This window comes from Magnolia sinica, chromosome 3, assembly GCF_029962835.1.
Source record: "Magnolia sinica isolate HGM2019 chromosome 3, MsV1, whole genome shotgun sequence".
NCBI classification, from domain to species: Eukaryota; Viridiplantae; Streptophyta; class Magnoliopsida; order Magnoliales; family Magnoliaceae; genus Magnolia; species Magnolia sinica.
In genome coordinates, this window is record NC_080575.1 from 11,127,363 (window position 1) to 11,199,451 (window position 72,089).

A 72,089-nucleotide genomic window follows, 5' to 3' on the forward strand; every position below is an offset into this window, starting at 1 on the left:
CGTTATCTTAGCACTTGAACTAATAAGCAGGTTGTGTTCAAATTTTCAGTGCTTCTACGTATGTACCGGACTTCGGCCAGCCTCAGTTTCTGACTCCGCTCCTGGCTACTGCACCAATAAAGGTCTGTATTAGCTTCTATTAAGTCAGTTGACACTGTCATTAGCTAGACAACTAGTGCAACTGGCACTGATCATTACATCTACAATACACAAACACCAATCAGGTGTGACCCACTTGAGCAGGCGGCCCGCTTTGATGATTATGCATAGCGAATGCATGATTCGATTAGCATACGTGCTCGCTAACGAGTCATTTCTCTTAGCTAATTCTACTTTGCTTATTTGTATTAATGCAAAGTTCTTGTGGGAATGTGCATTTTCAGTACCAATACGCAAATTACTCTACGCCGAATTATGTGAATACGGGAAAAGGGAAGCTGAAGTTCCGTTTGATCAATCAGCGGTACGATTTTGCATTTGCCTTGTTCTCCGGTGGAATTTCCAATGTAAGTTTACTCAACTTAAAAATGCAGTTTTGGGTTTCACATTCATATTCACTTGAAAATCAATTAACAAGATCTGATATGAGGTGATAAAAAACATATCGGCCCATCAGAAAATTCGGGTGCCAATAGGCTGGATGATACCGTTAATTAAAACCTTGGGTGGGACACTCATCAGAGATCAACTCCAACTTTGTTAATGATAAAAAAAATGCCCATACTGGAGATAATACAATTAAAATGAGGCTAAAAAAGTACGCATATTGAAATTGATGGTGGGAATTCACATGCACCTTCCTAACTGATTTTCTAAAAGTTGGTGCCAACCGAAATTTGGATGTGCATAGGGATTCCCGCCCGCCCCATATGAATGGTGGGAGATTTTTGGTCCAAAGTATCATTTTCAGCAACTGGAATGCATGGATTTTGTGTTTCTAACATAATTCCTTTTTGTTTTTGAATATTTTACAGCCAAAGCTTGTGTCAGTTTCAAACAGCATAGCATTTGCAAATCCAAAGGCGCCTCTTTATCCTCGTCTTGCCATTGGAAAATCTTGGGATGAAGTAAGTGCATTTCATTGCATGTACATGCATGCATGGATACATCATTCACATGCGCACGCCCCTACCATGATGCGTTTCGAACATCTACCCCATCAGTCAGATGCACCATTCCATCGTGGGCCTAGGTCTCACAAATCAAGTCAATCCGTGACTTGTATGGGCCACACCACATACAGAAGTGGAGAGGGGTTGTGCACAATTAAAACATTCATAATCATTTTTTGGGCCCACCGAGATGTGGTTTGCAAATCCAGCCCATCCATTATGTGTGTCCTACTTGGATGAGGGCCCACCAAGTGATTTTATATTTTTTAACGGTGTCTTCACATGATTTTAGATGGTATGGCCCACCTGAGTTCCGTGTACGGCTAATTTTTGAGATATCCCATAATTTAGAGGGTACCCATCAAGTGGCACGGTGTTGATGGTCGACACGCATCACGGTGGGGCCCACACACACACACACACACACACACACACATATATATATATATATATATATATCTGTGTGTGTGTGAAAATCTGACTGATGGGGTAGATGTTCTACACACATCACAATGGGGCCCACACAGCTCGACCTCATAGTACCATTTCCCATACACACACACACACACACACACACACACACACACACACACACACACACACACACACGAGTAATGGTCCATTTAACTAACAACATTACACTGAATTTTCAGTGTATGGCATTCGAATAACCTGTTCGATAATGGCCACATAGTTGTCACATGCAATGATCCGCCCGTTGAATTGGTTTCATGCGGATGTATATGTGTGACCCGATCATTCATATGAATGGATGATTGTTTATGTAAGTGTGAAAAAATGTGTGCATGGCCCATGATATTTGTGTTTGGTACCAGATGACTGTAACATGGACAAGTGACTACGATGTCAATGAGGCGATCCCGTTCGTCGAATGGGGCTTGATGGGAGAGGATCAAACACGGTCCCCTGCCGGGACGCTGACATTCACGCAAAGCAGCATGTGTGGTATGGTGATGATACATCTATTTAAATATTACATATACATGTATACATGTGTATATATGTAAAATTATCCCTTTTTTTATTCGGCAGGTCCACCAGCACGAACGGTGGGATGGAGAGAACCCGGATTTTTTCATACCAGTTTTTTGAAGAATCTGTGGCCTAATCTAGAGTATGAATCCATGGAATTCCTCTGCCTCTATTTTATTCTTATTATTTTTTTTGGACATGATGGAATTTTGAAATGGAGGTAGTTATACATTATGACATTGTATATGTGCTTTAAGTTGATAAATATCAATTATAATATCTAAGTGCAATTCTAAAAGGTATACAAATACACAAATACATATGTCCAGGTACACATACAAGCTCGGTCATCGATTATTTGACGGTACATACGTTTGGAGTAAGGAGTATTCTTTCAAAGCACCTCCATTTCCCGGCCAAAATTCATTACAACGGGTTGTAATATTCGGTGACACGGGAAAGGTCAGTAGCTATTTGCACACCGAACTTTCGGTGTAAGAAACTATTAAAAACCGTCGGATCTTTGACCCATTATGATCCGACGGTTCTTGATGAGCACTTAACACCAGAAAATTTGCTAATTTCATAATGCTAATATGAACTAAAGTTGTATTTTTCAGGCAGAGAGAGATGGGTCAAATGAGTATGCAAACTATCAACCAGGGGCTCTCAACACCACAGACCAACTTGTAAAGGACTTAGACAACTATGACATTGTATTTCACATAGGAGACTTGCCATATGCAAATGGGTTCCTTTCTCAGTGGGACCAATTCACTGAAATGGTGGAGCCCATTGCTTCAACTGTACCATACATGGTTGGAAGGTTTGTATCATAAGCATTTCACTTATCCATGCTTAGGAATGTGTAAGATTGGCAACTCGTCTAAGTCAGATGCAACTTTTCTGAGCCAACTCAGACTTGTTCTAGTCCGATCCACTTCAGCGCCACATGTGGAGCTGTACACACACCCAGATCCATAGCTAAAGTGGTAGAGTAAGTGAAAAATACCTCGTTTCAACACTGAAGTCTTGGTATCGATTCCCTAGAGGGGGTGGCTAACAGTGAAGTGTGAACTGACAGTGGGTGTACTAACAAGCTAACAAAAAAAAAAAGAATAAGTAGAGCTGTACACGAGCCGAACCAGGTGTAGCTTGGCCCAGCTCGGCACGGCCAGCAGACTACCCTAGTCCGAACTTGGCTTGGCTCAGTCTTCGAGCCTGACTGGCTGGCTTGGCTTGGCTTGGTCAGCAAATCAAACCGAGTCAAGTTCGAGTCGAGTCAAGCTTGGTCTAGCCCGGACTCAGCTCGAAATTTTTTCAAGCTCAATAAATCAGTATTGAAAATATGTGGGGTTGGCTTAACTCGGCCAGAACGAATTGGTCCTAGTCACCAACTCTTAATACCAAAGTGCAACTTACTACCCCCATGTTTATGTTAGTATGTAGGCTCAAATGCCATTTCCAATACCAGTTTGATCTTTAAATCTTGAAACCAGTTGATTTCCTTTCGGTTTCAGCGGCAACCATGAACGCGACTGGCCAAACTCTGGGTCTTTCTACGCGGATGAAGATTCGGGTGGCGAGTGTGGAGTGCCGGCAGAAACCATGTTCTATGTTCCGGCCGAAAATCGGGCTAAGTACTGGTAAGGGAGCTGCACAATTCAAACTAGCCACACAAACCCATCTCAAGAAACTGTAATAAATGAGTATATAAATGTGTAATTTCCCTATTTATGCAGGTATTCGGTGGACTATGGCATGTTCCATTTCTGCATAGCAGATTCAGAACACGACTGGAGAGAAGGGACCGAACAATATGCGTTCATCGAGAAATGCTTCGCTTCGGCAGACCGGCAGAAGCAGCCATGGCTCATCTTCGCAGCCCACCGTGTTCTCGGCTACTCCTCTAATTCTTGGTATGCTAATCAGGGCTCATTTGAGGAGCCCATGGGAAGAACTAGCCTGCAAAAGCTATGGCAGAAATACAGGGTTGATATTGCTTTCTATGGCCATGTCCACAGCTACGAGAGGACCTGCCAAATATATGAGGTATATGCCTTGCATATAGAAATATAAGATCCATATAAGCTAACATACGCATGCATACATGAATTCATGAATACCTACGTTATACATATTATACTTCAAGAATCTATCTATGGCGAATTATACAAACCTGCACATTGGCAAATTACAGTTCATGTGCAAGAATAGCCCACAATTTGGTGATCTGAACTGTTGATCTGATTAGCCTAGAAACTCCCAGATTGAAGATCCAGATCTTTCCATCAGTATCCCACAAATAGAGATTTAAATCATAGTTCCAAAACTCACTTAGTCAACTCGAAACTCGGCCCAAGCAACTCAGCTCGGATTGCTGGGAAACTCAGTCTAAGGAATGACTCGTTCTCAACTCGGGTAGACTCGCCAAGTCAACTCGACCACTCGGTCACGACATCCAGTGACATGCACTTAACCAGCACACTATCCAGCGCCTCGAATTCTCTATTTTAAATTACACATAGAAAATACAACAATTTTACATTTTCATCACCATTTGCAGGAGTTTTAATTGAGTCGGATCAAGATTTGGGTTTTCTAAACTACGATTTAAATTAGAAAAATACAGTAACTGTCTACATTCAACAGAAAATGGCCTAATATTTAAGGGTCGGTTCTAGGAGATTATTGGAGCATCCACTATACAGTGGCTTCCAACACATCAACAGCCTTGATCACCACACAACCATGGGCCCCACATTAAAGAATCCAACATGTCGGAAAACCATGGTGTTCAGGACCTATAACTATCTATCTAATCTACATGTTGTAATAAAATATTTTTTTTTTCTTTTAATGTCAAAAACTCGAAATGCAGCCGGTCAGGTCGACTCAAAGACTCAGGCGCATCTTTATTTGACTCGACTCGATATCTAATAATTAATTTAAACAATATTTACAATATTTTAAGTAGTTGTCCATAGTTATATATAAAATAAATAAATAAATAAACAAAATAAAAAATGGAAGAAATATCAGGCAGCTGGTGCATGGTAGTGCTCTCTAGGCATGTTTTATAAATTCATGATTCCAGCTAGTGATTCAGTTCAAGTCATCGCAAGTTGCATTGAGTTAACTCAGTCATTGAGTCAATCAACGAGTCAGGAGTCGGGCCGAGTCACTCTTTACTTCGGAGTTCCCTGGGGACTCAGCTTGAAATTTCAACAAGTCACTGAGTTTTAGAACTATGGTTAGTGCTGTTGATTTATTATATTGTTCTAACTAGTTCCGTTTCGTTTGTGGCAATGCAGAACATCTGTGTCAACAACGAGAAATCGCACTTCTCGGGCATTGTGAATGGGACCATTCACGTAGTTGCTGGCGGCGGAGGCAGCCATCTCTCGGCTTTTACCAACCTCAAGACGAAATGGAGTGTGTACCAGGACTATGACTTCGGTTTCGTGAAGCTGACTGCCTTCAACCATACATCGCTCCTCTTCGAATACAAGAAGAGCAGCGATGGCAATGTCTACGATTCCTTCACCATCACTAGGGAATACATGGACGTGCTCGCTTGTACGCTTGATAGTTGTGCAACCACCACCTTAGCCACCTAAAATAAAATGGCATTGGTAGTTGCAGGGCCCACCACCGTAGCTCCCAGGGGTTGGACTCCGGTTGTTGCTAGCCCTTCTAGCCAATGAAATTCCCTCTATTGTGTAGGACCTTGTGTTATGTAATATCTACCCACCAGCGTAGCCCCCTAGTTCTCATTAGAGATTGTCTTTTGGTTGTTGCTAGCCCTTCTAGCTAATTAAATTTCCACTCTTGCCTATGACCTCTTTCTTATACAACATCTTTCTGCTTCGCATGCGAAGTACTTTATAGCAGTGTTTGGATGATCTATTGGATTGAATTGCAATAGTTTGTCCATAACAGCCTTTTTTCTCTTTTTGAGTGATGATTTTATTAAGAAAAGGCCAAAGCCTAAAAAATTACAACTCATATAATAAAAAGAGGAGACGAATAACTCCCGCCTTTTACATTTTCAGCTACAGCCCAATCCATTACATTTAATTTAGCCCTATAAAAAACCTCGAGTATCTGTTTGCAACGGTTCCTAAAACAACGATTATTCCTTTCCCCCCAAAAGGACCAAAATTTCAGCCAGCATTGCCGGTCTTCATAATGCCTCGCCGACCTTGCTCACACCTCCACCATGAGGAGCCAATAGAAAACACTCTATTGAACCCGGCATGATCTATGACTCCCTGAATAGATTTAAGGAAGTTATCCCAAACTCCCTTGGCAAATGGACAATGAATGAAGAGATGGACAACAGACTCTGAATTATGCATGCACATTATGCGAACATTCGAGAGCACAATCTTTCTCTTGAGAAGATTGTCAATCATTAGCACCACATTCATTCCCACTAGCCGAGCCAAAGCTGCAACCTTGAGAAGGGCACCTTAATGCCACACCAGAGGAGGACTGAGCTGACTTCTCAATGAAGACCCACTAAGTATTCCATACAAAGACTTCACAGAGAAATCGCATAGACTTTCCGTTGGTCCATACCATCTTATCCCTTTCTCCCACCACCGGCCTCACATTGAGCAATAGCTCTAAAAGCCTGACCAAGTCTTCCATTTCTTCATCTAACAAATTCCTACAACGAGTAGGGGCCGAATCACTTCATTGCCTAAAAAGGAGAAGCAATAAGCCACCACTACATTTGTCTCCAACAGAATCTTACTAGACTTGGAGAGACTTGCTTCAATGCTTTTTTGCCCAACCAAACATCCTCACAAAATCGTATGCTCCTGCCATTTCCCAAAGAGAAATCCGCACCTTCTATACATTTTGGTCTTCGCATAGCCACTGACTTCTACACTGCTAAAGCCCTATAAAGGATGAGGCCCTTGTCCACCACCCTCCTTCCTATACCCTGTACTTCCTTGCTAGAACCTCTCACCATAAGTTACCTCGTTCCGAGCCAAACCTCCATATCCATTTCCCTAGAAGGGCAAAGTTGATTAGCTCAAGTTCCTTAACCCCCTTTTGCTTTTCTTCAGCTCGCTGCAATAAAAAGTCCCACCTCTCTCCAGCCTATCCATACAAGCTTCAGACATCTAAAAGAGACAAAACCAGAATATTAGACATTACAGCCTTTATTAACGTCAATTTTCTGCCCAAGGAAAGATACCTACTTTTCTATCTCAAAAGCTTGCCTTCAAATCTCTCAATAACTTTTATCTCACAAATGTTCCTATGCACAATAGAAGTGCTAAATATGAAGAAGGAAATGAACCCATATGGTAGCCGAAATACTCGCAAACTTGCCCAGTTCGTCCATGGAAAGGCCAATACCCAATAGCTCACTTTTGCTAATGTTCACCTTCAAACCCGACACTGCCTCAAAGGATGTAATGATCTTTCTTAAGTTATTGAGTTTACTTTCACCCACCTCATAGAAGAGAATATTGCCATCTGCATATTGGAGGTGGTAAACTTGGAAATTTGATTTGTCCAGCCTAAAACCTTCAATAAGTTTCGCTGATGAGCCTCTATCTAGCATCTTACCAAAAGCGTTCACCACCACCACAAATACTTAGGGGGAAAGTGGGTCTCCCTGCCACAACCCTCTAGATGTTACAAAATAATCTTTCAAAGATGTGCTCACTAAAATCGAAAACATATTCGGTTGAAGGCAAATTTCTTTCCTCATCTAATAATTACATTCCTCTTTAATATCTATGGCGTGAATATCATGTAATAGTGATTCAAACTCCACTTCTCAGTTCCTAAGAACCTCCTTCCATCCATTAATCTTTCCTTTTAGCTTGGGTTTCTTAAACAAAATAAAACCCGCAAAACCCTCTACCACAAGGATGAACACCATTTCTTCACCAGCTTCAAAAATCCTTCCATCTCTAGCCACACCAATTCAAACCTGAAAGGGCGCAGGCCCCAATTTTCTTCATCACCTCCAAAGAATTGGACAGTGATTGGACTCTGGTATCGAGTCCTCTTTGAGACGAGCAAATACTTATCAACCGATTCTGTAAGATAAGGAACCAATCCAACTTGGATTTTTACAACCTTTGCTTGCCCATTTGTCTAAGTGCATTTCACCTCCCTGATATGTAGATTCACCATCTCGTTCCTTACTCCAATTTTCGAGTGATGTGACCTCCACTTAATTTCTCAAACAAAAACCTAACCACATTAAAATCTCCACCTACACACCATGGCAGCCACCATTTGTTATGACACATCCAATTCCGCCCAAAACTGCGGACGACAATTCGGGCTATTTGGTCCACTAAGAAAACCCAATAAAAACCCAATGTGATTTCTTCTGTCCGCAACTTGATCCGCAACCTTTTTTCTTACAAACACCCCATTCTCGAACGTTCCGACTTATTATCTTCATTGTGTATTCTTGCTCTTTTGCCATTTTCCTTCACTTCTAGAAGAAGTCTTCACATCATAGTTGATAGAGAATGCTAGCCTCCTCAACTTCTGCCCTTGACAACTTTTCTGAATCTTCCTACTTTCAGCCTCCTGCAATTTTTGCCACCCCTCTTCCTCTACAAATTAAAATAAAGTTATGAAATCATCACTATTGTTCCCATAGGAAACTCCATCCAAACTCCCAAAAAGGCTATATAGTATCCTAAATCCATAATGATTTTACCAGATTTCCCTTTTAACTATATATATATATATATATATATATATATATATATATATATATATATATAGAGAGAGAGAGAGAGAGAGAGAGAGAGAGAGAGAGAGAGAGAGAGAGAGAGGATTCTGCGTGTGCCACCTCCAACTCATGTGCCACAATTCCTTGGACGTGGATTCCCTGCAAAAGCCTTTGGCACGAACTTCCTACCACGGGAAGCTAGGTGGGGCCCACCGTGATGTTCATTAAAAATTCACCAAGTCCATCAGTTTTGCAAGATCATTTTAAGGAGAAGGAGATGAAACCAAAATTGATTTAAATCCAAAACTCAAGTGGACCTTATGTCAGGAAAACATGTAGGTAAATTCCTACCGTTGAAACCTCTTTGAGGTCCACTGCGATGTTTATATTACATCCATACCGTTCATAAGGTCATTCCTACCAGGATGAACAGAAAACATAAAAATTAGCCTGATTCAAAACCTGTGGCCCCACTCATGTTTCGACAGTGGAAGTTGAGTTTTGGATTTGCGTCAGTTTTGGACTCATGTCCTGACATGATATGCAAAAACGGATGGAAGGGGTGGATTTCTCACAAACAACACGGTGGGCCCCACCTAGCTTCCCATCGCGTTGCAGCAAGTTCAGGCTTTCACAGGAAATCCACATCCCAAATCCTTTGTTTATGTTGTCAACTTCCGGCCCACGTGTCTCTTCCTCATTGGATGCCCTGACATCTTCCTCCAACCCTTCACACGTATCTCATTTCTCCTCGTTACACAACTGTATTCTACGTCACGCGTCTCGAATTTGATAGCCCCCTCTCTCTGCCAACCACCTGACATGTTGCATGTAACCACCTCTTATCAATGTTGTTGCTATTCAAGAAACACGCACCATTTTCTCTCCCACCTACATTCTGCCATCCAATCAACTTCTTACACGTCCTTGCCTCCCTTTCTGGGGATTAACAGGAACACCAGATTAGTAATCCCCCGTTACTCTCCTACCCAGCTTCATCCCTACAGAGATGGTAGCTGCGGGACTGCTCTCCTTAAACCCCTCTTTCCAAGCATATAGTTGATTCTTGTACCACCCTTACCACGACCCTAGCCTCCCCAACTCTAATGAAAATCTTCTTCAGCACCAAAGCTAAAGCTAGCTTCTTTTCTAATGCATATTCTACCAATAATAGGCAACATTTAATAATCTTTAATATGTGACCTGTTTACATTGGTGACATCTAAACTATAAGATTGGAAAGGAAAATATCACATCTAAGAAAAGCCGTGAATAATGTCATCCATAGAAAAGAATTCTAAAAAAGGTTGTTTTTTTTGTTGTTCGTTTCTGGGGAAAAGTAAAATGATCAATGGTGGAAATGTAAAATTTATTTGTGCAGAAATCAGGATAAACAAGTCCCAAAATGGAAAAGGAAAACACCCTTTTTAAGGAAAACCATGCAAGCGAAAATAGCTTTCCACATGTTACTTTCTTGTCACAATCAATGGAAAATGTTTACTTTTCCATGGTTGCTTTTTAGATTCCTCCGATCCAAATAGGCCCTAAGTGGAAATTATCCAAATTGCAACTACCTTGGAATTGATATTGAGGAATTAAGATCCAAATTGCAGTGATGTTATTTTCAAGTTGGACTTGAAAAGACTGTAAATGCAATTTAATGGCTACTTCCTCACTAAAGCTGCAAGGGAATGCAATCACAATTTGGTCATTTCCTCTCTATTCAACAAATTATTGCAATTCAATTCAATAATTCATCCAAACACAGCGGAAAAGAAAAGAGATGACAAGTAAAATAAAGAGATTAAAATTACAAGCACAGATCTAAAGACAGATGATTCCATGGAGAGAATGAAATTGACTCTGCACTGCAAGGTATAGCTAGATTGCCATCGTCATGCAATGCGGTATGTGGGTTTAAATCAGCACCGAACAATTCCATGCCAGCATTATAGCATTATGAATGATGCAATGCAACAAGTAAATGCAACTCAGAGAATATACAGGCAGGATTAGAGACAGAGATTTTGAGGCCTATGCCTAGACAGGATAGGTTATAGGCACACCTTAGCAGACCATGGTTGCAGGATAACTTAAAAGTCACACCTTACAGGAACATGGGTTGAGCGTGGGTGCAATTTGTATTATATACTGTGGAATGAATGTGCTCACTACACATAATTCAAACAATCATCATACAATGGGAACTGATGAAGAAATCAGCACCTTTCTTCAATAACTAACACTAGTGGAGGAAATGTTTTGCAAATGGTGGGAAAGGAGAGAGGATTTGCAAATTGTGGGAGATGAAGGTGGTTGTATAAACTATATCTTTTGATGGGCTAACCTATGATAGTTCATTCAACAATGGCATACTGTTACGGCAATCAAAACCATCCAAATCATTGGATGGAGCACAGCCTAAAATTGCACTAAGAACATGATATTTACCATCTCATCTTGCCCTTGGAATTTGGACCAATCACTAGTGTACTTTAACCATCCATTTGATAGCCATGAATTGGATGGTTAGAACTACATGATTGCTGTGATTTTAGAGAAATGCTTCATCCACAATGCGACCCCAATTTGGGCGGTGTAGCTAGCCATACTAGAGTCCCAATTGTGAGGAGATAAGTCGCCAGCATTTTAAAAATGATGACAAATCATTGTAGGCATCTAGCCTTCTTTCTTGGACTGAAACATGAATTCATCTAGCATATAGGAATACGCGGTAAATACCATAAATACCCTCTAAGAAATATGTAAAACTAGGGCTGTACACGAACCGGGCTAGCCCGGTTAACTCGCTTGACTTGACCCGACCCGGCTCGACTCGGTCAAGTGGTGTGTGTGTGTGTGTGTGTGTGTGTGTCTATATATATATTCAAAACCCTACCCGTCCCTTTCCCCTTTACCCTTCTGGGATAATTCACCGCCCATCTTTGAAGTGACAGTGACTCATCCACCTCACAGACGTATAACTTGAATTATAATGTCCTGATTAGTTAGATTTTTTGGCCCGATTGCTGACCGGGCTGAGTTCGGGCTGGACATGTTGGCCCGGTGATCGGGCCGGGCCGGGTTGAGCCCAGTTCGACTCGGATCGACTCGTGTACACCCCTATGTAAAACCCCTTTCAGATGTCCTTTCCAAAGGCAAAGTTTTAGCAAATCCAAAAAATAATTGCAGGAAACATTTTTGCCAATGGCTACTTGCATTGCATAAAATAGAGATAAGAAAGTAAGCATACAATCTCAAGCCAATATGGGTATTATCATTACATGACGCTGCAGTGTTTATGACACTGGCATTTTCTATTTAATTACTATCAACAGATACCTGACTTTCTTTATTGTACAATATTGGCCAGTGCCTGATGTTTTACATATTAGATACTAGCCAATATTTCAAACTCTTGTTAGCTATAAATCAAGTACAAAACTTACCGATTACTCATCTTCATGAAACGCTGGCGCCATTTAACTCTCAAGATGGGAATAGTTATCTGCCGTCTAGTAGGATCTGAAATGAATAGAACCACCATCATCATCTTCATTTCATCAGCAGTCATGATTAACGCGATTACTGCCATCACTCAACCATCTCAACATCCATGGTTTCACTACCAAGATCTTGAGAAGAATTAATGGATGCAACCAGATCCTCAATCCTAAGAGGAGAATGTCGAGCGGTATACTGGAACAGAACCTGCAAGATTAATCCGTGACAGATTACTTCCATTTTTTTTAAAATGACCATTGAAATTGAAACAAGGTCACTCCACAAGGCGGGTGCATAAAATGAAATTGAGTAGTTAATGTTATTTAAATAATGATAATAATTAAAAAAAACCAAAAAAAAAGAAAAAAAACCATTCTCACCACATAGTTTTCTATATTTTCAATTACAGTGTGTTTGGAATCACAGAATCCATGCGGAAATGGAAATTGTTTTCCAGAGACAGGACAGTTGGGCTGTTTGGATACGCAAATTCCACACAGTAATCATTACCTTGTCCATGGCCAGAATTCTCTGGCACGAGAACAAGGTGGCAGTTTCCTAATGAGAGGATTCAATTTGCTATCCAAACAGGCACCCCATTTCTTGGAATCCTATTTCTACGGTGACTGTGGAAATTTACCATTGGGCAATCATTACATTATCCACAAAATCCAAATGGAATCCACGTATCCAAATATGCCCTTAGCCAGATTGTTTAACATCGACACATTTTTGCTCATGAGATCTATGATGACTGGATAAGCCGACCCCAATTAATTGGGATAAGGGTTAGATGATGATGATATCTATGATACCCAGATACTAGCATATGCCCAACGTATTGTGTCAAACACGACACAATACCAGTGGGATACTCCAGGATACTTGTGTTTTAACTAAATCCTATTATAATAGATTTGTTATTTCTGAATTTCTGCCGAAGTTATTGCCTTCTAGTCATGATATGCGTTCCCTGAGAGTGTAAAAGTTGCACCCATTAACAACCATGTTAAATTCATCAGGTTAGAAAGATTAAGTACCTAGTTTAGAGCTTTGCTAACCACACAGGCAAGTATGATAAAAATCATTTACACGCCACATGCCAGCCTGACACATACGTGTGAGATCTAATCCATCCATCAGGTTGGTCCAACCTTTTACATGTTTTCGCAAAATAAGATCTGGTCCAATCAGCATGAGGGTCCAAAATATTGGAAACAGGTGGATGGATTAGAAATTTTCAGCCAAGCTCTTCAGAGTAGTACATTCGTTGTGCAAACTGTGGCCCACCTCACCAGTGGATTAACTTGATTCTTGGACTAGGGCATCAATATAGTGGTACCGTTCCAATAGATGGATTAGATCTCATACCATGCCATGCTGGCACATTTGTGGCGGGTACTTGAGCTTTATTGCACACGCATGTGGGCATAGCACAGCTCCCTTTTCTTTAATACATCAAAATTTAATGGAATGTGTAGAACATTTCATCATGAACAAAATATGCATATCATGTCATAAATGAAATGCTCATATCCATGGCCATATCCATATCCTGGATTTTTTAGAAACAGAATCATATACTAGTTCCCATATCCAAGTCCATATCTCTATCCATGTATCTGGGTATCATAAGCATGAAATGCCCCTGGGTTTCAAGTGCTAATTGCATTAGTTTTTTCTTTTTTCATTTTGAAAGGTAACGAAAACTTTACTAAAAAACAAAGGTGAAATGTATCAACAAAGGGGAAATAGTCAAGTACGTTCTATTGAATACAATGCACATTCTCTACCAACCTTTGAGTAACTATCTGCAAAAGCACGTGCACGGTTGGATTTGCCAACAAAGTGTAGATCAGCCATCTCAAGCTTTCCATCTACAATTCTCAAGCCTCCATCACCAATGGCAAAGCGTAGAAGTGTTTGTGACCGTAAACCCGACTGTATAGTGGAAGAGCATCAGTTTTGGAACTGAAGGTAAGAGTTAGGCAAATAAGAAGAAAAGGCTAAGAAGAGAAGAACGACATGTGAAATATAAACTAGAATCATATTCATGAATGCTTGTTTATTATGTTGTCAAAGGCTTGACAATCAAAGATGATACAATCGAATGCAATTTAGAGATGTAAGGGTGATGTATGAGAAAGTCAAGGACAATCACACAGACAGCTAGGATCGAAAGAAGTCAGGCTAGAAAGTTTGATCCAAGGGTCCAGCGTGCATTATAGCTTCCGATGGTCATAACTTTGTATAGCCTCCAATGGTCATAACTTTGCGTCAGGTGATCCGTTTCACACACATTATATGTCGCTAGAAAGCTAAGCTATTGACGAGCTCTACGTCCTGGCCAATGCCGGAGGCCGTTAGCCCTCAATGGTTTTCCAAAAATAAGACATTTTGGGTTAAAATTAGAGCTTTTTCAATCTAATTATACTATTTTAAGTAAATTACAGTTTTTGCTATTTTCATAGTGTTTTAGGGTTTCAAGGTCCTATAATAGTTTAAAGTCGTTGTTTGAGTCATGAGAAAAAGTTTGAGACAATTTGAAGTCATTTACTTTTTGCAGAAAATTTACTAATTTCGGAAAGTTTAATATTTCAAGTTACGAATTTAGGGTTTAGGGCTTATATAAGTCATACAAAAGAGCTTTGTAAATAGACTTTCATCAATCATATCAATTTTATTACTTATTTTTTAGAGATTTTCTCTTTCCTGGCAAATTCAAGGGCTACGATTAAGAAGAAGACAGCGATCTCTTCTATTCATGCACCCACTACGTTATTTGGTATCAGAGACAACACACCAATTGGTACTAGAGTGAGGATTTTCATCGGGTTGCCACACCAGTTGGTGTTAGACTGATCTCTTTCCTCAAGTCATGACATCCAATAGAAGATCAAGGGGCAACAATCCTTCAAATGGTGCTATGAGGAATCAAGTAATTATTAACGCGATGTTGCAAGCTTTTCATCAAGAAAACTTGCGATCAATGCAAGAGATAATAGAGTCAATTAAGTGATTGATTTAGGCCATGGATCGCAAATATGTTCGTTGGCTCGCAATCAACTAGTACGGGGTCCAACATATACAACACCCATGCCAAATCATAGGCTACAACCCTATGGAGGCAAGGGAACTCTATGAGCCAGATACGTTTTGCCCAATCAAAGGACGAACAAAAAGAGTGATCCTATGCAGATGAAGAAATGCCTCCTAAGGACGGAGAAGAAGAGTGAACATGTCTAGATAAGGGAGTACCTCTTGACGAATCTACTATCAAATTGCTTGATGAATCCACATAAGGGATTGACGGATCGATAAATATAGACGACTCAAAGTCCAAGGAGATGGACAATTTGTTGATCATCTAAGCAAACTCAATGAAGATTAGTATCATTATACCTTCTAAGCAACAATCCAACTGCACAAATCAAGGGCTAATATTGACGACAACGACAACAACTTGATTAATGGATGTTGAGTAGCTAATGAAGTTGCAATCAACATTCAACATTAAGGCAATCCACAATTGCAAATTTATTCTTGCAAAAGTGGGGATATCAACACCCCAGACACAGAGAATTGTGAATTGGAAGGTAAGATATAGTTTTCTAAAGTTCGATCATAAGTATAAAATTTTGATCCAATGTGTAGGATTTCACCATCAGTTACTACCGAAGACAAAGAAGACTAGCTACAAAGACGGGTCAATAGGTTACTACCATTCTAAACTCGGGAGCAAGTTTAATTTTTCAAGTGGAGTCCGATATAGGCCAAAGTCAAGAACAATCACATGGACAGCTAGGATCGAAAGAAATCATGTTAGAAAGTTCAATCTAAGGGTCTAGCGCACATCATAGCTCCAAACGACCATAGCTTTACGTCTAATTATCCATCTCACATGTATTATATGTTGTTAAAAAGCTATCGACATGCTCTACGTCTTGGTTAATGCCAAAGACCATTGGCCTTCCATGGATGTTGGCGGGAAATCCTACCCCCACCCCCTCCCCCCGCTTTCGGGCTACCCACTATGGGTCTAGGTTGGACCGTCTAATGGTTGCATGAGCCAAACGATGGATGTGTGTGTGTGTGTGTGTGTGTGTGTGTGTGATAAATATAAAACTAGAGTTTACTCGGATTTCTGATGTAACAGGATCTAGATACCCGGCAAGCCACAAAGCATATATGTGTGTGTTGTGATAAATATAGAACTAAAGTTTACTCATATTTCTATTGTGACGGGATCCGGATACCCGGCAAACCATAAAGCATACGTCTTTTGTAAACCTAGAAATTACTGCATGCTCAGTTGAAACGGGCAATAGCATGTGAAGACCTAGATCCAAAGTCTATCTAGATCCAGTGAATCCCATAGCTAAGACCTCCATACTTGAACCTTGCAGAGGGGTTGTAATGCAGGGGCATTTTCACACCGGGCTCGAGTGGGGTCGCCTGTGGGATGCAGGGGCACACTCAGGGTGGGTGGGGCCCATGGTAGAAGTCTCGTGTTCGAGACTCCTCACCGGGGGTGATTAATGCGCATTTCACACCAGGCTCGAGTGGGGTAGCCTGTGGGATGCGGGGACACAATCGGGGTGGGGCGGCCCGTGTGAGGTGGTACCCATGTAATTTGGGGCCCACGAGGGAGGTTGGGTTGAAGTCCTAACCCATGATATGTGGAGCTGGGCTATGAGATAAAGGGATTAATTCGTCATGCTCTAACAGTTCGAGCTTTTAGAGCAAGTGGTTAATTGTCTTGCATCAAATATTAATGCAGGGGCATTTTCACACCGGGCTCGACCGAGATCGCCTATGGGATGCATGGGCACACTCGGGGTGGGCGGGGCCCACAGGGGAGGTCTCGTGTTCGAGACTCCTTGTCGGGGGTGAGTAATAAGCATTTCAAACCGGGCTCGAGTAGGGTAGCCTGTGGGATGCGGGGACACACTCAGTGTGGGTGGCCCGTGTGAGGCAGTACCCATGTGATTTGGGGCCCACGAGGGGGGTTCGGCCGAGGTCCTAGCCCATGAGATGTGGGGCATGGGCTATGAGACAAAGGGATTAATTCGCCATGCTCTAACAGTTTAAGCTTTTAGAGCAAGTGGTTAATTGTCCTGCATCAAATTAGTATCAAAGCGGGAGGTCTCGTGTTCGAGACTCCTCACCGAGAGTGATTAATGCAGAAGCATTTTCACACCGGGCTCTAGTGGGGTCGCCCGTGGGATGCAGGGGCACACTCGGGGTGGGCAGGGCTCACGGGGGAGGTCTCGTGTTCGAGACTCCTCACCGGGGGTGATTAATGCACATTTCACACCGGGCTCGAGTGGGGTAGCCTATGGGATGCGGGGACACACTTGGGGTGGGGCGGCCCGTGTGAGGCGGTACCCATGTGATTTAGGGTCCACGAGGGGGGTTCAACCAAGGTCTTAACCCATGAGATGTTGGGCCTGGGCTATGAGATAAAGGGATTAATTCGCCATGCTCTAATAGTTCGAGCTTTTAGAACAAGTGGTTAATTGTCCTGCATCAGGTTGAGAAAAGAATGCTAATGTTTTTAGGTACCTGGTTGATACAGGCAGTAGCATTTGAAGGCCCGGACTCGAAGTCTATCCAGATCCAGTGAAACCCATAGCTAAGACCTCCATACCTGAACCTCGCAAGAGGGGTTGAGAAGAGAAGCTAATAATTATGCCCATACCGTTCATAATACCTTATGCAACCTACTCGTATCCTCGGACGCCAAACCCTAGGGGGGTATGCCTCATTTGTAAACTCGGTTTGATTGTGCACTCACAAGGTTGACAAAATGGCTTGTCAGCATTGTATGAGTCGCCACTAGCCAAAGAAAGACTCCAGAATCCACAGTTGGCTAGAATCCGTGGAATCGCCCTGAGATCGAGAAAAATGGAGAATTCCCAACTCAAATGATACTTGGATAGGTCAGCACCATAAATTCTGGGTAAGGGTCAAGGTTACAAAAAGGAATGGGTTAGGAACCCCTTCCCACCTGTGAAGAACACGGTCTCTACTTTGTCAGGTTGTACGCTTTCAAAGGAGATTCGAAGAACTTCCAGTAAGATATAACACAGTTTTTGGTTACTCCTTTAAATCACGTTTTCTTAAATGGAAGATCCTCGAGAGAGACAACTGTAGAGCATACTTTACGTGATGTCAGAGTAGAGCCTACTTTCCCAGGTGTTCAAAGCAAGAGGGTTGGAATATACAAACTGGAAAAGGATACATCAAGAATACGGCATTGGCTTTGAAGTTGAAATAGAATAAAAGAGATCGAAAGACTGGAAGAGATCAAGAGGACAGAGATTCAGAGTCCCCGTCTCTGTCTTAGAACTCTCCCCAGGCTCTTTGGGGGCTTTCTGTCTTTCGGCCTTTGGGCTCTCGCTCTCTTTTGCCCTCTGAAGGCTCTGATGGGAGTGTTGCGAAAGAGATAAGATCAACCGAGCCTGTTGAGGTGGAAATGCTGACTCATCACGTGATCAGTGTCAAACAAGGATTGGTCTAGCACATAAGCCAAGCAAAAGCCAAAATCGAGACAAAACGGTAGAGAGGCCATCATCTTTGCACGGACACGATGGAACCTCCACCGTTTCCGTGTAAAGACGGTGGAGTCTCCACCGTCTTAGTGTAAAAGGGGGTGTCTACACCTTCAAATAGCTTTTCAAAAATAGTCCATTTTAGGAGTTAAATTTGAAAAAAAATTTAAGTCAAATTTAACTATTTTTAGTAAATTACAGTTTTTGTTATTTTTTGTGTATTTTATGGTTTCAAGAATCTTATAATTACTTAACGGACTTGTTTAAGTCATGAGAAAAAGTGATTCAGTTTCGAAATTGTTTGCTATTTTTAGAAATTTTACAATTTTGGGAAAGTTAAGAATTTAGGTTTAAGGCTTATACAAGTCATATGAAAGGGCTTTATAAACATATTTCCATCAATAATACCAATTTTATTTATCTTTTTTAGAGCTTTTTTCTTTCCTTGTGGATTCAAAGGCTATGCTTGAGAAAAAAACAATGATCTCTTCTCTTTCTCTATGTACCCGCTTCGTTAAGGGAAAGAAACTTGATCCAGTTTTACCTAAGGGGTTTTTTAGCTTAGGTCTTTTGGTTTTACTATATACGGCATCCGAACAGGATGATCGTGATACATTTTCGGATTAAGACTCAATTGTAGATTAGGTGTTGACTATATTTGTAACCAATGCCATCATTGCAGTCAAATGCAGCCGATTCACCAAACGAGCAAAGCAATTTGTAATCATTTACCCATTTCCTTTACTGGTATAATTGGTGAAACAAACAAGCCCTTAAGGTAACTTGGAGTAGCACCAAGTAAAAAGATAAGGAAAACTAGGCTTAGATGGTTTGGTCAGCACAATAGAGACAAAGAACTGAGTTGGTTCAAGTTAAAGGCTCTAAAAGGGCAAAGGGTAGGCCCGAAAGGACGTGGGTAGAGTTAGTAAGAAAAGATTTCATAACCTATGGTTTAAATGAGAATATGGTCCTTGAGAGAAGAGAAAACAGGATTTGTGTAACTGACACCAAGTAGCTGGGTACTTAGATGATGAGGATGATGATGAATAGGTATTGGTTCAATATCCACCGAACACTAACAATAGCATGCAGGTTGCCTTTACCAGTGGCTAAAAAATGCACCCGTCTATATGCAAAATAAGCCATACCTTTTGTATGAATTCTCTATCTAAGCAACTGAAGACAACAGGAGGATCATCTGAGGTGGTGACTTTTCCGTCATCTTGCAATTCCAAAACCACCTGATTATTTGAAGAAAACATCAGCAAATTTAAGCATACAGTTCAAAATTCGCAATACATATACAGTGAACAAGAACACTGAAACACCATAATCTATGTTAGCTATGTAGGGAAGGGTGAGAAACCTACGAAAGAAGTGTTTATGGATAACAATAAATGTCCAAATGGCACTCTCCCATCCTCACAAACAAACTCAATTCAACACGCCTGTCCAAAATTGAAAAAATGTGGCTCCAAATTTTGACTCGATAAAATCATAGCAACAAAATAATCAAACATCCAAAGGCCAAGAAATGACCAGAAACTGAATGATAATTCCAACCTAATAACCCAAAAACGCAGCCACTGGAATTCCACCAAACAAATAGTCATGCTTTTAAACACACGAACCATAACTAACCAAGAATGCATCAGCTATCACAGACCACAACACCTAAAAAGTTTCAAGAATTAAGCACAAGTACAATATGAGTAGGCTGCCAATGAATCTAATACATCTACATTCATATGAACTTAATAGAACTCAAGTAGGCAACTGCAGGGAGTATTTGTAATAAATTGGCCACTAAGATCCAAGGACTTTTGAAAATGAATTCCATTTTCTAAACAAAGAAATGAACAAAAATAGATATCAAGGGGAGGCACATGAGAGAGTGGAAAAATAAGAACATCTCCAAAAAAAAGGAAGACGGAGAAGTACACCTGTATTATTCCTGAAAATCTCATATGCCAAGAAAAAACTCATAACAGCTTCAAATAAGAAAATCATGCTGTCATACAAAATCTCACGTTCGGGAAGGTTTTCAGTTAAGTCCCTCTACTCTATGTTCCAGGCCTCTTCTTCCACCTCCACCGATAGCCACGCCTATCACTTCTGGTATTATGGAGCCCCTCCGAAAGTGGCAGCTTTTCACATGGTTGGTTGGGCGAAAGAGGGTCCTTATGATCGATAATCTCCAAAAAAGATATTTGATCATTCCAAGTATGTGCTGCATTTGCAAGCGTGATGCAGAAACGGTCGACCATCTGTTTATTTTTTGCCCGTTTGTTCAGCAAATCTGAGATTGGTTCCTAGCAGCCCAAGGTGTGGCTTGGGTAATGCCAGGATCTGTGGGGGATCTTCTATGGGCTTGGCACGGGGGCGTAGGGAGCAAGCACCTTTCTTTGAGTTGGAGGCTGACTCTGCCTGTAATTTGGTGGTCCATTTGGGGCTAAAGGAACCAAAGACGCTTTCGCAATCAGTCCCATTCCTTTCACACAGTGCTGATGGGAACGTGTGCTTTGTTGTCGGAGCGGTCCGCTTAGAAGCGTTTTTCTGTTTCTGTTTTGTTTCCATTGTTGGGGTCCTTTGCTTCCTTTTCTTTTTGTATTCTTTTCCTTTCCAGCTTGCTGGGGGCCTTCTTAATAAAATCATTATCACTCTTCAAAGAATACAAAATAGGCCAACTTATATAGTACCACTTCCCAAAGTAATCACCATCGTTGTCATCATCATAGCCAACCTCATAGACTTGTCCCAGTTACTTGGGCTCAGCCTCAGTCCTATCCAACCCAGAGGCTGGTAGATAAGGCCGGCTTGTGGGAAAGATCCGACTATCAACCATTTGAGGAAAAGTCATGCAATTACTCACAACAGTCGCATTTTATACCCTTGGAATGCAGAACCAGGGACTATTTATTCATTCATTGCAATTTTTGCACGCTATCTAGTGGAGGTTCTTCTTTGACCTTTTCAAGATCGTTGGGTGATCATCATCACCATCATCTAAGCCTTATCCCAGCTAACTGGGGTTGGGTAAATGAATCCTTTTCTGCCATTCCACTCTATCAAGGGCCACAACTTCTGTGAGACCATCAATCATCAAGTCTTTTCTTACTACCTCCACCCACGTCCTTTTGGGCCTTCCCCTTGCTCTTTTAGAGCCTTCAACTTGTACCAACTCACTCCTAGCCAGCGCAATTCCTGATCTTTGTTGCACATGACCAAACCATCTAAGCCTACTTCCCATCATCTTATTACCTATCGATGCTACTCCTAAGCTCCCTTGAATGCATTCATTTCTAATTCTACCCTGTTTTGCCACTCATCCATCTCAGCATCTTCACTTCAGCTACACATCCTATAAACATGTTGTTCCTTTACTGCCTAACATTTTGTCCCATAAAGCATGGCTGGTCTTATAGCTATCCTATAAAATTTTCCATTTAGTTTGAGTGGTTCACAACGATCACAGAAAACTCCAGAGGCACATATCCATTTCTTCCACCATACTTGAATTCTATGGGCAACATCCTTCTCGATCTTTCCACTCTCATGAATTATCGACCCTAGATATCAAAAGTGGTCATTTTGGAAACTTCTTGGTCAGCAATCTTAACTAACTCCTCGTCGCACTTCTATTGTTAATAAATTGCCCTCCACATACTTTGTTTTAGTCCATCTAATTTTAAATCCTTTAGATTCTAAAGCACCCTCAATAATTCCAACTTTGTGTTTAAGCCTTCTTTACGCACTCCCTTGTCTTGTCAATCAAAACTATAGCATTTACCAAAAAAAAAATACACCATGGGATCTCTACCTATAAATGCCTCGTTAGTTCGTTCATAAACAATGCGAAAAAATACAGGCTCAATGCCAACCTCTAGTGCAAGCCAACAATAATTGGGAACTCACTTGTCTCTCCACTAGTGGTCCTCACATTTGTTACCGCTCCCTCATCCATATCCGTAATCATATCATTATATCCTCTTGAAACTCCTCTTTCCCCAGCACCCACCAGATTAACTCTCTAGGGACTATATCATAAGCTTTCTCTAAGTCAATAAAGACCATGTGGAGATCTTCATCCTCTCCTTGTATTTCTCAATCAATTCTCTAAGTGAGAAAATAGCTTCAGTGGTAGACCTCCCAGGCATGAAACCAAGCTGATTTTCTGATACATTCATCTCATGCCTTAGTCTTTGCTTAATCACTCTCACCGAAAGTTTCATAGAATGGATCTCACGATAGTTAGTGCAACTATGCATGTTTCATTTATTCTTATAAATAGGTACCACCGTATGTTTCCTCCATTCATTTGGCATTTTCTTTGATCTTACAATCTTGTGGAACAACTTTGTCAACCAAAATAACCCGGTATCTTCCATACACACCTCTATTGGTACACCATCTGGTCCATGGGCCTTTACTGTTTTCATCTTTCTGTGTTGGCAAATTTGTCCAGTCTTATTCAAAATCCACAATTGACAGATTCATTCTCAGAAAATCTGGGTAACAGTTTCTAGAAGCGACTGTTTGAGAGGCTAAGTTTCCTACAGTATTTCAATCCCATAGAGATTGATAATAGGAAATAAATGTTTCCAAGGAGTTGAAAGATCAACACAAAAGCTTTTTAAGAGGTGTGCAGCCCTAGTGCACCACTCGGTAAACTAAAAAAGAAAATACTATATTTTTTTTTAAAGGTAAAAAGAAAAAAGAAAGCAAATGCTACTTTCAAGCACAAATCCTGTAAATACCAAACACGGGCACCCCATACAAGCTAATCACTCAGTAAACTAAAAAAGAAAATACTACAATTTTTGGAAAGGTAAAAAGAAAAGAAAAAAAGAAAGCAAATGCTACTTTCAAGCAAAAATCCTGTAAATACCAAACATGGGCACCCCATACAAGCTAATATTGCACTACAGCACCAGCACATCTGTGAACGGTCTGGATTGTTCAACAGGGGTTCCCAAGGTGACTGTGGCTTAGCCCAAAATGAGGTATGTTCCACTCATCTGGTGTGCCATATGTGTCCTTTCGAGTGTGGACCATTGACTTTCCATTTCTGTCCATTTTTCACATACACACAGCCCACGTCGAGATTGGAACAGCCCAATTTTTGGTCTGGCCTGATTTTTTTCCGCCAGGGCTCAGTTTCAACATGGGCCATACCTGATGAACATTGTGTATCTCACGTGAATGCCATGTTGGCATTTTGCAGGGAGTTTGCAGATAGGTTATTGTAACTTGTAAGTAGCATACCTCAATTTAGAAGTGGAAAAGGAAATGACGTAAAAACATACATGTTGCTGAGATGGAACTTGTCCTTTACTGTCTGTATCAAGAACATATTGGCTACAGTTTTCATCCTTCCAGACTAGTGCTAGTGGTGTATTACCAGTTTGATAATGGGCATGCCTGAGGAAGGAACAATCAAAACAACGTTAGCAGAACCAAAAAAATCATCAAAAGAGAGGAAAGCATGTTAAGCATATGCTGTCAAAGCAAATTCAGTGAAGTTCCAAAAGATTTGGCAAGGCCACAATGATTCTAAAATCATAAAATTCAGATTTTTCAAAGTAAATGTTTGATGCATTTGAATTGGGATATGTACTAGAAACAAAGCACTCTTGACACAAACCTATTCTTAAAGATGAAATTTATGTTAGTTTGTACAAGATAAAAAACTTGGAAGACAATGCAGGAGCAACTTAGACAAGTTGGGTTGTTTGAGTGTCAACCCGAGCCCAAGCCTACCTCAAGAGGACCCAACCCACCACAACCCAACCCGACGTGAATTCCAACTCAAGGTACCCAGCCTGAATTCCTCTACACTCAACCCTAAACTGACCCAACCTGACTGACCTGACCTGAATACATGATTATTCCCAAGTCCCAACCTAACCTAACCCAAATTTGCTCAACCCGAACACAACAAGATTCCAAATCGGAGTTTTTCCGACCCTAACCGGACCTGAAGACCCTAAATCTCATTCTGGGTTGGGTCAATCGGGTTCCAGTTGAATCGAACCATAGTTGCATCCTAGAAGAGTATGACTGAACAAAGAAGATTCAGTTCGAAAGATCTACATATCTCTTTAAACAAGGTTCTGGTAAGAAAGTCCCAGATACCAGGTCACAATTAGTTGGTCTCTTATTAGAACAACGTTGAACCACATAAACATATTAATAACATTGTTACACACGTCCTGAGTCAACATTCATCCAGACATTTGCATTAATGTGCATGATTAAATACTTCAAAGAATAGGCCCTCATTATTTTCCTGATGAACTCCAATTCTGAATTCCTTAAATGCTAAGCTCTTCATATGCATCTATACATGCAACTATAGCTTACAAGTGCCAATCAAGGGGCTCACTGTGTAGATGACCTGGCCCACGAATCATCCTAGAAAACTCACCAGTTCACATGTACTAGGGGTGCAACCCGGGCGTGTTGGGTCCGGTTGAGGGTCAACCCAACCTGCAACACACCCGATCTAAGCTCTAACCCGAGGTGCCCAACCCAAATTCCTCTCTACTCAGCCCTGACGTAACCCGACCAGACCGACCCAAGCTAACCTGACCCAAATACATGTGATTATTCCCAAACCCGACCTAACCGGACACGAATTTGCTCAATGCGAACCCAGCCCAATTTCAAATCAGGGTAGTTTTTCCCAACCCTAACCCAATCCAAGGACCTTGACAACCCGACCCAAACAAGGGTTGGATCAATTGGTTTAGGGCCGACCCGATTCCAAGTTGCTGCCCTAACATGTACCAACACAATGAACAGTCTAAAATAATTTGAAACAGTTGACATTCACTGTAAGTGCGGCCCGACTAATGAGCAGAACATACTAATTTTCGTCTAGGCCATCTACAGGCTGGGGACCATCTATGCACACAGATGACAAGTGGCCAACATGCAGAGATCTCCATCACTTAGCAAAAGCTCTAGGCAGCAATTTCTATTGTTACATCATCTGTGTCCAAAATTCAAGATTCAACAGAAATACAGTCTTACTTGTTGTAAAACAATAGCCCATCCTTTGCATAAGGCACGGCACCTGCATATGCTGCCTCCAGACCTGTTAGATCACAATTGTTGATGGGCACGACACTAAATCTGTACTTATGGTACAAAGACGGTGGATTACAAGCGCCCGTTTCAGCAAGCTTGGAGTTCAACCAAAAGAATCTGAACTCAGCACTGCAATCATGTAATGGATACCCTCGCCAACAAACCATATCAATCACATAGTAAGTTTGATCTGGCTGCAGGTCACCACCTATACCACAATCAGTTGAAAAATAGATTTGCATATAATATTGGAAACTCAAGGCCAAACATCATAACTTCACAGTGTGATGCGTGAAACAAGATATCTCACCTCATGAAAAATGCAATCCAGGATACAAAAAGAGTGTGCAGGACCCGAAATATCTTTGGTCCTCGCACCACTGGGAAGAGCAGATGGAAAATGATGCAATATAGAACCATTCCGAAGCCTACTAACTGTCGTCCCATTAGAAGAGACCACAAAACACCGCTTCCCAGAAGGCCTTGGAAAGACATACCTACAGAAGTTCATCTTGTACTTAGACACAATGGATCCACATAACTAAATAGAATCTTTCATACAATATAGAAAACATGTCACAGAAATTACAATATCCAAGAAAACAAGGGTTTGAGATCAGATTTACACAAATATAACAGCAAAGGGGCAATTCACTATGTGATGGTAATTGCTATTGTAATGACTTCTTTTTCGTTAATGATAATTATAATGTCTCTCTCTTTTTTCCCTTCTGTTTTTTCTTTTCTTTTTTTGAAAGGTAACATTACCAAGGATTGACCCCTGGACCACTCACACACACTCACTGTTCAAAGTCTCATTATCGCTATAAGTTTCGCTGGCTAGGGATACGGAAACAATATCAATATCGCTGATAACCGGAAATGCGAGGAAACATAGGAAAACGTTGGAATTTTCAGCGAGGCTTCAAAAGATGTTAAAATGTATATATTTGCATATTTAGAAATTAAAATAATAATAATAATAATAAATAAATAAAAATTTGCAAAAAGAATGCAAACATAATAAGGTTCCATTTAATGGGGCCTCAAAAGCATGTGCTGTTGTAAGAAATCAGTCCAATCATCCCCTCCGGCCTATTTAACCATCCAACCTTCCATCCAAACATCCATCTATATTGCAAAATATCAACAACACATGATACTTCACCAAGAAATCATTAACAAATGGAAAGGAAACGAAATATTGTGGTCTCAATATCTCGCATGTTGTGATATCGATAATATCGAAATATTATCAATATTATCAATGACGAATTTAACACTACATACAACCATGTGCCCAGGAAAAAAAATTTGAAATAATTTTTTTTCTAATAAACAAATTTTTGATGATATCAATACGTTGGCGATATTATTGAAATATCATCAATATGTTTATGATACAAGCATTACCTAGAATTTACATAGTCGAAAATATTGGCGATACATTGGCGATATTGATGCATTGGCAATACAAGCGACACCTAGAATTTACATAGTTGAAAATATTGATGATTACATTGCAATATTGATACGTTGGCGATACGTAGCGATACATTGCTAATACCTGAAATTTCTGATACTACCAACGTTATCGGTATCGCTACCAGTGTTATCTGTATCATTGAGCTAGAGATTAAGATAATATTGGAGATATTTTGAAAATATCGGAGATAATTCGAACACTACACACACTATATTGTCTCTGCCAGAGCAAAAGAACAAAGGAAAAAAAAAAAAAAAAAGGAAGGGGGGGAGGGGAGGGGAATGCCTGAATTGCCTAGTAGTCATTATAATGTTCAACATGCAATGTAATGTTTTCACTAGTGGCCATGGTAAAAAATGGTTTTTCATTTTTTTTGTAAATAAGGGTCATTATTTCATTTTCACATACCATAACATTTTGGGGCTATTACGAGTATGGCATTAGTTATATCAACCTTTATAACGTTTTCTTAGAACACGGAGAAAATAATCACACTCATATTGTTTCTTGGTTTTTGTCAAGAAGATTTTGTACAACCGAAGGATATCCACAATGGAAGTGTTGACAGAAAGGTAACTACAGTTTAAATTGTTGAAATTGGAAAATAGGCTACCAAATAGTGACATGAGAGCCTATTGCTACCATGTCCAACCTCATTATGTTAAAGGGAAACTTGATTGGTGATAATTCCACTAATTAGGGCATCTCTAGTTAGACTTTTAGGTCTAGAGATAATGCTCCTACGATTATATTGATGAAGTTGTAGTTTGATATCTTGATCTTCTAGAGGGCATAATATTGGACTTGGGGTCTTGGTTTACTTCTTCTTCTTCTTCTCCTTTCCAAGTCTCCAAGGATCTCTACTTGGCTAGAGCAATGTTTTCATCAAGCTATTTCTACAAAACTCAATAGCCCTAGTCTTAACCCCCCTCCCCCTCTTCTATTTTTGAGGGGGTTTAATCGCACCAAGTGAAATCAAGATAGTTCATGCATTTTTTTCTTTTTTTTATCTTCTTTTTGTAATTAAAGTAGTTTAGAGCCTGTTAGGATTCATTGGAATATAAATTGAGGAAACATCATTGCCGTGAAAATAGCATTTCCGTTGTTTGTTTTTGTAAATTTATTGGAAACACTATTTCCATTTCCCTCTCATTTCCTAAAAAATGCTCATTCTTTGTTCCTTCTAGACTTGAGAAACGTTATTTCCAAGAAATTGAGGGAATTGAGATGAAATGACCCTTTTTTTTATAAAGTGCCCCACATGGTAGTCACACATGCCAACACCCATCTTCTACGTGCTCCACATGTGCAACTATCCATATTCAAGTGCCCCACATGTGCTAATGTGCCATACAACATGTATCAAAATCCATCTTAAAGCGCCACACGTGTGCCAATGTGCCACATTGCAGCATGTATCACCATCCATCTTAAAGCGCAACACATTTGAATTATTCGCATGGACACACGTGCGGTTCCTCATGCAGGGATCAATAATACATTCTTTGTTATTGCATGCAAATCACAAATCGTAAAAATCTCCAAGGATCTTGCATCATACATGGCATTACCCAATAGAGGGTAGCAGGGGTAGCAATGGGTTGGGCTAGGGACGCGCTAGGGTTGGCCCTAGCCCGGCCCTAGTCCCTAAGCCCCAGCAACATAGGGTTAGACCGGGCCAGGGTTGGCCTTGTAAGGAAAAGAGTTAAACAATCAATTCTTTGGGGGCATCCTCCATCCATGAGAAGTCACATCATATAAAAAATATGGATCATCAAAATATGACCCCTATATCCGATGATATCTTTCAACCAAACATGAGCATTGAACGGGAACTGCATACAAGTCTTTGAACCATCCAATCGTTTTTTATAACAGTTGCCCACTGACAATTTGGATTGGGCCAACGAAACGAGTGGGGCCATTCATCACTAGACCTGGCCCAGCCAAGTTTAGAGCTCTAGGTGTTAGTACTACAGGTTCACGCCGCCTAGCCCATTACCAACCCCAAGTATCAGTGAACTAGCCCAATCTCTGGTAAAATCTTATTGGGAGCGGAAGCAACCTCAAATAAGAATCAAACAAGCAATAAAGAAAGAAAAATCCAAGTAAACACATAGAACACACGAGTTTTATGCAAAATCCTTACAGGAAAAAACCACAACACAAAGTAACGATCAATCCATTATAATCAGAAGAAGGTTACAAGAAATGGAACAACTTATATTAGAAACCCTAGCTTTCCCTTCAAAACCCTTGAGTATTCATGCTAGGCTCCAAAACCATCGTTTCTACAATCTGGCTCTAACCCTAATCAAAATTAGGAGGGTATTTATGCACTTCCATACAAGATTAGGAAATAAAACCCACACTTACTCAAACTTACGTGTTTCGTCGATCGGACCTAAGGGACCTTCAATCGGACTGACAGGAACTGACACACACACACCGGTCGAACTGAAAATGTGCAAAAGTGGACAACGTGCAATCTAAGATTCAACCACAAATTCAGTCGGACCAAACAAGACATAAATCGATCGACAGAGGTCTTCTTTGCACTAAGATTAAATGCACTCGAACAACAATCTCCACCATGGCTTTAATCCTCCATCTCCTCTGCTCCACGTTGCTACTGCCATCTCTAATCATCTTCAAAATAACGTCATTATCACTTCATGCACACTCCGTTTTCATTTCTTCTTTGCCAAGACCAGAGAAGTCAAGCAAAACTTGAACTTCTCTGTAGGAACAACCTTCGTAAGCATGTCCGTCAGATTCTCGATAGTGTGAATCTTCTCAAGAGTGACATCTCCTTCCTCTAGCATCTGCCAGATAAAGTGATGATGAACATCAATGTGTTTAGTCCAAGAGTGATACACCGAGTTCTTCGCCAGATTCATTGCGCTCTCGTGGTCACAATACACAGGCATGATTTCGTACCGAGGCACCAACTCATTGATCATTCCTTTCGACCAAACAGCTTCCTTGAATGTTTCCGTTATTGCCATGTATTTAGCATCAGTTGTGGAAAGTGCAACCACAGACTGAAGCTTCGACATCCTACTAATAGCTCCACTCGCTAACACAAACAAGTAACCAAAAATCAACCTTCTATTATCCATATTCCTTGCGTAATTCGCATCCGCATAGCCTACGAGTTTCTCCTCAGAATTTCTAAAAACCAAGACGTAATCCATGTTACCTCGTATGTCATTTCATTGCTTCCCAAAGTTACTTGCCCAAGTTTGACATATATCTACTCACAACACCAACCATATGTGAAACATCCGATCTAATACAGACCATGGCATATATAAGACTACCAATTGCGCTCGAGTAGGGCACACAAGACATATACCGCTTTTCTTCATTTGACGTAGGTTATAATTTCAAATAAAGCCGAAAATGAGCAGTGTGAGGAGTGATAACCGGTTTTGCCTTTTCTAGTCCAAACTTGACTAAGACCTTCTCAAGATATTCCTGAGATAACCATAGCCTGCTCCTTTTCCTATCTCTGTTGATATCGATGCCGAGAATCTTCTTTACAGCCTCCAAATCTTTCATCTCAAATGTCCTAGATAACTGAACTTTCAATATGTTGATTTCAGACATGTTATGACTGGCCATAAGCATATCGTCAACATACAACACCAGAATAATGAATTCCATGTCACTTAGTGCTCTAAAATAGACACATTGATCAAATTTACTTCTAATAAACCACTAACTCAATGTGAAAGAATCAAATTTCTTATACCACTGCCTAGGCGACTATCTCAGGCCGTACAACAGCCTCTTTAACCTGCAAACTAAATTCTCCTTTCTCTGCACCTCGAACCCTTCAGGTTGCTTCATGTAAATTTGCTCGTTTAGTTCCCCATGTAGAAACGTAGTTTTCACATCTAACTATTTTAGTTTCAGATTATATTGGACAACCAAAGCCAATACAAATATAATAAATACTTGCTTTACCACTAGCGTGAATATCTCACTGAAGTCGACACCCTCCTTTTGAGCATAACCATTCACTCCTCATCTAGCCTTGTACCCATCCAAGTTCTTCCAGTAAATCCACTTGCAATCGATCGCTTTCCGCCCAACGGGCAACTCCATCAACTACCATGTTTCATTTTTATATAGAGAGCTCATCTCATCATGCATAGCTATCATCCACTTCTCTACATCTGTCTTTTAGTGCTTTCTGAAAAGTAGATGAATCCCTATCATCTGTAATGACAGTAAATGCAATGTGTGAATTATCCACGTATCTCAACGGTAATTTGCAATCCCTTCATGGATTTCTTCTAACGGGTAACTGCTCTGCCTCTTTCTGTACCTCTACCTGCAGCTTAAGTTCTTCAAGTGTTTCACCTTTGTCTATTTCAATATCAATAACTGGTTTTTCTATTTCTCTGTGTTCATCCTTCCGAAACAAGGAACATTCATCAAACTTGACCTCCTAGCTAAATATGATTTTTCATGAAACTTGGTCATGCAATGTATAACCTTTCACCCCATCACCATAGCCGACAAAAATACACTTTTTAGCCATTTGCTCTAGCTTATGTCAATTGATGATACATAAGAGTAAGCATCACAACCAAATATCTGCAGTCCCGATTAATCAACTACCTGACCACTCCATACTTCTTCTAGAATTTTGTAATAATGGTTGTAGAGGGAGATCGATTTACCACATAACAAGTCGTAGAGACGATTTCAGCCCATAGCTCCTTGCCTAACCCAAAATCACTCGACATACTCTAAGTCCTTTCCAAAAGAGTCTGATTCATACGTTCAGTCGTACCATTCTACTCTGGTGTGGGCCTCACTGCATTATGCCTCACTATCCCCATACTCTTGCAGTATTGATTAAATTCCATCAAAGTAAATTCACCGCCGTTATCTGTCCTCAGAATTTTCACTTTCTGCCCTATCTGATTTTCAACAATTGCCTTTTAGGTCTTGAAAGTAGAGAAAACATCAAATTTATGCTTCAGAAAGTAAACCCAAACCTTCCTAGAGAAGTCGTCAATGAATATAATAAAGTATGATGACCCTCCTTCAGAAACAACAGACGACAACCCCCACACATCAGAATGCACATAGTCCAGCTAACCTTTACTAGCATGCTTCCCGGTTTTAAAGCGTAACTTTGATTGTTTCACATATATGCAATGCTCACATATATCTAAATCAAAACTTTTAAATTTAGGAATTAAATGACGATCTAGAAATACCTTCATATCTCGCTCGCTCATGTGGCCTAGGCATACATGCCACAAACGTGCCAACGTGGACTCCGCTACAAACGCTGCAGCTCCATCCGATATAGTATTCCCAATCAACTTGTAAAGATTTTCATTCTTCTGTGATTTTATAATTGTGAGTGCCCCTTTTGAAACCTTCAGGACACCTCCATAAACGGTAAACGTGCACCCAAGTGCATCTAGAGCTCCCAGAGAGATCAGATTCTTCTTCAAATCCGAAATGTGCCTTACATCAGTTAGACTACGTTTCATCCCATCAAACATTCTGATGCGAACCGAACCAATTCTGACCATCTTACATACATGATCATTCCCCATAAGAACCAAGCCACTATCATACTCGCTATATGTGGTGAACCAACTCTGATAAGGACACATATGGACTATGGTACAATGCCCCCGTACTCAAAATTCACTCATGATGGAGGTAACCGATCCTTCACCAAATTCGGCTGAATTGGCTTCCTTTGGCGAATCATCTGATATCTCCTTCTTCCAAGTTTTGGGATATTAACAGTCCTTCGTATGTCACATCCTCTGACAATTCCAGCACTTCAACTTGCATTTGCCTTTCAACTTGGATCTAAATCGCGACTTCCTCTTGTCTCACTCAGACGGTCTTTCCCGAGCAAACAATGCATCCATAAAAGTATCTTCGCATCCGTTATTCTTTCTCAACTGCTTCGACTGAAGGGTTGAGATAACGATCTCGACGTCCAAGGTATCCCTACCATAGCAAAGCGTATCAACCAGTACTCATAAGACTTTAGGAGAGATGTCAACAAAATAAGGGTTTTGTCCTCTTCATCGATCTTAACTTCCACGCTTGTCAACTTACAAACCAACTTGTTGAAGACGTTAGTGTGCTCAAAGAGATCCGACCTTTCCGCCATCTTTAGAGTGTACAATTGTCTCTTCATATATAGACAATTGGTGAGCGACTCCGTCATGTAGATGCTCTCCAACTTTGCTCATAAGCCCGTAGTAGTCGTAGCATCGATGACATTGTAAAGGACTTCATTGGCCAAGCACAATTGGATTAAGTTAATCGCCCTCTAATCAAGTTCATCCCAATTTTCTTCCTTTATAAATTTTGGACGATGCGATTTCCTAAGGAGTGCATGCTACAACCCCTGCTGAACTATGAGGGCTTTCATCTTCAACCTCCATAGTTCAAAGTTGTTTTTTGCACGTGAACTTCTCAGTCTCAAATTTTACATTCGATCCCCTCAATGCTATGTCTCCATATTTAAACTAATACCCCAACTTACGCTTTGATACAACTTGTTGGGAACAGAAGCAACCTCATATCAAATTCAAACAAGAAATAGAGAACGAAAAATCCAAGCAAATACAGAGAACACACGAGTTTTAACGTAGAAAACTCTTGCAGGAAAAAACCACGGCACAAAGCGACGATCAATCCACTATAATCAGAAGAAGGTTACAAGAGATGGAACAACTTATAGTAGAAACCCTAGCTTTCCCTTCAAAACCCTTGAGTATTCGCGCTAGGCTCCAAAACCCTCATTTCTACACTCTGGTTCTTACCCCGTACGCAATTAGGAGAGTATTTATACACTCCTGTGCAAAATCAGGAAATAAAACCCGCACTTACTCAAACTTTCATGTTCCGTCGATCAGACCGATGGGACCTTCAATCAAACTGACAAAAACCAACACACACATTGGTCGAACCAAAAACGTGCAAAAGTGGACAGCGTGCAATCTGAGAATCAACCACAAATTCGGTCGGACCGGAGAAGACATAGGTCGAACTGACAGAGGTCTTCTCTGCACTAGGATTAAAGGCACTCGATCAACAAGATCAACCAAATAGTGGGGCCCACTTGATGCAAGGATTGGATGTCCGTGTAGAGTTGCATGTGGACAGTAATTACTTTCACTATTCGTACAAATTCACACCAAATGACAACAGCAGCAGCAGCAATGATGACACCAAAACAACAAATCAAAGAGAAAAACAAAGAAAGAGAGTGAAAAACCAAACCAATCACGATCCAATCGAGGCGGGATGTCGATCATCCATTCTGGGAGCATGAGCTGGCGCGCAAACCATCGGCGAGCTGCCGAGCCTCGCAGCTGCTTGGAGGCCTGGACGACGTCGAGATCCCTAGACAGGGGTTCGGATACCGGTTCGTGTTCGTGTTCGGGTCCGGGTTCCGTTTCCGGTTCCAACTGCGGCTCAGTGACAGGTTCGGGGTCCTGGTTTTGGAGAGAGATGACGGAGGATGCTAACGTGCGCGCATGTTGCTGGGCGTCCCGGCGTTGTTGGACCTGGCGGAGCAGAGCGAGCTCTCGGCGCTTCTGCTGGTCGGAGATAGCTGCCCTCTTGTACGGACGCCGCGTATCTACAGGCGCCATCGGTATCCTGCGCACCCACCGCCTATCCAAGCGTCGTCCCTCGGCTCCGTTTGCTATCGAGAGAGAGAAGGGCAAATCGGAAGAGCACTACTACAGTTCGCACTTTTGAAATCCCGCTTTGAACATCAGAAGCGTGCCCACCTCTAACTTTGGGAGAACTGCTATATTTGCATGAGATCCACCACGTCCATTAGGTGAGTAAACTAGCTTTTTACGTTGATCTCAAAACATCAAGGCCATTAAAAACTCAGGTGGGCCACACAATTGGAAATAATGTAAAATCTTCCTAAAACCTTTATATTTGCATGGTGTGGCCCACTTTAGTTTTGAAATGGCGTGAATTATATGGGGTGTTTTAATCCTTGTGAGACACGTTGCATGAATGGATCAGATGGCATGTATACGCAAATGGTGGGCTCCTCTCAATCCTACTGGTTCTATATGGTGTGGCCTACAGGAGTTGTTGGATCCAGCTGATCTTTGGATTGAGGGTGAACACGGGGCAACACGCCTGATGGACGGTGTGGATGTCATGGATATTCCTCCATTTCTGCCTTTACGAATTTTTTTCGGCACGGTTGCTTGCAAACGAAGTGTGGTTGCAGTCACGTCACACTTAGGGGAGACACGCATGCAAGATTCCTAAAAAAGCAGATGCCATCCATGTCAGAAATGATCAGGTATTTCTGATGCAGGACAAGGTCATGTATAATCTCAGTGGTTGAGATCGAAAGAAATCGGGCTAACAGAACGTTCAAAACTAAAGTAAGCCGTGAGAGTGGATTCCGTACTGAGTAAACTCTGTGGGGTCACGGGTGATGTATGTGTCTTATCCACACCGTCCATCGGTTTTAACAGATTATTTTACTACATGATTCCAAAATTGAAGTATATCCAAAGCTCAAGTGAACCACATTAAAGGAAAAAGTGGGGATAATGACGTCCACCATTGAAACCTTCCCACAGCCCACAGTAATGTTTATTTGTCATCTAACTTGTTCATAAAGTAGGTCCCACAGTAATGTTTATTTGTCATCTAACTTGTTCATAAAATACGGCCCACGGCCATGTTTATTTGTCATCCAACTTGTTAATAAAGTTACACAAATATGTACGAAGGAAAAACACAGATATCAGCTTGATTCAAAACTTCTATACCGCCAAGAAGATTTTAACACTCAAGCCATTAAGTCATTATGTGGGCTCAGATGAAATCAGGTAGGATGGAATTCCATTTGGTCCTATGTAAATTCAATCCACAGCGGTTGAGAGGACAGGAAGGGTTTAAGTATAAGGTGAGATGGAATTGCATTTGTTCACGTGTGGGATTCCAGGTGGATTTTGAAATCCCTTCCAGGTGGATTTTGAAATCCCCTACACACGTCGGCCCCACATTGATGCATGTGTTTTATCCATACCGAACATCCATATACGCCCTTTATATGTGTCATTCTAGTTATAGACGTGTACGGGTGACCTCCATACCATTTAATCCCACAGACCAAACAAGCCCAGGAAAATGGATGGGCAATATAGACAAGACACAAACATGATAGTGGACCCCACAGTTTACTCAGTAGGCTATAGCCTAACGCTCACGTAATTTTTCATTGAAAAGCTATCTATGCATTCTATATCGTCGCAAGTAATTTTGCCAACTCCATTACTTTAGAGCACTTTAAATTATGGTGCTACCAGTTGCAATTGAGCACTTAGTCCAATTCACTGATCCACATTGTTCATAGTTCTGATTAGGGCTGTCAACGGGCCAGGCCTGCTGTAGGTCTCGGCCAAGATTTTGAACTATTTTGGGGCAGGCTGTCGGACTGGACATATTCAAAATTATGATTTTCAGGCCCAAGCTGGGCCCGGCCCATTGACCTCGTGGGTCTGATGCACATTTCACAAACTACCATATGCAAGAATGCTACCAATCTGACAATTATTAACCATGGATGGAATTAATATGAATTGTCGAGATTGTTTAGACAAAAATAAGTCCAATTAACAATCTGGTCTATCTATTTGCCAGGCCACATCATGGATAGCTTATGATCCTAAAGAACGCTTTCATTTGACAATCTCAGAGATTCCATACATGGATTGCAAAAGGGATGGCAATAGAAATTACAACCTAATTAAAGACAAATTTGATGTGTTCGGATTTTGAATGGTAATCCATGAAATGCATTTTAGACCTGGCCAATTTAGATTGATCGATTGAACTGTCCAAGCAAACAATGTAATTAGGAGCACTGGAGCATAATCTCTCTAGGTAAGGTTAAGTTACATAAGAGTCATGGGAAATAACCATTATTCATTGTTATCAAAAGCATAATCTGGGATTCAAAGTTCCTGATAGATTCAAGTGTTGTACAGAATGCCTTGGATTCTACCAATTTGTTATACAAAGAAGTCCTATTTCAGTTTGATCGGATTCATTTTCAGTTCCACCAAAATTTGGATGGATTCTCAGGTTGCACGCTGTGAAGATTTATACCTTTTCGGTTCGACCGAAAAGTGCAGTCTGGTTGGTTTGGTCCGACCGAATGTTATATCCAGTCCAACCGAATATGTTACATAGATTAGCACAAATCAGAGTATTTAAGTCCGATCCCGATTAGGGCTTGTTAATACGAGTGTTTTCTTTCTAAGGGCAAGGGGTTTGCGAGGTGAGAAAGTTTCTAAACACTTGTAAGGCCTTGGGAATGCATGTTGTCTGTAATTGAAGAAGGTGGGTGGTATAATCTCTAAGCCGTTGATTATAGTGGATTTCTATTGTTTTACGTCGTGGTTTTTTTCTTGCAAGGGTTTTCCACGTAAAGTATCGTGTTTTGTGGTTGTTTGCTTTATTGTTTAGTTATTATTCTTTATTCGATTATTCTATTTTCGTTGAACGTGCTTCCGCAAAGTGCACAGATTAGCAACGGTATTAGATCCAAATTTCTAATACATAGGGTTGATCTGGGTTTGTTGAGGGATTTGAATCTCAACAACAAGGTTTATCAAGGAGATCATCCCCTTTCCACCATGTACTGTTGAGATTTTATCTCAATTGGATTTGTTAAATAGAATAATAAAAATGTTAGAGTATTGCATTTACACTTTTTGTAAAAATTCAAGAGAGATTTGAATTTCATTTTTCCTCCAAAACTTGTTTGAAAGCTCCAATGCTCTTATAGCACTATAAGTTAGATGCTCCTTGTTGCATTAGTTTACTTAGTTCAAATTATTGATAAGTGTCGATTGACTCCAACAAAAATCATAGGCTACCATGCAAAATTTGCACTGATCGGATGGTCCAATCCATCCTCTCCAATGATCTCCTAGCACTATAAGTTACAGTGCTCCTAGCTGCATTGGTTTACTTGGTTCAAACTATTGATCTCTAGTTGCAGTGCAAAAATCGCACTGCATTGGTTGGGGCTTGGGACTGGCAATGCAAGCACTGAACTCCAACAGGCGTTATTCTATGATGCACTTTGAAATTACGGGAATTCTCCAACTTGATATCTGTTTTTCCTTTTCTTTTTTCATAATTAACAATTTTCATTAAAAGCAAAAAAAAAAAAGAACCACTCTCCATCAAGGCAATGGAAGAGAGCCTCCAACATACGAGGATCCCCAAGTCATTTCTACTGTGGGCAAACAAACAGCCAAGGAATTAACTTCTCTAGGAACAAGATTGAAAGAAATCAAGAGAGCTGACATCAGTCCTTTAATCCCATTTACAATACATTGTCGCTTCCAAGGAACCGGAATTGACCCTGAAACCCAAGCTATAGAACAACTGGAATCACCCTCCTGATAAGCTTCAAACCTTTTTGATTGATGTCAGTTTCACTTGATTTTAGCCACTAATTTGGATCGGGCCATAGAAAACCGATTTGATCCTCGCTCTGGCCATCCCTGCCTGCAGCCTAAACTCCAGCCCACCCTGGAGTTCCAATCAAAGTTCCATTTGCACCCAGTGTCCACCATCCCCACCAGAGGCAAAGATCACCTAGCAATCCATTTCATCATTCTACAATTAGTAACTACATCATTCCAGCTCCTGAACAAAACCGAGACAGAAACTCCTTCAAAACTCACTTGATTTTTGGCAGATTTTGATTATCTCGACATTCTAAGGGGAAGAGACGTTTCGTCTTCGAATATAATTGTTTCCTTCCTATGCCCCACGAATAGCAACTCAATATCTATTACCTATTATCTTGTATTTAAAGGGTAACAAATCCATCCTTTTTGTTTCCTTCTTATCTTTCAAGTAGTACGAATCTCATAATAACAAGCTCCTCTTCTAGAACAACTAAGAGCAACAACATCCTCATGCTTAAAGAAAGAAACAAAACACTATATGCAAGAACATAGATTGCTGAAATTCTCAAATGAAAAGGCCAAGGTCACATCATTGTATTGCCATTGACTATAACCGACAACCAATTGTAATTATAAATTTATGAATAATAACAGATACATTGTGCAGTCTTTTATGGGGAAAAAATATGAACCATTTCTCAGATTGTGAGCAGAAAATTGTGCCAAAACCATGCTATTCTTTCATTGTTATTCCAATTTTACCAAATGTCTGTAAAGAGATGAGAGATATTTATGCACAGGCATGCTCTAGTGGGGTCCTGGTATCACCGAAACCTTACAACAGAACTGCAGATGCAAATCCCATGCTGTGTTCATGGAGTCTAACCTATCCATCAGATGCATCACCTCCAAAAATTCACACATCCCAAAAGTCCACCTGATTCCAAACTCAGGTGGACCATAGCACATGGAACATGTTGAAAGGGAAACAACCACAGTTGATTTGAGTGGGGCCTACCATTTTGTATATATAGAATCAAGTCCTTTCAGACTCTTCATCCAGGCCAGATGAAGGGTCAGGCCAAAAATCAGACTGTTTTATGACTCACGTGTGCCCTTGTGAAATTCAAGGGTGGGCGGTCCCTCCCAAATTGTTTCCTTTTCCATGGCCCACTTCAGTTTTGAATTGGGCTGAGTATTGGGACTTAGTTTTTTGAGGTGATGCATCTGACGGATGGGTTGGATGGTGTTAATACATCATGAGAACCCCACATTTGGCCGGTATCACCCTGGAGCGCGATCCTTTATACGCTACTCATCACCGTCCACTAAGCTCCACCCGGGTGTTTTTTTTAACCCCACATCTCTCATCACCTTCCTCAATCTCACAACATCCTCCCACCTACCAACCTCTGCATACATATTAGACAAAACGACATAAACTCCATGATTATGAGGTTCTAATTCAAGAATCTCCTTCACCACTCTTTCGGCAATCTCAATATTCTCATGATTCTTACAAGCTGCCAACAAAGCTCCCAAAACCACCACATCCGCCTTCCATTTCATGCCTTTTATCAACTCTTCAGCCTCCGTTAATCTCCCACCTCTCCCAAGAAGATTGACCATGCAGCCATAATGCTCAATCTTACGATCAATCCCATAATCCCTCTGCATCGATTTGAAAACCACACAGCCCACTTCAAGCAGGCCAGTATGGCAACAAGCAGATAAAACCCCAACGAAAGTGATATCATTTGGTAGAACCTTCAACCTCTCCATGTCCTGAAAAAGTTCAAGAGCACGTCCACCGTATCCATGATTGGCCAAACCACAGATCATGGCATTCCAAGTCGCAATATTCTTCTCAGGCATCTCATCAAACAGCACCTGTGCCGTTGAAATCACCCCATTTTTTGCATACATGTCAACTAAAGCTGTGCCAAGAATCACTCCCACTTCAATCCCCTTTTCTCGTATAAAAGCATGGATCCGTTCCCCCAAATCCAGACCCCCCAATCTAGCACATGCAGATAGAACAGAAGCCAGAGTCGCACTATTGGGTTCAATCCCCTCCATAGCCATTTGATCAAACAGCATCAAAGCTTCATTTGAACAAAAATTTTGCGCATACCCACTAATCATAGTAGTCCAAATTATCAAATTCCTCTCGGGACTTTCATCGAACAGTTCACGGCCATCATGAATATTCCCGCAAAACCCATAACAGCGTATTAACCCATTTACCACATACAAATCTAAATCTAACCCATGCTTCACAACATGTGCATGGACTTGTCTACCACAAGAAATCGAGTGATGATTAGTACATGCCTTGAGGAGGAAAGGGAAAGTATGCTTACCAGGTACAACTCCTTGTCTCCGCATCCTCATATATAAAAAGATTGCGTTGGAAGAATTTGGGCTGTCAGCATGGGCTCTGATGATGGTATTCCACATGAAGGAATTCGGGTCTTGGGTGTTCTCGAAGAGCTTTAGAGCGTAATCAAGATCGCCCGAGTGGGAGAGGGCACAGAAGGACATGATACGGCTAGCAGCGTAGTTGTCATGGATGCGGGCAGTGACGATCATTTGGGCGTGGATTTGCTTGAGGTGGGCCATGGAGGTGCATTGATCTGCAAGGAGAGAGAAAGACGGTGGTTTGATCCGTCTGGGGAGGGAAGGGCGGTCTGGAAGGTGAGTTTGGAGAGGAGAGAGGAAAGAAAGGGAACGTTTGAAGAGAAAGGACTTTGGCGGGAGGAGCATTTGGGAGGCGGGCAGAATAATAGCCGTTGGAAGATATAAAAACGTTTATGGATTTGAATTTGATTGGTCCTGGTACTCTCCCAACACGTGCCAAATTTAAAATCCGAGCCATCCATCAGACGGCCCAGCCAAAAATCTGGCCAGTTTACCATTCCGATCCATCACATGTATACCAAAAAACGGACAGTTAGAGATGGTGATCGATTGGACGGTCAGCATTCAACTGATTCATGTAGCCTAGATGACAGGGACCATGTTTTTTGCAGACTCGGATTGTAATGTGTTGACGTAGTAAAGATATATGCCCCACCATGATTCATGTGTTATATCCACACCGTACATCCTTTTTTTCATATCATTTTATAGTATGTGTCCAAAAATGAGGCAGATCTAAAGCTCAAGTGGACCCCACCATAGGAACAGTCGGGATTGAATGCATATCATTAAAAACTTATGGTGGACCACAGAAGCTTTGGATCAAGCTGATATATGTGTTTTACCTTCCTCCATCTCTTCGTGACCTTACGAACAGGTTGGATGGCATATAAAAATCATGATAGACCCTAGAAAGGCTCAACGGTAGGCGTCACTATCCCCACTGCTTCCTGTGGTGTGGTACACATTAGCATTGGATCTAACTCATTTTTCGGTTCATGCCCTGAAATGATCTGGAAAAATGAATTGACGGCGTGGATAAAACGAATACCTCATGGTGGGGCCCACAGATTTTTGCCACACGTATACACCGTACATACGTCGGCGCTGTGTTCTATACTACGCAATCCGAGCGGATTAGCTGTTACCCGGGTAACCTTAGTCGGTGTTAGCTAACCGTGTGGGGCCCACCTTGATGTATTTTTTGTATATCCACTCCGTCCATCTATTTTTTAATATCATTATCGGACGTATTACCAAACCTTAAAGAGATCTAAATCTCAGGTGGACTATGCCACTAGAAACAGTGATGAACGACCATTGAAAAATTTTTGTGGGCTGCGAAACTTTTGGATCAGTCTTATATTTTCATTGTTCCTTCGTCCAGATATTTTTGACATTATCAACAGGTTGGATTGAAAATCAACATTACGAAAACCTTACGATAGGCCCTTTGGAATTTTTTTTTGGTGAGGCACTCAATCACCACTGTTTCCTGTGGTGTGGTCCACTTGAGATTTATATCTACTTAATTTTTTTAAAAACTTTTTAAAATGTTCCATAGAAACGGATGGACGGCGTGGATATACAACACATCGTCAAGGTGGGCCTCACGGTAAGGCCCGGATAACAGCTAATCCGCTCCACTGAACCTCTCGCGTCTGATAGGCCTCATCATGGATGGGAAATCCCTATGCGTCTCTCTCCCGGATTGAAAGATCTCAACCGTTAGATCTTTGGCCCTTTTTAGACCTTTGGTGAGTGGGTCCGTTGCTATAGTCGCCACCGATTAAAGGGCATGGAACCTTTTCATATGGTAGATGATTTAGTGGACTAGAGGTGTACGGAAACTTCTTATGCCCGCAGTTGCATTCGGACACGTGGACCATCCATAGAGTCAATTTGGACCGTCCATTTCGCCCGACCCAATCTTGCTACCTCGGCAACGAAAAACTCTTACGTACCTCGCATAGGTACTAAGCTAAGGTACCTTTCTCTAACATGGGAAAATATTCAAGCGTGCATGAAATCCATCCCGTCCATCAAATACAACACCCCTTATTAAGCTTTGCTTCAAAAAATCAGGCCGTAGTATGGCCCACCTCAGTTCAGAACTGTAATTTTTTGGATAATCGATTCATATAGACGAGACACATCAGATGAATAGATTGGATGGATGTAAACAACGATGGGCTGTACCGATGTGATGGGCCAGGTTGGCCCCTTGACTTAATGAGCCCGGCCCTGATTGGGCCGGGCTTCAGCTAGGCATGCATGGCTCAATCAATTTTTGAGTTGGGTTTGAGCTTTAGTCATTTTAAGCCCAAGGCCTGAGGTTGGGCTTACTATTCTAAGCGCATGCCAAGCTCAGGCCTGGGGTTTAAAGTGTCGTTTTTAAGTACTTGATAAGGCTCGAACCTAAATCCAAACCCAACCCAAACGCAACCCATTGCCACACATAACAGTCTCTACTCAGTGGCATGATGACTTGGGTTGAAAATATTAAAAATCTAGCATTTAATGGCAAATTAATGTAAGTTTGTGGGAATGATCCTTAAGACAATAGAGAAAATGGAAAGATGAAAAAAAAGAAAAAAGAGTAGAAATAATCATAAAATAAAGGAGAAAATAAATATAGAAATACAAATAAGATCAACAAAATTCCAATGAAATGAACTTCTATTGCCGCTTCAATGAGAATTGAATGGCCTTGACCTACTATGTCTTCAAAGCTTACATGAGAAGGTTGATTGGGGCGATTTCTCATTCTAGAATAGCCTAGTCATGCCCCTTGTTTAGTTCTTTGACTCCTTGCTTAATTTGCTCAATGACTTCTCCCTGAGTTCTTAGGGCTTACAAAAATTACGAAGATCATAGGGTCCTTTCAAGAAATGGAAGGAATATTTATAAATAAAATGCATAGAATACACATAATTCAATAGAAACTTAGGGATTATATGAAAGATTGGTGCAAATCATTTGTCTTAAAGATAATCATTGATTTTAAGGATACAATTATACTTGAACAAGGAAGAGAAAGAAAATTTGCTGGGGCAAATTCTCTCCGAGCTTGTTTGGAAGCTTATGAATAAAGGTGAATGGGAAAAGGAATCGGAGGTAAATAAATTAGGAGCAAATGGCTTGCATAGTTGTGTTTAGATGTGAGTAAATGAAATGCATTTCAAATCCAGATATTTGATTGGGATGAGAGTAATTGGGAGTAATTGAAATGCATTTGAATTTTTTAATATATTCACCGGAATGTATGTAATATTCCAAATTAGTTTTTAACATTTTAAATTAGCATCATGTGTAATATTTAACAAAATAATTGTAATACACTCGTTGAAACATATACTTTTGTCATAAATAAAGAAATTTTGAGCCGTGGGTGAGCCATTAACATAAGCATCACAAACAAGCGGTCCTTACTCTTACTCCAGTGGTAGACTCTTAGGAGTTTCAATGCTTGGTTGAGGGTTCGAGTACCCATGGGTGGTGAAATCCCACCATGGCGTGAGTGTGTGGTGGTGTGTGCGCGTGTGTAAAAAAATAAAAAAATAAAAAAAGATCACAAGCAAGCGACTTGCCAACATTTATTAACCGTTCGTTTAAATGGCTAACCTTTGGACGGTGTGAATCATTCTATTAGTGTGATTTTAGTGATGTAGTTGATAATTTGATTATTTCAAAGTATCATTAGCCTATCACATGTACGAGGGACGTGCATAGTGGCACCTTTGTTTACTCATGCGGATCTTTAAATGAGCTTTAAAAGGTATTTCACCCCCATTTACTTCCCAATCCTCTTTCAACGAGAGGATTTCTTTTACACATCCATTTACTCCCATATCATTTTATTTTCACAGACTTACTCTCATCTAAACATATCTCAAATGTCATTTACTGCCATTCAAATGAAAATTTATAATTTGAGGCTCAAATAATAATTCACCCTCCAAAATAAATCAATATAACAGCATAGGATGTGATTAGAATGCTATTATTAACTCAATTAAAGTAATTCTTTACTTGAATTTAGTAAGAAATAACTCAATGCCTACTTGCAATTAGAGGGTTATTCTTGATATTGTTTTGCAAAGTGCTATTAGAAATAGTGCTTGATATGCACGGCTCAAATCTTAAGACACGGCCATTGAGTCAAATAGATTTTGCTTCCACATGAAAGTTCATTCAAAATGCTATACAATATTCAATGCAAAAATCGCAGAGGATCTAATATCACAGGATTTTATAGAAGTTTGACAAAATCAGGCAAACTAGGAGTTGACCATTAAACTTTAATTGATTTTGGCTAAAGACAGGTTGGACATTTTTTCTCAACCTGGTGGACCCAAATCCTTTATGATGGACAATTAAGCTTGAATCGCCTTTTACCAAGGGGTGATTGAACTTTACTCACTTTTCTTTTCAATTTTTAACAACAAAAAAGAAATTCTACACCCCTATACAAATCTATGTGAGGCCCACACTCCATAGTCCTTATTCATTGTACTTATTAAAGATTCAATCATGATCTCTTCATCTCAATGCCATTTGAATTAATATGATTTTTATCTTGTGATCAAGTACACACCACAATCATGATTAAATCCTCTAATTAGGACCCACTTATTAATGGGGTATCTACAATTGCCTTTCTTTAATAAAGGTAGCCTGCAACCAAATGACAAAGCTCAGGACACCGATCGACTTATGGTGAGGTGTCTACAGTTGCCTCTCTTTAATAAAAGTTGCCTACAATCAAATGACAAAGCTATGCCAACCTACTTACTAGGGGGTGTTTATAGTTGCCTCTCTTTAATAAATTTGCCTGCAAGTAAGGCTGTGTTTGGATTGTAAGTCATTTAAAATAAACTACTTATTAGATAAGTAACTTATCTTGGTTTCTACTTATTAAGCAGATAAGTATGTTTGGTAAACAACATACTTATTAGCCAATAAGTAAATAAGTATATTTGATAATAACATATTAATAAGCAACTTCTTAAAAGAAAATTTTAAATCTCTATAAAAGTAATATATCATTCTCAGATATTTCCAATTCCAAACAGACTACTGATTCAACATCCATCTAGAGTTCAGCAGCTACAAACCACTATGATCCAAGCCAAACCACATTTAAATAAACAAATTTAAAATAAAAAATAAAAAATAAATCCTCCAACACAGCATCTGTCAATCCTCCCCTGGGCATGAAACACATCAGTCTAGCACTGGCTATTAAGTAGCTAGCAAAGCACAGCTGAAAGGCAAGGAAGGGAACAAAGCATTCATGAGTACAGGGCTTCCTGATAAGAATTCCAGCTAAGACAGGTAAGCCTACACCCAAACAAAACACCAACCAGCCACAGCAATCTGTCCCCTAGCCAGATTCCTCAAGGACTTGATTGTATTTGCTCATGGGCCTTGTGTGGACGTCCATTTTCTTCCCTTGGGAGGCCCATTTGCTCAACTGTCAATATGTTATATCTTCCTGCACCAGTGTGAGTGAATTCCACATGGTTAGCCATTTTCAATCTTTGAAGTCCTGAGAGGATAAAATAATCAACGTTTGAAAGCCGATTTACTTCATTTTTTTTTTTCATTATTTACAAATGCATTTTTTTCTATATTTTCTTTTCAATGGAGTCATGGCCTTGTGGTTGTGTTTCAATATAAGCGCTCTATTGAGGCAGATTGTAACTAGCAAGTATTTTAATGCTATTTTTTCTTAATCATTCTTGTAGAAACAAGAGTTGAATTTTAAAAAAATATATACAAAAATACATGCTCATAACCAAAATCTCATGGAAACCTCATGACACACATTAATCCATAGTTCAAGTGATAGACTGAATGAAGATAACCTTGTTTCAACACTAAGGTCTTGGTATCAATTCCCAAGTGAGGTGTATACTAACATGTGGTGATTGAACGCCCACCATTACAAAAAATTTCTAAGGCCCACTGTAATTTAGCCCACCAGAGATTTTTAATGGTCAATCAGTACTGCTTTCTATAGTGTGGTCCATTGAGATTTGGACCTGCTTCAATTTTTTTGTCTTATTTCTTATAATGATCTAAGAAAATGGATGGACAGTTGGGATATACTACAAATACACTAAGATGGGCCCTACGATCAGGTCCCAGGTTTAAAAGAGGCGCGGATTAGGTGTTACTTGGGTAACAGCTTAGTGGATGTTAGCCTTACCGTAGGGCCCACCTTGATAATATGTTTTATATCCACTCTGTCTATTCTTTTTTCCAGCCTATTTTAGTATGGTTTCCAAAAAATAAAGCATATCCAAATCTCACATGGACCACACCACAAGAAACAGTGATGATTCAACATTCACCATTAAAATGTCCCAAGGCCCACTTCTTGCAGATCCGTAATGTTTATTTTCCATCCAACCCATTGATAAGCTCAAACAGAATTGGAGGAAGGAAAATAACAATTATTAGCTTAATCCAAATCTTTTGTGGCCTACGAAAAGCTTTTAATGGTTATTCACTTCTTTTTCTAATAGTGATTTGGATCTCCTTAATTTTTAGGACAACTCCGTTAAATTAAGTGAAAAAATGGATGAACGGCGTGGATATGAAATTTTTTTATCAAGGTGAGCCCCACACGGTAAGGATAACAGCTAACCCTTCCTGTTTACTAGAGCTTTAAAATAAAAAAAAAAAAAAAAAAAAACCTGACACGTGGCATGTCCAATCATCAATTTGGATATTTCACTCGTTCGTACTACAGAAGACAAGCTATGGTGATAAAGTAATTGCAATCACATGGTCATACCTAGGATTTGCCTATTATTCAAAACAAAGCACCTTTTGATGTGACATTGCTGGCTGTGTAGTCTATGGACATGCAGGGAACAAACGGTCGGAACAAAAATGGCTAAAATCCACAAAGGTCACGACAATAGGGTTATTATTATTTTTCACCATGGCCTTCCCCAATGTTATAATTGAATGATGGTTGGGATAAATGTTTAAATGCACATGTCACTTGGGCTTGTTTGGTAGGGCGAATTCTAAATATGGATTTGGAAAACTTCTTTTAGGGGTGTTTGGATCCTAATGGGTGTGTTTGGATCATAAGCTGCTTAAGATAAGCTACTTATGCCATAAGTAATTATTTTAGTTTGTAATTACTAAACAACATATTTATCAGCTTGTCCTCCCTCTCGTGCGACTCTACTTTTACCTCTCATCAGCATTTTATGGAAAGTGGAAACGCAAAAAAGAAAATTAACTGAAATAATTAAGTATTTGTATGTAAAAAAAAGTTACTTATAACTATTCATCAACTAATGGCATATTTGTTAACACTGAAAAAAAAAAATCATGAAACGCAGAATTTAGAAAGCATTCCGTATTAAGTGATGTTTATTAAAGTGTGATTTGAAAAGTGCTTCGTGATTCTTTTAGATTTTTTTTCAATGAGAGAAGCTAGCTTAATGGTGAATAAGAAATGTGCTCCATGGATCATTCTTTAAAATAAAAAATTTAAAAAAATTGATTCCAAATTTATCCATATGTAAGTTGCCAAAGAGATTTTCTCTCTTTGTAATAAATTGATTAATACACAACCCAACTTTTAAGTAACAAAACTTCTCTGGCCCCACCATGATTTATGTGTTAGATCCACAACGTCCATCAACTTTTCCAGATCATTATAGAGCTTAAGCCCAAAAAATGAGGCACATTCAAAGCTCAAATGGACCAGACGACAGAAGAGTGCGGGAATTAAACGACTACTGTTAAAACCTTCTTAGGGTCCATTGTGAGGTTTATTTGACATCTAACCTCTTCATAAGGTCACACATACCTGGACGAAGGGAAAACACAAATTTCAGATTGTTTAAAGCCTTTTGTGGCCCCAAGAAGTTTTCAACGGTAAGCACCCAATTCCCAATGTTTCCTATAATGTGACCCACTTAAGTTTTGGATCTGCCTAATTTTTTGTTTCTAGTCCTAAAATGATCTTGCAAAACGAATTGACGGAGTGGATTTCCCACAAACATCATGGTGGGTCTACCTAGCATACTACTGCAAGAAGTTTATGTGAAAGGCTTTAGCTGGAAATCTATATTTGATTGTAGAAGCGGATTGTATGTTGCGTCACACACCACCAACCCGATGCCACCAAGTTATGTGGGCCCCATCATGATATATGTGTCGGTTCTGAAGAAGTTGCGTGGGTTTTGAAGGTGTTGTGCGGGTTCTGAATGAGTTGTGCGGGTTTTGAATGAGTTTTACGAGTTTTGAAGGAGCTGTGTGGGTTCTAAGTAGGGTTGTACACAAACCGGGCTAGCCCGATTAGCTCGCTCGACTCGGCCCGAAAAAGCTCGACCTGGCCCGACCCGAAACTGAGTTCGGGTCGGGACCATTTTCTTCAGCCCGAAACTGAGTTCGGGCCGAGTTCGGATAGGTTCCAGTTCGGCCCAACTCGGCCCGAAACCCGACTTGGCCCGACTTGGCCTATATATATATATATATATATATATATATATATATTCTAAATTCTTACCTAGTTACCCTAACCATTTACAACAATCCAGGCCATTCAAATCGTGGATCCCTTTGTAGATGGAGCAAAGTCCTAAAAATCTATGACAAAAACTCTTCCCAAAAATCAAGGCCATTCAAGTTATCTGCCTAAGCTCTTCCCATGGAGTAGATGGAGCAGAGTCAAAAAATCAAGGCCGTCCAAATCGTGGGTTCGAAACTGGCCCGAACTCGGCCCGAACTTGCCCGATTGCTGACCGGGCCAGGTTCGGGCCGGACATGTTGGCCTGATGACCGGGCCGGGCCGAGTTCGGGCTGCTTTGGCTGGTGAGCGGGCCGGGCCAGGTTGAGCCCAGTTTGACTCGGTTTGGCCCGATGTACTCCCCTAGTTCTAAGGGCCCGTTTGGCTGGGTGGATTGGAAGGGATTAAATGGTATTAGGGTGGATGGCATGGATTTCTAGGTAATGATGGTGTTGTCAGTGGATTGTCTTGAGATCCATAGGATTGCTATATCCCTGAATTACTATATCCAGTCTGTTTGGCACGCCCGGCCAATCCCGGGATTAAACCTTCCTGTCTCTTCTAATCCCTCGAACCAAACACATCCTAGGCAAATTTGAACGGACTAGAGTGGATTGGATGGGATTTAAAGGTAATGATGGTGTTGTCAATGGATTGTCTTAAGATCCATGAGATTGGGATCAGATCACCGTCTCTGTTTGGCACGCCCTGCCAATCCCGGGATTTAACTTCCAATCCCTTCCAATCCGACTGGCCAAACGGGCCCTAAAGGTATTATGTAGGTTCTGAAGGTATTGCGCAGGTTCTAAAGTTGTTGCGCAACCACACAATAAGGCAGTGTTGTGCGACCATATAAAGGAAAGTTGCGCAACCACGCAACAATTTTAATTCAAATATGTTTTGTGCGACCACGCAATAATAGAGTTGTGCAAAATTAGAGTTTCACATGTGCGGATGCCAATAAATACTCCCTCCTCTCTCTTATTTGCATACTAACATTTGAAAGCTCCTGGAGTATAATCATGGAATTCAGGTTATCGAGAAGTTCGTGGAGTTGAGGAAGAAAGAGAAAAGAGAAGTGCAGGAATTAAGCCTGTTGCACAACCACGCAACAGGGTTGCCTTACGCAACCACGCAATAGTGGTCTCTCGCAAATCATTCAACAAAATCGATGTTGAATTATGGATTATCAATTCAAGTCTTTTAGCTCACGTATCGACAATAAACTAAGGCTTCAAACTACATAGCTCTTTTGTCATTTCGACGAATACTCTACAGGGTTGAAATGCTATCAAATTTACTATTCTTGATTGTCACTTAATATTATAGAATTAATTATATCACATTTTAGAATCAAGGGCATTGTAAGAAATATAATAAGAACTCAGATTAATAAAATCTTAAATGATGAGTATCCTTTCATTTGATCTTTCATGGTTATATTAGAATACAGATATTCTAATCTCCAAACCAAAATAAAACAACATTTTGTCCTAAGAATCATGGCGAGCCCCACAAACATGGATCTCACCCACATCTCCAAGCAGGAGACAAGGGCAAATGTGTTAAGTTAACATATTTCATATCTTTATTTTTAAACTAGCTATTTCATATTCTATAGTTAATTTTCAAATTTTGGCAGTTCTTTCAAACAGTTACCAAACAAGTTTTGGACTTCAGATTTAAACTTTAGATTCAATTTTAAAATTCAAACTTTAAACTTCAAATTTAACAAACAGGCCCCACAATTACTTGTCTGAAATAAGTCACTTATCTACTACTCTAAGTAGAAAAAGTAACTTATTTGGTAGTATCCAAACGGCCCTAAATTACTTAAGATAAGCTACCTTTGCTTCAATTAGCTTACATTGGTTTCTGCTTATTAAGCTGAAGTCATTACGATTATGTAACTTTAAGCAAAAAAGTTACTTATAATTCATCTTACACCAAACTTATCTCAAAGAAGTTGTCTACTATTGTAAGTAGAAAAGATAATTTATTTGGTGTTATCGAAATCGGCCCTTAATATCCACTATTGTAAAAATAATAATAATAAAAAGGTTGAAAGGCCGATGAAAATGTTGGAAGATCAATGATTAGTAATGTGAATCTTGTAAAAAGCTTGTGGATTTGCTTTACGTGAGGATCTGAAAATGTATTTTTTTTTATTATATAAAAAGTGTAATTATCATGTAAGACCATGCAACAATTGTAGAGATTATAAAATTAAATAATTAAATTTTAAACTTGAACCTAAATAATTAACTTGTTTAGATTTTAATAGATGAACTTAACCTTTTGAGCTTTACCTTTCGCCCTTCCGAACTCTTCCCAACTCATCACATCTACTCCTCCTTCCTTTAGGAGTCTTCACTCTAAATGAAATATTACGAGTGCAAAATATAGTTAAAGTACACCACCCAATTACGTATTTACTCAATCACAATTATAGTGGGGCCACTGGTGTACTCAATTTAAATATCCAACAACCAGATCATCTAAACCATTGATCACGTGGGGCCCACATACATGAAAGTTTTACATACTATTATCAATTTCTACTAATTTTTTACCATACAAATAATGAAAAGCACCATATCCATAGAATGAAATTAATTTCCCATGATTTTTACATTTTCAACTTGTATGAAAGTTAAAATTTTCTACATGCTAAATGTCATAAAAACAAATTGTAAATTGGGGTTTAATTTATGAGCTGTTTGGACACACTTCTTTAAAAAGAGGTTTCTACAAAAGGGAACGCGTAGTCTACATTTTTTATTGACTTAGCAAAAATAACTTAAATGGTTTTTGTCAAATCAGCGCATTATCATATTTTGTCAAGCTAGAAATGAGATGGGCCCTGCCGTGTGTTGAGACTCAAATATTGCATAATTTCTCCCATTTATATCTTGGTTTTATGAACATGAATTAGCTTAATATTCTATTTTACTCATGTACGTGTTGCAAGGTGAATTTAAGTGCTTGAATTGAAAAAAGGTGCTAAAAAGCATGGATTTGATGCTCAAGAATCACCAAGGCAAGGGATGGATCTTAGAAAACCAAGATTGAAAAATTCACATACTAGTAATCCAAGAAAACCATGTGAGGAATGAAGAGAATCGAAGATTTGAAGTGAAGAATTCTGAAATCGTCCTGAAAAAGTATATTCTTAAGCTCTAAAGTCTATTTTGAAAAGTTGTGCAGCAGAAAATCTATTTTAAACAAACTGCGCAGCGAGAAGTCTATTTTGAAAAACTGCGTAAATTTGAAGCGTTTTCTAGAGTTTTCCAACTTTGTATAAAAATTGGAGTTCCCCACTTATAGATAGGGCTTCTTAGGGCATTCCTAAGCATCATTAAAAGCATTCAAGAGCAATATTTAGAGTTTTTAGAGGGTTTTCAATTTTATAATTATTTTTTTTCCTTGTAGATCTGTTCTATTTACATTTATTTCTTTCTTGTTGCTTTCTTTTTCTATTCTGGTTATGTTTTTCTAAATTCCCTCTAGCCCAAGCTAGAAAGAAAGCACTTGGGTTTAATAATTATTTAAGTTATGATGATTGATTGTTTTAATTATGTGAAGAATGGTGTATGTATGTTAACTATTGTTTAAGTTTTATTTTTTATCCTCTTATGAGATCCATATGTTTCCATCATATGAGATTCATATTGATAGATAGGCTTATCCCAAATCAATCAGATTTTTTAAATAGGAGAGGTTCTCAACTTGTTATATTTCTTTGATTTTTATTATCTCATTGATCTTGAATTTTTAAAATTACTAGCGCTTGAAAATATATATCAATGGTGCAAATTCATGATTTTCTAATCTTTTATATCATTTATTTAAAATATTTAAACTGTTCCATTTTCCGATTAGGCTGACCATAGTGCTCAGATCCTAGTTGTGTTATCCAAGTCATCATAATTTTGGAACATTAACCTATGTATGGAACTTTGAAGTTCGGGTATTGTTTTAATTCAATTGAATTATATCTATTCAAAAATTCCAAAATCAAATCATCAGATTAATTTTTATTACTTAGTTTGTTTCGCATTTGATTATCTCATTCTCGCAATTCATCTCCCTGTAGGATCGATCATGTATTCACTGGATATTACTTACGAACCTCTGTACTTGGAGGCAAGCAATCACCAAGTCCATTGAAATGCACAGCATCAATCGATCAAAACGACACGCAGCCCTCAAAAGTCCCATCAAAGGGGTGCATCACAACATACCATTAATGAACTTAGGCCCAAAACAAGGTCCGTATTTTGACTCTATCCATTAACTCAGAATTGATAGCCTAACCCACACAAACATGGAGTGTGCAAAAGGGCAGCTGGACTGAGAAGGGCGATGGTCCACATTCAACAGACAAAGTCATCCGTCCGATTGGTTCAATTACACAATGGACGGTTAATTTTAAGCCTTGGCCCATATATGGTGGGCCCATCAGATGCACGTATTATTTTATACACGGTTGCAATGAACAAGAAAAGAAAGGCTGGGCTTCTTGGATGCCACTCATTTATCATTCTTCTGTCATATCTGCTAATTTGTAGCTATTATACTGCACACGAGTTCTATGGGCCCATCATAATGTATTTATTATATCTATACTGTCCATCCATTTGAAGAGATTATTTTAGGGCATGTGCCCGAAAATGAATCATATCTAAAGCTTAAGTGGACCAGATCACAAATAGCACTGGGGATAATGATTTCCCCCGTTAAAACATTCATAGGGCCCACCATAATGTTTTTCCTCCATCTAATATGTTCATAAGCTCACACAAACATGGATGAAGAGAAAAACCAAATATCAGATTGATCCAAAACTTCTGTGACCCCGAAAAGGTTTCAATGGTGGACTTTCAATCTCTCACTGTTTTCTACAGTGTGGTCCACTTGATCTTTGGATCTGTTTTATTTTTGGCTCAACCCTTGGAACAATCTCGCAAAATGAACAGCCGTCCATCTAAATCAGTCCCCCTTTGATGTTATGTGGGCCACTGAAATGGATTATATATCTGAACAATAGTTCGACATTCCGACAGGAACGAAGACTTGTGGTGGAGCCTGTCGATTGAAAAATGGAAAGAATTGGGATGATTTCTAGATTTTCAGTGTCTCCCAGGTGGGCCCTTTGATGTGGACATTAAACAATCTCATAAAAACTGGTATATGATTCAAAGGGCGTGCTGCTTCATACACAGCCATGGTGCAGCACGTGCACATGCCCACATCAATGGACTGCTGGTTGGTGGACGTTGATATGGATGGGCCACGGTCCAAAATCACATCACCTGGATAATCTAAGTCACTGGTTCAATGAATGGTAGGTGTGGCAATGGGCCGGGTATCTGACGAGCCCGACCCACTTTATACTGGGCTTGGGAAGGGTTTGGACCTTGCATGCATGGATCCGACTTTTTATTAAGATGTATTGGGAGCGTCTTCGGTGGATCGTTGACTGTGGGGTCTACCATGATGTATGTGATTTACATCCACGCCGTCCATCTGTTTTGAAAGATTATTTTAGTGCATGATATCAAAAATGAAGCAGATATAAATATTAAGTGGACCACACCACAGGAAATTGTGGTGATTGAATACCTATCGTTAAAACCTTCTTGGAGGCCACTGGAATGTTTATTATCCATCCAATCTGTTAATAAGGTCATAAAGACATGGATAAAGGTACAGCACAAATATCAGCTTGATCCAAAATTTTCTGGCCCACGAGAATTTTTAGTAGTCAATCACCATTGTTTCCTGTGGTGTGGTCCACCTGAGATTTGGATCTGCTTCATTTTTTGAATCATGCACTAAAATGATCTTTCAAAACGGATGAACGTCTTTGATGTAAGAAAAATAGATCAATGTAGCCCCACAATACCAAATCCACTAAAGCCCCACTATATCATAACCTACAAATATGCCATTCTTGTACTTGGTTAGCCAAACCATCCATCATGAATTTGGACCGTTGGTTTCATTCCTCTAAAATATCTATTTATCTGTTCATGTACGGCCCACCTGATCAAACGGATAGATTAGGAACAAGTTTGATTTATATTTCAGTGATCCACTTGGCTCAATAGGCACGCACTGTCGGGTCTGACCTAGCCCAAAACAGCACGTAAGGCCCAAAGCCAAGCTGGCCTTGAGCCGTACACATGACCAGCCCAGAAGGTTCGAATCCAAGCCCGAATTGGTTGGGCCCACCTGGAACAGCCCGGCCCATAACAAGAACAGACCATATTCCTATTTCCTAATCCGCCCGTTTATCAAGTGGGCCATACATGTGAGGCTGAAACCCGGCCCGTGGACCAAGGTCAACCGGACCCGAAACCAGGTCGGGCCAAGCTATGGAGCTGGTGTTAGGGTTGTCAATGGACCCCACCTCGCAAAACCAAAATTGTGAGGGGAGTTTATTTGATACTCTGACTACTTATGATCGCTTGATATGCGTGCATATATAAATGTACACATGGCATATATTTACTCAAATCCAACCGACTAAATTGTAGAACCCTCTGTCCCTAAGTTACTGTTTAAAAATAAGATTGGTTCAATTATCCTAACCCGCGAACATATGTTTATTGAAATCGAAATCACACCATTGGATATTTTTCATTTTTAACCGTCCAATAAATGTCCAGATATCTAATAGCGAGATTTTTTTTGATGCGTCTAAATTAGCACCCATAATTTGGACGGCTTGGATTAATTTACTTGTATCCACGTCAGCAAATTTGTCAGTAATTTCTTACAGCCTGCGTAACATCTGTCGTATCCGGGCAGAGTATCACAGGATTTCTCAAATTATGAACAGGATCGTGCCCAGCAGTTTAAAATCCGAGCCTAGATTAATCAGAGGTCTCGTTTATTGAAAGCTTTAATGATATTTAATATGGCTGATCCACTCATTAGGTGGGCCACACCTAAAATTGAATAAAAAAATCATCGACTTCCAATTGAGTTTGATAGTGTGGCCTGCCTGATGAGTGGATCAGATTGATTCCTTCCCCAAGTGAGTGTCATGGTGTCACCCACATTTTGGACGGCTTGGATGGTCTACACAAGTGACCTGATGGTGTCAAGGAAGGGGATGTATGGGAAATTTCAAATCACCCAATGGGCAATGGTTGTAACTGGGCCGGGTCCAAACCCAACACGATGTACGGAACAGACCTGGTGAGCCCACTATCCGAGCCGGTATCCAGATTTCCTACAACAAGCCCGTGCAACAAAAGCTCTGTGGGGTCCACCGTGATGTGTGTAACATCTACTCCTTCCATCATTTTCACCATATCATGTTAGGGCATCAGACCAAAGATCAGGCCGATCCAAAACTCAAGTGGGCCACACCGCAGAGAACAGTGAGAATTGGGACACCCACCCTTGAAATGTTTCTGAGGCCCACCGTGATGTATGCATGCCAGATGAAACCCACCAGGATGCAAGAAAAACCCAAATATCAGCCTGATCCAAAACTTCGGTGGGCCCCAACAATGTTTACATGGTAGGCATCCCATCCTCACTTTTCCTTATGGTGTGCCGCACTTGAATGTTGGATCTGTCTTAATTTCGGGATCAAGTTCTACCATGAGCTGGAGCATATGATGGACGGAGCAGATTTCACACACACATCGTGGTTGTATGAAATTCTTCCTCCCAAGCCGAGCCCAATTAAGGCCCAGTTCCAATCAGCAGCCCTCCAATGTCCGGCAAACTCGCACGTGTGGCTCCCATCATGAATCTGAAGGCAATCAATTGACCTTCTTCCACACTCGCACTTGTGGGTCCACCGCCAAGCATGTAGGTTAGGAACGCGGGTTAGCTGCGACCCCGGATCTAGCCAGGTGGGTGCAACCCTAACCGTGTGGCCCACCTCGATTTATACACTGTATATCCATGCCGTCCATCCATTTTGCCAGCTCATTTTAATTAATAGTCTAAAAAATGGAGGAGATAAAAATATCAGGTGGATCACACACTAGGGATTGAATTCTTAACAGGTTGGATGGGAAGTAAACATTTAGGTGGACCCCGGGAAGTTTTTAGTGGTGGGCGTTCAATGACTACTGTTTTCTGTGGTGTGATCACCTGAGATTTGTATCTGCTTTATTTTTGGGACCATGTCCTAAAATAAACTGTCAAAAATAAATGGACGGTGTGGATATACAACGGCTACATTGAGGTAGGCCCCACGGTCGGGGTCTGACCCACCTGGCTGGATCCGGCGGGTCGCGGCTAATCAGCGTCGGTAGCTTTGTACTTGGTGACTGAGGACACAATGGCCTCAACGATAGAAACGACGCTAGGGTTAAGGCCCGAAGTGAAAACTTTCTACCTTATGAATTGTTTTCATGTGGGACCCCACACCCTTTAATGCTTCAAACGACTGCCACGTGTCATTAGTCCTTTGTGCCGGATGAAAAAATGCCGATGCCATTGTGGAGATGGGCTGTCAATGGGTACATGGACCATGAGTACCCGATTTTAACGGGTCCGGGTCTTAGCTCTCATGTACGCGTGTAAGATATCAACCTCCTACATGTGTCCAAGTGTCAATCGTGTGTGATCGTGTTCTAAACCATCCATTGGAAAGGCCCAATCATGTAAATGTTTTTATTTGACTCGAGAGAGCTTGAAGAGACGGTTTGGGGGACACACGAGAACGAGGCACGTGTATGAGGCGGTCAAAGGGTCGAGCTCCAGAGTGTCCTAGAGTATCCAATACTTTGTTGATTGGGCTAGGATTTGCTAATTCCCATTATGGTGGTTGTCTTTTTCTTCCTCTGGTATTCACACAATCTCTCACCCTCCGGTCTCTTCGTATGAAAGGATATTTGGATTGTAAGTTTTTTTTTTTTTTTTCAACACGCACACACCGAGTTTCAGCACCTATGGGCACTCGATGCTTTAAGTAGTTTATTTTGATTTTTACTTATTAAATTAAAGTAATTAATTAATCTATAAAAAAATTACTTATAATTAATCATGAATCAAACTTACTTATTTCAAATAAGTTACTTAATTACTGCATAGTTTAGGTAACTTATTTGGTGGCAACCAAATGGGCCATAAGATTGAGTAGATGGCTCCCTATATTTTGCTTTTAAATTGCTGATATGTATGCGTGTATATGTGGGGCTGATATAGCTTTAAAAACACTCCTGGTCATAATTTATTATTTGAAATAACATGGGATAAGCATTCAGGTTGACAACATAAGTGAATAATCATCACTTATTATGTCAGCTGGGAAGAGAGGAATTTACATTTTAATATGACCTTAAAAGACTAGGCATAAAGGCATTGAAATCGGACCCAATTTGTGGTTGTAAAACTTGTGAGGCTTACCATTTAGTATGGATTTGATTAATTATGTGTTAATTTTAGGGCACAAACTTAAATACGAGACAAGTCCAAGGTTCAAGTAAGCCACATTACAGGAAACAAGGAGAGTTAAACAGTTATAATTGAAAGTTAAAATGAGCTCTGGCCCAAGGGATGTGTGCCTATCATCCAACCCGTTCATTACGTTGTACAGACATAGATGAAGAGAAAACACAAATATTAGCTTGATCAAAAACTTTTGTAGCCCGCGAGAAGAATTGAATGGTAACCGACAAATTCCTTTTGTTTACTATGGTATGGTCCACTTGAGCTTTGGATTTGGTCCATTTTTTGGCTTATGCCCTAAAATGAGTGAGAAAAATAAATGGATGGTGTGGATGAAACACATACAGGACAGTGCCCCCACAGAATTTTTTTTGTGAAAAAAGGTCTATTTTTCTATATTCAGTACCACACAAGCTTTACAAGCAAGCTTCCTGTCAACATCAAGCCAACATCAAGTAACTACAACTCCATGTAAATACAAAGGTAGGTAATAATTGTCTATTTATAGCTTATTTACAATGTAAATTAGAAAACAAAAGAACCCTTATGCCTCGTTTGGCACCATGAATTTAAAATACCTTAGGGCATGTTTGGCCGGGCGAATCCCATGGGATTAGGAGGGATGGGTTGGATTTTAAAGTAATGATGGTAGTGTCAGTGAATTGGTTTAAGATCCATGGGATTGCTATATCCCGAGACAAGTTCACTGGGTCTGTTTGGCACGCCCCACATATCCCGGGATTTTACCTTCCAATCCGTCCAACTAAGGGATGGGATCAATTTTAAGGTAATGATGGTAGTGTCAGCGGATTGTTTTAAGATCGATGGGATTGCTTATATCCCGGGACAAGTTCATCGAATCTGTTTGGCTCGTCATGCATATCCCCGGATATCGTGATCCCATCCCTCCTAATACCATGGGATCGATCCGACCAAACAGGCCCTTATATTAGAAATCCTCTTGGATTTGAAATGCCACGGATTTGGAATCCTCCCTCTGTATTAAGTACCCTAGATTCATAATTCCCTACAATCCAAAAGTAGTTATGCATAGTTTATTTACAGGGGTTTCAATTTAATTATTAAATCAATTTTAATATCTCTAATTAGTATATATATGTAATGTTTGTCACAATGATTGTAATAAGCCTATTGAAATACATACTTTGCCCGAAATTGATGAAATTCAAAGTCTCAGATTAGCCACAAGCATAGGATCACAACTGAGAGACTAACTAACAATTTTTAATCATTGGTTTACATAGACAATGTTTTGACTACGCAGATCATCCTATTGAAGTAATTTAAGTGATGCAGGTGATAATCTGATTGTTTTAGGGTATCATCAGTGGGTCAGGTGCCCAATAGATAAATGGCCTAGCAACACACATGTTACACATGCAACTCATGGGAGGATTTTAGATGAACTAATAGCTTACAACTTGGATTTAAACCATCTCCTAGAGGAAATTTCAAATCCTAGATTTGAAATCTCTAATTAATTTAAGGTGCCAAACAGACGGGGATTTGAAATCCCCCCAAATCCATGGTGCCAAACGACCCTTTAGGGATTTGAGGATGGTTTCTCCGGTTTGTGAAATAGAAAAATCAAATGTGGTGATACAATAAAAGCACAGGTAGAGAAGAAGAAATAAGAGAATGAAAAATGATCAAAAAAAACAAACAAATTTATGAAAGAAAATTAACATTTGTTGAGAAATCTAATATCAATCAGCCTAACGGCATCTCCTTCTCACTCATCTCTATGGTGATTTTTCGATCACATACTGCACTCCCAATCGTTGCAATATTGTCATTATTCACATGGTTATCATCACATGTGGATGAACTGGGGCCTTTTTTATAATATAGGATTGGTGGTATGGAATTGCATACGGTCCGTGCATATTCAATCAGGCATTTGGAAACGATAAGAAGGATTGGATTAAGTGATGTATCATATCATCTAATCTCAATGGTAGATATTGTGGGGTTTATGGTGAATTTTGAAATTTGCTACATTCGTGAGGCTCACATTGATGCATGCCTTTTAACCCTTTACATGTGGCATTCAAGATGCATATGCATCCAAGTGACCCTCATCAGTTGTAAATCTGATTGGTTGATTAAATTTCATAGTCCACTAAACATAAGTTCGCTTAATATAGAGTTTTGCCTGAAGGAAGAATTTGATCCCAAACGTGAGATTGGATAGTTGAAATACTACGACATTTCCATAAATGTAATCATTATGTGATGACGGTGTTAATTCTATGTAATGCAATTCCATGCCATTTAATCCCACGAACTAAACAGGCTTAAACACCCGTGTACCACTTTTGGCACATTTTTAGTAGGAATTTTTATCCCAAAACTCTCGAAACTGCTAATTTTATGGCAAAGCACCTTTAGCTTTTGAATTTATCAAAGCATGCTTATAAAACCTATCAATGAAATTAAAAAGACTAATTTACCTTTATTTTTATAATGACATAGGGGTGCGAATTTTTGCAAAAGCCTTTGGCAGAAAGTTCCCGTGTTGGAAGCTAGGTGGGGCTCATCATAAATTTTAGAATGAATATGTTGTATTTTAAAAGGAATTTTAAAAATAAAAAAGGTATTTCAAAATTCTCCATTGTTTATTTGTTTTGAAAAAGTTTTGTATTTTAGTGTGGCTCTCTTATCCCATGTTGGAAATGGCCAAAGGGAATCTCATATATATAGGGTGTGATTTGTATAAGGCTTGAGCTCCCAAAGAGGAATGGATACTCAGGTTGGACCATCTTTTTACAACGCACATTCGTGCCGAGCCATGACAGGTTGGACTTGGGTCTGTATATGGGTATGCGTGGACCGAGAGTACACTCGTGCTAACGTTTTGCTCTATGAGTATAATCGCAACTTTGGTTTTGTGTGAACTTCAAACTAGAGACATGTTTGTTCAAGTGGTCGCGCCATTTGGGTTCAAACCTAACGAATCTAACCCATTTGAAACAGTGCTTTAAGTATTTAACCTTTGACTTATAAATAGACATACTCAAATCTAATTTTTATTCATAATAAAATCGATTTCTCTCCCTCTTTTTTAAAATAAGAGTCTTGATTTTTCTACAATTGAGTTCATCATCGAGGCAACTCACTTTGTGTCTAAGTTTTGTATGCTGATTCAAACCCATGTACAGTGAGTTCACCATTACGACCGGGTCATAGTAATTATATCATGAAGGCCAATTATCCAAAATTATGAGACACAGTCTAAGGAGGACAGATTTGGTTGCAAGCCGAGTGACTCAATCATGGCTCGACTCAAACAAATAAGTCATATTTTCTTTACTTTATTTTTTAATTTCATTTTTTGTTTTTTTTTTCCAATCTTATCTATTGTTTACAACACATATTTTGTAACAAAATCTACCGTATTCATCCGTTTTGCCAACTCATTTAAAACATAAGAGGCTAAAAATGAGGAGAATCTAAAACTCAAGGAGGCCACACAGAGAGAAAAGTGGGGAAAGAAATGTCTATCGTTGAATCCTTTCCTAAGTCCACCTTGATTTTTATATGCCATTCGAACCATTTACAAGGTAATTCCCATTGGGTTGAACCGAAAACACAAAAAAACCTAGCCTTGCTCAAAACTAGCCATATAAATGGTTCAACAGTAACCATTCAATCTCCACTGTTTCCTCTCGTGTGGCCCACATGAGGTTGGATCCACCTCGTTTTTGGTTTCATGTCCTAAAATGAGCTGAAAAAGTGGATGGTTATGTGGGGCCTCACCAAGCTTCGTCGCACGATGACTTCTTGAGAAAGCCTTTTGACGTGTAAATATCAGCTTCATCTAAAACATTCAGTGGCACCTAAGAAGTTTTTAATAGTGGGTGTTCAATCCCCTCTGCGTGGTGCCCTTAAGCCTTAGATTTGCTTAATTTTTGAGATCATGCACTAAAATGATATGGTAAAATGGATGGCGGCATGAATAAAACACACATATCAAAGTGGGCCCAACAGAGTCCCTGTCCCAGACCAAGTTCCTCTTGGCAGGAAGGACACAATCCCCATTGCCATTCAGGGCGCGACTTCAGTGGATTACTGGATCCACCGAGGTGGGTGGATCCCTGACTGTGGGCCCACCTTGATGTGTGTGTCTTTAATCTAAGTCGTTCATCCATTTTTCCAACTCATTTTAGGGCATGAGTCTAAATATTCAGTGGATTCAAATCGCACGTGATCAAATGCCCACCATTAAAAACTACATGGGGCCACCAGAATATTTATTTGCCATCCAACCTGTTGATCAGGATGTAAAGACCTATATGAAGGGACCACATAAATATCAGTTTGATCCAAAACTTTTGCCACCACCAAGAATTTTTTTAATAGCAATAACCGTTATTTCATGTGGCGTGGTCCACATTCTATTTACATCAGCTTTATTTTTAGACTCATGGCCTAAAATGATATGAAGGAATGAATGGACAACATGGATTTAATACACATACATTAAGGTAGGCCCCACAATCATAGATCCACCCATGAGATCCAGTGATCCACCAAAGTCGCAAAATTCGGTTGCACGTAGTTTATGTTGGAAAACTAAACAAAACTGGATCCCTAGATTGAGAAAATCTTTAATACTATGGTATAGTGTGGGTTAGCTTGTTAGTTATACACACTCCACTGTTAGCCACCCCCATTAGGGAATTGATACCCAAACCGCAGTGTTGAAAGGAGGGTATCTTCACTCGTATGCCACTTGAGCTATGGATCAGGGTGTGACTTATGGGACATGGTGTAGATGTATCGTGAACTTAAAATTGAGCTTATTTTATTATTAGATTGTGAGACATTTATAATATTACATGGTAGAAAATGATTTCCACAAACAAACATATGCGAATTACAGGCTATGAATGTTTAACCAATCTATTGGACGGTGACTTGGGGGCTACTCAATCTAGTCAGCTTTACTTAGTTTAATATATGACATGTACAACTTCAAAGTGTCCGTGTATCAAATGTCAAAGGCCCCATAATCATCATAATTATTTAAAATTTGACTTTCTTAAAGTCCATGCGAGTTCAATAAAGCTCATGTACACGCCACACGTATGCCAGCATAGTTTGATAGAATGGAGATCCAATCCATCCATCAGATTAGAACCACCATACTAATTCGCTAGCCCAAAAATCAGGTTAATTTACCGGTTATGTGGCCTACGATTTGCAAAAATAATTTATGCATCAAGTTTTTCCAACCCATCACCTGTCACCTGTTTCCAATATTGCAGCGCAAGAGTAGATCGGACTAACATGATGGATGGATCAAATCCCATGCTACCCCGTGTAGTGTGTACATAGCTTTATTACGCACGCATGCCCATTGAGGATAGCTCTCAATGCCTTTAAGGGGCATTTGGATATTAAGGGGATGTTTGGTGCATGGTGTTAGATGGAATTAGATGGGATGGAATTGCATTTGGTCCTGCGCAAATTCTATCCAACGTTTGGAAAGGACAAGATGGGTTGGGATTAGGTGGGATGGATTTTTTGCATTTGGTCCCATGTGGGGTTTCCACACATTTCGAAATCCGCTACACACATGGGCCCCACATTGATGCATGTGTTTTATCCATGCCATTCATCCATATACACCATTTACATGTGATATTCTAGTTATATACCTGTACAAGTGACCAACATCCTTTTTGAATTTGGTTCGTTGATTACAATTTCATAGTCTCCCAAACATGATTTTGCTTAATCAAGTGTTTTTCTCATGGCGAGAATTTTATCCCAAACTTGGAGATTGGATGACCCAAATATCATGGTATCTCTAAGCATACTATCATTGTGCAATAATGGTGTAATCCCATCTAATACAATTTCATACCATTTAATCGCACGGACCAAGTAAGCCCTAAGTTACTTAAGATAAGCTACTTATGTCTCAAGTAGCTTATCTTAGTTTTTGCTTACTAAGTAAATAAATGTTTAGTAAGCAACATTCATATCAACTTCTCCTCTTTTGTCTCTCTTGATGCCTCCCTTTAATAACTTATGGAAATTAAAAAAAGCTTTAAAAAAATGATTAAGTAATTATAGGTAAAAAAGTTAGTTATAACTAATTATAAACTAAACTGACTTATTTGAAATCAGTTATTCACTGAAATAAGTTACTTACGTACTAATGTAGGTAGAAAAGGTAGCTTATTTGGTGGTATCAAAACAAGCCCTTAATTTGAGCAAATTAGGATTTTCCAATTATATCTCTCATCAAGTGGTTTGGACTTTGAAAGCATGCTTTCGTAAATACCAAACCGCCAGGTATTATTTTGGCAAATACCAAACGCCCAGGTATTTTTTGGGAAAACCAGCATCCAAGAGCAGTTTTCTGGTAAAAGCCCCTCTGTAATATGTCAATGCATTGTTGCATGCACATGGCTTAACAGTCACGACCTGACCCAGTTGTCATTGGGGCCAGGGCTCGACCCTGCATGTGACTAGACCCTTTTTTAATCTGGCCCCAAAATTAACGGTCCAATCCAACCCAATTCATAAGGATTGAAAATGGGCCCATTAAAATTGATATGGGCCCATTGGATCCCCTTGGATGGACCCTTGGTAATCCTGGCTTGGTTTTGATCAAAGTGGGGTCAGCAAAAATCAGTCTGATCCAAAAATCAGGTGGGCCATACCTAAAATCCTTCCAAAAACGAAATCGGATTGCGCTATTATCGTACTGAGTAAACTCTGTTCGGCCCACAGTGAATGTATTTGGTTAATCCACACCGTCCATCGGTTTTTCCAGCTCATTTAATGGGTTAAGACAATAATTGAAGAATATAAAAAGCTCAAGTGGACCATACCACAGGAAATAGTGGACATAATGATTTCCACCGTTGAAACCTTGCTAGACCACACGGTGATGTTTATTTTTCATCCAACCTGTTCATAGATCATAAAAACATAGATGAAGGGAAAACACAAATATAAGCTTGATCCAAAACCTTAGTGGCCCTCAAAAAATTTTTAACTGTAGAAGTTCAATTCACCCTGTTTCTCGTGGTGTGGTCCATTTAAGACTATGGTATACTTCATTTTTGGGCTCAAGCCCTAAAATTATCTTCTAAAATGGATGGAAGGACTGGATAGAATATATAAATCATGGTGGACCCCACATACTTTACTGGGTACACTAAGCGTACTGAGTAACTCACTACCCAATCTGCTTCCCCCAAAAACCTTCAAAGCATGTGTTGTGGCCCACCAGAGTCCGGAGTATTGAAATGGCCTGTTTTTGGTGTGTCCCATCGGTACATCTGATAAATCATGTCACCCAGGGTCTCATAAATAAATCTGAAGGTTTTAATGGTTGGGCGTCCACTCCCATCTGTCCCCTATGCTGTGGCCCACCTGAGTTTTCGTTAGGCCTAACTTTTATATTACAGGGACCCCCTGAGGTTGTGCACCCACTGAAAGGAATGGTACTGAAAGTTTGATACAACTGCTCTTACCAACGGTCTGATCATCCGATACACGTGTCCTTTATGTATGAGATCCAGGCCGTTCATCTGTTGATGGATGGTGCGTGCCCCCAAGTTCAAACTGGTTGGATGATCCTAACCGTAGATCTGTTGATTGCAAAATGGGCGGTTATGGAAAAAGTTCGATCAACGGTCAGCATTCAGTGGGCGTGACATTGAGGATATGCTCCATCAATGGTGAGGATCAGATCTGTTCAATCCACAGCCAGAACAGATGATATATATATGTATAGTGCACCTAGGTTTTTTGGATTGTAAAGGTGGGGCACATGGTACAGCGATCTACGTCAGTTGATCTTTCAGGCCCTACCCTTGATTGATTGATCCTATCAGTCAATTTGTGGAGTTGAAATGGACGGTGAAGATGATAGATATAGAACGGTCAATATTCAAGTTAATGATAGAGATTTGTGATTATCGTGATTGATCACTTAAAAAGGTCTGTCGTTGGTGGCTACGATCTTTTAATGCTGGAGATTCTTGGGGCATGGTCCACCCAAAGTGGGCCCCACTCGACGTGTAAGATCTGGTGTGTGCGGGCCATGATTCAGTTTGTGCAAGTGGGCCTATGATATAGTGATCCAAACCATTGAACAAAAATCTCCTTTTGTGTAAAAATCCTTACCATTGAATAGGGGCGTGGATTGAATGTTGACTCTGCACCACCAACCTCTGTGGTGGCAGGACTCTGTGTGGCCCGCTGTGATGTATGTGTTTTATCCACGCCGTCCATGTGCTGTTCCAGCTCATTTTAAGACACGAGCACAAAATTGAAGCATATCCAAAGCTCAAGTGGACCACAAAACAGGAAGAGGATTAAAGCCTACCGTTCAAAACTTCTTTGGTACACAGTAGTTTTGGATCAAGCTGATATTAGTGTTTCCCTTCATCCAGGTATGGGTGACACAGTGAACAGGTTGGATAACAAATAGAGATCACTATGGGTCTTAAGAAGATTTCAACGGTCCAGATCATTATCTCCGTTATTTCTTGTGGTACGGTCTACTCGACCTCCAGGTATGTTTGAATTTTGGGTTAACGGGCAAAGATGGGGAATATAAAACATGGATAAAACATAGACATGATGGTGGCTCGATAGAGTCCTACTAAGGAAGTCTGGTGTGGCAGGGTCACCATACAATCTACTTTAGGGTATGTCAGGACCCATGTTAGATGGTATGGAATTACATTAGAGGGAATTAATGCTATTATTGCACAATGATTGCATGGGTGGAAATACATGGTATTTTAGCCATTTAGTCCCCAGTTTTATATAAAATTCATTTTCTAGAAGAAACACTACGCTAAGGGCCAATTTGATTTTCTAAGGTAAATGTAATTGTATTGTAAATACGTAATGATTATTTCTATAGGTAATTACCGCATCGTTTTTTAGGATTGATTTCACTATTACTTTTTTCAACACTAAAATCGAAGATGTTACTAAATATTCGTGGGGCCCACCGTTAAAAACCTTTGGTGTAGGCCACTTCAATGTTGGAAAATGGATATAAAACATGGATAAAACATAGACATCATAAGTCTGGTGTGGCAGGGTCACCATACAATCTACTTTAGGGTATGTTTGGACCCATGGATTAGATGGTATGGAATTACATTAGAGGGAATTAATGCGCCATTTAGTCCCGTGTTTTATATAAAATTCATTTTCTAGAAGAAACACTTCACTAAGGGATAGTTTGATTTTCTAAGGTAAACGTAATTACATTATAAATACATAATGATTATTTCTATTCGTAATTACCGCATTGTTTTTAAGATTGATTTCACTGTTACTTTTTTCAACACTAAAATCGAAGATGTTGCTAAATATTTGTGAGGCCCACTGTGATGTATGTGGATCATCTACATTGTCTATCCGTTATGCTAACTAAATTTAGTGCATGACTCAAAAAATGAGCTAGATTTAAATTTCAAGTGGACCACACCACAGGAAAAAGGTAATCAAACACCCACCGTTAAAAACTTTTTGGAGACACTGTTTACTTTGGTGTAGGCTACTTCAATGTTGGATCTGTCTCATTTTTCGGCTTATGCCTCAAAATGGTAAAGCAGATGAACGACGCGGATATATCATATACATCATGGTGGGGCCCACAAATTTAAGTTAATCCTCTCGAATCGTTTTTCCAAGCAGAAGTACCTACCTATTTCCAAACAGGGTGAAATTGTAATAAGCTAATATTTATAAGGTATTTATAATAAATTTGAAAAATCAAACATGCTCTAAGGGTGTATTTGGTCGGACAAATTAGACAGGATTGGGAGGGACGTGATCGTTTTTAAGGTAATGATGATCATGTTAGTGGATGGGTTGAAGTCTCATGGTATTGCTATATCCCGGGACTGAAAGTGATGGGCTGTTTGGGTGGGTTGGAAAATCTAAGGATTATAAGTGTGAAGCTGTTTGGATATGGCATGAGATTTGACTAATCCATTGGGGCAAAACTGCCCTGCCCATTTGGATATTTGGACGAGGGATTCGATTTCATTGGCTACATGAAGAATCAGAGCAATCTCCACAAGCGACAATGGCACGACTTCACTGTTGAAAATTGAAGAATCCCCCAATGCGTCAGTAGTCTGCATCCTCTGCAGCTGCCTTTGTGGCATCTGTTTCAAACCCCGACTTGACGACATTTTCTCTTCGCCATATACAAATTAAATTAAAAATGCTCGTTATTCCTGCTAAAAACAACCCCATAAATCAAATAAAATGCTGAAAATCCAAAACCAGCTTCGTTTTCAGCAATAAAAGGAAGCATAAATGAGGGGAAGAGGAAAACTAGATTAGAAAACAATAAAAAATACAGCATCCTCGACGCGAGAAAATGGACATTCTTGGTCAAGTGCAAAATAAATGCTAAAAAGAAAAGGCAAAAAGCATACGAAGGTGAAATGGACATTAACGAGGAGAGGATCAAGGTTAGGTGTAGAGAAATGCGTGCATGTGAGCGGAAGAAAACCCTAGCAGAGACACACACACACACACACAAAGAGAGAGTGAGAAAGAGAGAGAGGGAGAGAGACAGAGAGAAACACAGAGAGAGAGAGAGAGAGAGAGAGAGAGAGAGAGAGAGAGAGCAAAGGTGTTGCTGCTACGTTAAGCTAAGGAGGGATTTCGCAATCAAAGGAGTAAGACCCGGCTCGATGAGGGAGTAAGACCCTGTGACGAATCCAATGAGGGATTTCGCAATCCCTCCATATCCTCCTCAGATCCGGACAATGGAACTGGACTGACTAAAATCCATCGCCATCAAAACAGGCATCAAATAAGGTTATGAGGGGTTTTACAATTTTATCCCTCCTAATCCCTCCAAATTCCTCAGGCCAAACACGCCCTAAGTGATGCCTTGTTTGGTGGACCATGAAATTCTAATTAATAAACCACATTCATAACTACTATCCATCCCTTGTACACATATAATTAGAATGTCACGTGTAAAGGACACATTTGGGAGACAATGTGGATAAAACATGTGCATCAATATGGAGCCTACATTGTGTAATAGATTTCAAAATCCATCGGAATTCATGCATGGACCAAATACAATTTCATCCCACATAATCCCAATCCTTTTTATCCTCTCCAAATGTTAGATGGAGTTTGCACAAACCAAATGCAATTCCATTCCACCTAATCTTACATACCAATGATGATCAAGAACTAGAAACTGATGTAAAGGTTCGCACATATTCCATATTCCAAGGGATTTTTTATGTGAGCCATTGTGATCAATCACACCATTCAATAGCTTAGATAACCTTCACATATGACCCGCTTGTGGCCTACCTAAAGAATCATTTGGCATAATTAATGAGTTAGGGTGTGCTCAGAGTCTACTTCACCTAATTACAAGCTTCGATCCCACGCAAGTGTAACACCTGGGCATAGCAAGGCACATGTGACATTTCTTATCTTGCATGAGGTGTGTATTGTTTTATACCTATTTTCGGCACACTTACGTGAAACAATGAGATGCCGTAATGTGTCGGCATTATGCACTAAATGATAGGTGAAATTCTACTCGTGAATCAAGAGCATTGTTTAAATATAATCTAGCTCGCCCAAATCAAATAGTTCAGGAGATGCCACATGGCGGCCATGTCCCATGTGGTGTAGATAACTTCAAATAGAAATTAAAGGTGTATATTTAAAAGAGCATTAAATGCTAGAAACTCATTAAAAGTACTCTATGTAAAAAAGCAAAGGTTTTACTAAAGCAAGTATCTCTATCTCTTTCTTGAGTATTAAATGTTATCGCCTCTCACAAGGAGCCCTTAGTTTTTAGTGCTTAGTTTAGGTCTCCACCTTTTATCCACATCATCCTATTAAATCATAAGGAAGAGCACTCGTTTTGAAGGTTGTAGGGCCTTTTTGCTAAGTGCTGAGTGATTTCGTCTGCCATCTCGTTGCGAAGTCTGGTTCACTCCATATGATGAACGATAGTCAATCCATGACCATCTTACATAGGTGCTTGGTTTCAATCAAGGCCATGAATAAGTTATCAACTCACCGACCATCTTATTACGAAGCTTTGTTTTGATTGAGTAATGAACAAATTGTCGAAAATACGTCCTACATCGATCATCTCACCATGAAGTTTGGTTCCAATGGAACGACAAACATATGTCCATCCTGCACATCACGACCATTCAAATATATAACTCGATTCCGATTGGGCACTGAACAGATCCTCATCTCTCAAGTTGATTATGAGTGTCATTAATGTAAAAATCATTAATAGGAAAATACTTTAGAAATTTATTTTATTTCTCCGTTATTTATATTATTAAACTACAGTAGCGAATCATGTTGAAAGAAAAAATATTTAAGTACATATATTAATGTCTATTGTCACAAGGCAAAAAAAACTCATTCAAAAAGTTTAGCCTCTTAATCTTTTATACATCGCTTGAATGAACTATAATTTAGGTGACTGGGAGAACTCTAGAACTTGTGTCTGGTGTCCAATCTATCCAACTCGGTGCAAGGGACACCAACGATTCAATCACCCCTTGAGATGAGTCAACTATGACAATGCATGTGCTCACACATGAAAACCCCACCTCAATCTCAAGACCTCGTTCATGTCTTACGTGAGTGGTCTAATTTGGTTGAATTGGAGTCCAAAAGTGGTTTTGTTTGATTGAATTGGAATGTAACACATGTACATCAACTCTTAACCTACTAGGTGC

General features: G+C 39.9%; 3 protein-coding genes across 3 annotated transcripts in view; 1 reads left to right on the forward strand and 2 right to left on the reverse strand.

Annotated features, from left to right (window-relative positions):
• LOC131239502 (nucleotide pyrophosphatase/phosphodiesterase-like) overlaps positions 1–5,943 on the forward strand; it is a 15,642-nt gene extending 9,699 nt beyond the window's left edge. Inside the window, exons 4-13 of the mRNA XM_058237234.1 lie at positions 50–122; positions 384–506; positions 975–1,067; positions 1,949–2,078; positions 2,166–2,247; positions 2,435–2,567; positions 2,726–2,931; positions 3,626–3,751; positions 3,848–4,157; positions 5,420–5,943. Coding sequence (XP_058093217.1) covers positions 50–122; positions 384–506; positions 975–1,067; positions 1,949–2,078; positions 2,166–2,247; positions 2,435–2,567; positions 2,726–2,931; positions 3,626–3,751; positions 3,848–4,157; positions 5,420–5,725 — 1,582 coding nt within the window. The 3' untranslated portion in view covers positions 5,726–5,943. The remainder of the gene's footprint in view (positions 1–49; positions 123–383; positions 507–974; positions 1,068–1,948; positions 2,079–2,165; positions 2,248–2,434; positions 2,568–2,725; positions 2,932–3,625; positions 3,752–3,847; positions 4,158–5,419) is intronic.
• Positions 5,944–12,076: 6,133 nt separating this feature from the next.
• LOC131239503 (uncharacterized) lies at positions 12,077–35,201 on the reverse strand. The gene is made up of 7 exons (XM_058237235.1): positions 34,744–35,201; positions 26,287–26,473; positions 25,920–26,170; positions 24,191–24,305; positions 20,033–20,125; positions 14,128–14,271; positions 12,077–12,537 (listed from the first exon to the last, which is right to left on the reverse strand). Exons 1-7 carry the CDS (start codon positions 35,115–35,117, stop codon positions 12,421–12,423), a joined length of 1,281 nt encoding a protein of 426 aa, XP_058093218.1. The 5' UTR covers positions 35,118–35,201; the 3' UTR covers positions 12,077–12,420.
• A 3,501-nt stretch (positions 35,202–38,702) lies between these two features.
• On the reverse strand, positions 38,703–41,718 carry LOC131239504 (pentatricopeptide repeat-containing protein At5g06540-like). Its single transcript, XM_058237236.1, has 2 exons — positions 39,210–41,718; positions 38,703–39,120 (listed from the first exon to the last, which is right to left on the reverse strand). Exon 1 carries the CDS (start codon positions 41,700–41,702, stop codon positions 40,248–40,250), a length of 1,455 nt encoding a protein of 484 aa, XP_058093219.1. The 5' UTR covers positions 41,703–41,718; the 3' UTR covers positions 38,703–39,120; positions 39,210–40,247.
• Positions 41,719–72,089: the final 30,371 nt, after the last annotated feature.

Excerpts from the sequence above, each read along its gene's own strand:
- LOC131239503 (XM_058237235.1), bottom strand. The coding sequence starts at position 35,117 with ATGGCGCCTGTAGATACGCGGCGTCCGTACAAGAGGGCAGCTATCTCC. Across the intron at positions 24,306-25,919 it reads GGGCTATTGTTTTACAACAA|GCATGCCCATTATCAAACTG; the intron begins GTAAGACTGTAT and ends TTCCTTCCTCAG. Across the intron at positions 12,538-14,127 it reads TTGCAGATAGTTACTCAAAG|GTTCTGTTCCAGTATACCGC; the intron begins GTTGGTAGAGAA and ends TTAATCTTGCAG.
- LOC131239504 (XM_058237236.1), bottom strand. The coding sequence starts at position 41,702 with ATGCTCCTCCCGCCAAAGTCCTTTCTCTTCAAACGTTCCCTTTCTTTC.